The following is a 72,089-nucleotide window of genomic DNA, read 5'->3' on the forward strand; positions in this document are numbered from 1 at the left end:
TTCATTTACTTTAGTAAAAAGTGTTGTTTACTGTAGTCCTAGCATGGATGCAATTGTTAGAAAAAACGGGAATGAAAAACTGAATGTTTAATACAACATGGGTTTGTGTTAACCCACACACCTAAGTGAAATGTTTGATTACGTTTACAAGACATAACACATAGTTCAGTTGAGTGTGAAAGGGAACAACAGAGAAAGTCACAAACAAAACATTTGTGAAGGACTTGATGAATGTTTTTTCTTTAGAAATGACAAAAAATAAAGAATTTTTCAACAAGATGTCTTTCTATAGCGAGTTTCATTTGAGATAGTCTTTTCTTAGAAGTGCAAGAGTGGTATTCCCTACAACTTATTCCCCAATTTGATCATTCTCAGAAATTAGGAGACGGAAACCACACCTACTGTAATATTAGACCTTGTAACAAGGCAACTAGGTTTCAATGGCTTAAAAGGTGCAGAAAGAGGCTCATGTATAATGACCTCCAGTGTCCCACAGGTTTCCCAAATCATTTCTTAGACTATGGAAAAAGAGGAAATAAAGTGTCTACAGAAAGCGTATACCCCCTTGAACTTTGTTCAGTTTGTTGCGCCAGTGCCAGAGTTTCATGCAATTAAATGAGGACCTCTTTCTCACACCACATATGTTATACTTTCAATGGGAAAAAAGGAAATATTACAATTGTATACATTTTCACCCACATGTTAATATTTGGTAGAAGCCCTTTTCACAGCAATTTCAGCTGTGAGTCTGTTGGTAATGGGCTCCACCACCTCTGCACCAACAAGATTTGATAATATTTGAGAATTTCAGAAGTCTGTCTGGTTTAGCTGAAGAATCAGCTAAGGTAAGTTTCAGGAAGAGCATCTGATTTCTTTCAATAAAGCAGAACAGAGAAAAAACACACAATACAAAATCATGAGAATTTGTATCCATATGACACTTTGACTCGAATACTTTTATCAGACCCACACAGAGTATATACTGTACACACTTTTTCAGCCCAGGTTTATACATTTGATACATTTGGAACTGCCATTTGTAGGTGTTTTTGTGTCTTAGCTCAACACTGTGAAACCTGTAGTTACAAACATGGAGGATGAAGACATGAAGACATATATTGTACCTCTGACCGGCCTACCTTCCAAGAGGTGAAAGATGAAACTTTTCCTTTATCGTCAACTCAGTGAATGTCTTTAAACTTTCGAAAACTGTAACAAAGAATAAGTTAAAAAACTTATTTTCATTGGACCCACAGAAAAGTCAAAGTTGTCCATAGAAATGCCCGTCTAAATCAGAAATCTACAGCACAAAGGCAGTGGCCTTTCGGGACATAAGAATGAAATCAGACTTTACTCAGACGAATTGCCCTTGGTCACGGACATCTTGCTATCAGTCACTACAAAGATGTTTTCTCTCGTGCCATGGCTTGCCTGACTTGCTTCTTCAGCTGGATGGCTTCTGGTCGCTGGTCAGGATCGACAGCCAGCATGTCCTGGAGCAGTGTCCTTAGCTCCGTGCTTATGGCTCTATTTACTTTCAGGGGGATGTGGAACTGCAGCCAGGGGTTCTCACGCAGGGCCTCTCCAACAGGCCCTGACAGACATATGCTCCTGTATCGGAAACACACTTTAGTTCAATTCTAAAATATTTCTCATAGGACTGAAGGAACCTTTGCCTGTTAAGAGTTAACAATTAGGTCCTCAAGAACTGTTTTACGGTTTTCTACACTCCTGGCTGGCCAAGGTCTCTTAAGTGGAGGTGTAACTCATGTATCCTACATGTGATTTAGCAACATGAAAGGGAATAGCTTCTTATCGGATTATGGTCTTGGTTAACTGCCTAAGGCTGACCTAAGTGCCTAACTTTCTGACTTTCTTTATACCTTATATGTTAAGAAGCTTCTTCTGACCAATCAGAAATGTATGCTTTATGTATGAACATTTTGCTCATCAAAGTGAGTGAGAGACAAGGTTAACAGAAATTAGCCACGGCAGTAAATGACAGCATATTTTTGGGTTCTTAAATGGTCTCTACCTGGCAAACCTGCAGTGCAAACTGACACACACTGCTTAGAGAAACAGCTACTCTATTACTAATATTAATGAAACGTTTCTTATTCTATGGAACAAAAACAAACAGTAAAACTAAAACACAGATCTCTTAGCTTCCTATTTCATGAACCAGATGACTGAATGACCAAGCCTAACTAGTAGCCAGAACCCCAGTTAACCCTCCGTAACACAAAGTTTAACCACACGACAGGAACTCTTTCAAACTGAGTGAAAATCATAAATGGATCCATAACTTTACATCAATTTACTATGTTGTGCCAATACCTGCATTTACATTTAGAACGAATGATGTCATAGAACCAGCATCACACCAGTTCCAGGTGTCTCCAAGGAGACAACAGAACTTCAGTTGTGTTTGCTAAAATACACACTTTGAAACATACTGTAACAATTAGTTAACATGTCTGGTTTAGTTGAAGAATCGGCTAAGGTAAGTTTCAGGGTTTAATGGTGGGATGGCACCTGTGCTTTTTTCCCCCAACCGCTAGAATATGATTCGCACCAAACCCAAAAGAAATACTGCACAGTTCAGGAACTTCATCAACCTAGCAACTGTAAAATAAGCTTACAAACAACTGAATTGAAATGCCAAAAAGTTCGGAGAAAGGCACAAACTATGTTTACTTGGGGTTTCCAAAATTAAAGCTAACTAAAACTGTAATGATAAACAATCATGCTGCCAATGGACAGAGAAATATCATGTTTTTTGAATAATGTATTATTTGTTATATAGGAACCCAGTATAAGGGAATCCCTTGCGATCCTGTCTGCAGAGATAAAGGTAAGTATTTTTTTCTCTTTAGCTCTGTCACTCCAAGAAATATAATGAACATAAATATATTTGCCAATCTTTTCATAGTAATCCAAACAACTCTGCGTGTATCTGACATTTGTAATATTTATCTACCGCAGTATAACTCTTCTGGCAAGGCGATTGCTATTGTACCTTGAAAGAAAACTGATTGGAAATGTCATGTACTCTATGGTTTCTATTGATGTCAAGTGGCAAATGTTGACTGGTGATGTTATGTGAATCTTAGGAAATGGTCATTTTTCAATCGAGTCTATGTTTCTCAGAATTTGAGACAGAGAGGTCAATCTCTGCAATCCGAGCTGAGGGCATTTCTTGGAATGGAAAGGTAAGAGCAACGTGTTCTTTGATATTCTCTTAAGACTCTTCGCCAGATTTTACGATGAAAAATGTAAATAATAATAACAAACATTATTTTATATAGTGCCTTGAAAGGTGGCTTCTTTACAGAATGACAGAACCAACTACAATAAATAACACACAAGATATGCATGATGACAATACACAGTTAGAGGAGACAGTAGATGGTCATTGTCAGTGCATTCTGAAGGTAGTTTTCCAATTTTTTGGAACAGGGTAAAAGAGGCCACCTCTACTAGAATCTTTGTCCTAACCAAAAATGTAACAAAGTATAATAATAATATTAAAAATAATAATAATAAACTTTATTTATAGAGCACCTTTCATACAAATAGTGCTTTGGTGCTTTAAAAAGCAAGCGTAAAAATAAAATATTAAAATTGAGAGATATACTTTCAGTTGTAAAGGAAAATACAGCAATACAGTAGAGCAACATACATGTCAATTAAATAAATACAAATTAGGAAAGTCGTAATAAAATAAGAACAATTAAAGAGAACTAAAACAAGAAACATAAATAGAAAGAACAAAGAACCACTTTAACTAAAAGCAACATTTTCAAATGTTTTTTAAAACAATGTACCGAGCTTGACTGCCTAATAAAAAGTGGAAGTGAGTTTCATAATTTAGAAGCATAAAAACAAAAAGCAGCCTCTCCACTCTTTCTGCATTTCACATGTGGTATTTGCAGTAGGCCAGTATGTGCAGATCTCAGGTCACGTATAGGAACATATGAAGACAGACATTCAGTAAGGTACAGACGTGCTAGGTCGCTTAAAGCTTTAAAAACAAGTAAAAGAACTTTCAAATTTATCCTAGATAATACAGGTGACCAGTGAAGTTTTTTCAAAACAGGAATGATATTCTCTTTCTTGTATTTGTTAGGATCTGTGCTACTGCATTTCGAACAAGTAGTAAGGGATTTATTGTTTTCTTGGGAAGCCCACAAAACAGAGCATTATAATCATATCCACATCAATGTGAGCAATGGAGAAGTCAAATTAACGTGTCTAAATATCATCTAGTTCTATCCCAGGGAAGAGGGCTGTTGCCTACACAGACGACAAGACACAAAACGCTCAACTGTGCAAAACACGCATAAGGACATCAGTCAGGAGGAACAAGGTAAAGTGTTTTTACTTCTTCACCATGGTCATGTAGTTTCACTCCAAGCACTGTCATATGAAATAACTGTGGAAACGACCTCCCCAACATTTTGGGTTGTTGCATTTTGCTTCAATGAATTTTAACCTTTTCTTTTAGACATTAAGAGGAAGGACACATTCACCCTTGGTAGAGATTCAGTTGTTCTATGAGATGTCAAGGTGAGAATTAACCACCTCAGGCATAAGTCAATCCACATGACTGAAAAAGGGGCAATGAACAGGATATGGGGATTTTGCTAGTTATAAAGTACAATAATCATCATTTCATGATCTAAGACTACTGAAGTATAAGCTGTGTCCCTGACTGATTAATTAGCAAATTCATCTTTGTAGAGTGCAGCTCCTATCTATTCAGTGGCATTTCCTTAAAACAACTGTATTCCCACATTCTGAATATGGTGTGAGATCATGTAAGAATGTTGGACTTGTAATAACTAATTGAAGGATAATAATAATCAACGAAAGTGCTTAAAAGTATCAACAAATGCCTTCAAAGTACTTGACACGTACTTTGCTTTCAAAAGTGAAACATAATTAATGCTTACGTAAGATTTCTCTTGACTTCTCAGGAGTATACTAACTCCAAGGACAAGTAACATCACAAACCATTATTTAAGTGCTGATGTTGGAGCTGCAATACTACTACCAAGACAAAAAATGATACAGGTAACACTGCTTTCAGATTTCTAAGAATTGCTAAAATAGTATGTTTGCAGAGCATTCAGAGTTGAGAATATGACAAGTTCCTACCATCTCAAACACTGCCAATCTAGAACAAAAAGAAAGTACTTGAATGCCTGCAGTAATCGAACACAAACCAGAACATATCAGTGCATGACAATGAAATGTAGTCACAAAATGATTCTACCCTTTCAAGTCCCAAAAAAGACCGAGGAACTTACCGGAGGCGATACCTGGATTTCAAACAGAGTACAATGTAGCCACTGTAGGGGAGAAGATCACAGAGAGCTCTTCTCAGATTGCTCAGAGTCAGCCCCAGCACCCTGTCCTGACTGAAGCAGACAAAGTGGTCAAACAGGTAGGTAGAAATGAGTAAGGAACAGAGAGTATGGTTATTCTTGCATTGTTTTGTTCGTCTGTCAAAGAAAAGAGTGCTTCTGACTTTTGTCAATGTTCATCTTTATTTTAGGAGAAGAACAAACGGTGGTATCACACTTTGCTCAAGTGTATGATACCATGTGTGTACAGCAGACATCACCAAAGGAACAGGAGACACCTGAGTAGAGAACAAGAATATGAAAAGACTGATGAAAAAAGGCACCAGGAGAAATCCATTGAATATGCACAATCTCGTCCAGTATTTCAATGAAAAGTTTCAGTGTTGTTTTTAGTGTCGTCGTATTGCATACATTTAAAACAATGTGTCTTGTTTAATGAACAATTTCATTTACTTTAGTAAACAGTGTTGTTTACTGTAGTCCTAGCATGGATGCAATTGTTAGAAAAAACGGGAATGAAAAACTGAATGTTTAATACAACATGGGTTATTGTTAACCCACACACCTAAGTGAAATGTTTGATTACGTTTACAAGACATAACACATAGTTCAGTTGAGTGTGAAAGGGAACAACAGAGAAAGTCACAAACAAAACATTTGTGAAGGACTTGATGAATGTTTTTTCTTTAGAAATTACAAAAAATAAAGAATTTTTCAACAAGATGTCTTTCTATAGCGAGTTTCATTTGAGATAGTCTTTTCTTAGAAGTGCAAGAGTGGTATTCCCTACAACTTATTCCCCAATTTGATCATTCTCAGAAATTAGGAGACGGAAACCACACCTACTGTAATATTAGACCTTGTAACAAGGCAACTAGGTTTCAATGGCTTAAAAGGTGCAGAAAGAGGCTCATGTATAATGACCTCCAGTGTCCCACAGGTTTCCCAAATCATTTCTTAGACTATGGAAAAAGAGGAAATAAAGTGTCTACAGAAAGCGTATACCCCCTTGAACTTTGTTCAGTTTGTTGCGCCAGTGCCAGAGTTTCATGCAATTAAATGAGGACCTCTTTCTCACACCACATATGTTATACTTTCAATGGGAAAAAAGGAAATATTACAATTGTATACATTTTCACCCACATGTTAATATTTGGTAGAAGCCCTTTTCACAGCAATTTCAGCTGTGAGTCTGTTGGTAATGGGCTCCACCACCTCTGCACCAACAAGATTTGATAATATTTGAGAATTTCAGAAGTCTGTCTGGTTTAGCTGAAGAATCAGCTAAGGTAAGTTTCAGGAAGAGCATCTGATTTCTTTCAATAAAGCAGAACAGAGAAAAAACACACAATACAAAATCATGAGAATTTGTATCCATATGACACTTTGACTCGAATACTTTTATCAGACCTACACAGAGTATATACTGTACACACTTTTTCAGCCCAGGTTTATACATTTGATACATTTGGAACTGCCATTTGTAGGTGTTTTTGTGTCTTAGCTCAACACTGTGAAACCTGTAGTTACAAACATGGAGGATGAAGACATGAAGACATATATTGTACCTCTGACCGGCCTACCTTCGAAGAGGTGAAAGATGAAACTTTTCCTTTATCGTCAACTCAGTGAATGTCTTTAAACTTTCGAAAACTGTAACAAAGAATAAGTTAAAAAACTTATTTTCATTGGACCCACAGAAAAGTCAAAGTTGTCCATAGAAATGCCCGTCTAAATCAGAAATCTACAGCACAAAGGCAGTGGCCTTTCGGGACATAAGAATGAAATCAGACTTTACTCAGACGAATTGCCCTTGGTCACGGACATCTTGCTATCAGTCACTACAAAGATGTTTTCTCTCGTGCCATGGCTTGCCTGACTTGCTTCTTCAGCTGGATGGCTTCTGGTCGCTGGTCAGGATCGACAGCCAGCATGTCCTGGAGCAGTGTCCTTAGCTCCGTGCTTATGGCTCTATTTACTTTCAGGGGGATGTGGAACTGCAGCCAGGGGTTCTCATGCAGGGCCTCTCCAACAGGCCCTGACAGACATATGCTCCTGTATCGGAAACACACTTTAGTTCAATTCTAAAATATTTCTCATAGGACTGAAGGAACCTTTGCCTGTTAAGAGTTAACAATTAGGTCCTCAAGAACTGTTTTACGGTTTTCTACACTCCTGGCTGGCCAAGGTCTCTTTAAGGTCTCTTAAGTGGAGGTGTAACTCATGTATCCTACATGTGATTTAGCAACATGAAAGGGAATAGCTTCTTATCGGATTATGGTCTTGGTTAACTGCCTAAGGCTGACCTAAGTGCCTAACTTTCTGACTTTCTTTATACCTTATATGTTAAGAAGCTTCTTCTGACCAATCAGAAATGTATGCTTTATGTATGAACATTTTGCTCATCAAAGTGAGTGAGAGACAAGGTTAACAGAAATTAGCCACGGCAGTAAATGACAGCATATTTTTGGGTTCTTAAATGGTCTCTACCTGGCACACCTGCAGTGCAAACTGACACACACTGCTTAGAGAAACAGCTACTCTATTACTAATATTAATGAAACGTTTCTTATTCTATGGAACAAAAACAAACAGTAAAACTAAAACAGAGATCTCTTAGCTTCCTATTTCATGAACCAGATGACTGAATGACCAAGCCTAACTAGTAGCCAGAACCCCAGTTAACCCTCCGTAACACAAAGTTTAACCACACGACAGGAACTCTTTCAAACTGAGTGAAAATCATAAATGGATCCATAACTTTACATCAATTTACTATGTTGTGCCAATACCTGCATTTACATTTAGAACGAATGATGTCATAGAACCAGCATCACACCAGTTCCAGGTGTCTCCAAGGAGACAACAGAACTTCAGTTGTGTTTGCTAAAATACATACTTTGAAACATACTGTAACACTTAGTTAACATGTCTGGTTTAGTTGAAGAATCGGCTAAGGTAAGTTTCAGGGTTTAATGGTGGGATGGCACCTGTGCTTTTTTCCCCCAACCGCTAGAATATGATTCGCACCAAACCCAAAAGAAATACTGCACAGTTCAGGAACTTCATCAACCTAGCAACTGTAAAATAAGCTTACAAACAACTGAATTGAAATGCCAAAAAGTTCAGAGAAAGGCACAAACTATGTTTACTTGGGGTTTCCAAAATTAAAGCTAACTAAAACTGTAATGATAAACAATCATGCTGCCAATGGACAGAGAAATATCATGTTTTTTGAATAATGTATTATTTGTTATATAGGAACCCAGTATAAGGGAATCCCTTGCGATCCTGTCTGCAGAGATAAAGGTAAGTATTTTTTTCTCTTTAGCTCTGTCACTCCAAGAAATATAATGAACATAAATATATTTGCCAATCTTTTCATAGTAATCCAAACAACTCTGCGTGTATCTGACATTTGTAATATTTATCTACCGCAGTATAACTCTTCTGGCAAGGCGATTGCTATTGTACCTTGAAAGAAAACTGATTGGAAATGTCATGTACTCTATGGTTTCTATTGATGTCAAGTGGCAAATGTTGACTGGTGATGTTATGTGAATCTTAGGAAATGGTCATTTTTCAATCGAGTCTATGTTTCTCAGAATTTGAGACAGAGAGGTCAATCTCTGCAATCCGAGCTGAGGGCATTTCTTGGAATGGAAAGGTAAGAGCAACGTGTTCTTTGATATTCTCTTAAGACTCTTCGCCAGATTTTACGATGAAAAATGTAAATAATAATAACAAACATTATTTTATATAGTGCCTTGAAAGGTGGCTTCTTTACAGAATGACAGAACCAACTACAATAAATAACACACAAGATATGCATGATGACAATACACAGTTAGAGGAGACAGTAGATGGTCATTGTCAGTGCATTCTGAAGGTAGTTTTCCAATTTTTTGGAACAGGGTAAAAGAGGCCACCTCTACTAGAATCTTTGTCCTAACCAAAAATGTAACAAAGTATAATAATAATATTAAAAATAATAATAATAAACTTTATTTATAGAGCACCTTTCATACAAATAGTGCTTTGGTGCTTTAAAAAGCAAGCGTAAAAATAAAATATTAAAATTGAGAGATATACTTTCAGTTGTAAAGGAAAATACAGCAATACAGTAGAGCAACATACATGTCAATTAAATAAATACAAATTAGGAAAGTCGTAATAAAATAAGAACAATTAAAGAGAACTAAAACAAGAAACATAAATAGAAAGAACAAAGAACCACTTTAACTAAAAGCAACATTTTCAAATGTTTTTTAAAACAATGTACCGAGCTTGACTGCCTAATAAAAAGTGGAAGTGAGTTTCATAATTTAGAAGCATAAAAACAAAAAGCAGCCTCTCCACTCTTTCTGCATTTCACATGTGGTATTTGCAGTAGGCCAGTATGTGCAGATCTCAGGTCACGTATAGGAACATATGAAGACAGACATTCAGTAAGGTACAGACGTGCTAGGTCGCTTAAAGCTTTAAAAACAAGTAAAAGAACTTTCAAATTTATCCTAGATAATACAGGTGACCAGTGAAGTTTTTTCAAAACAGGAATGATATTCTCTTTCTTGTATTTGTTAGGATCTGTGCTACTGCATTTCGAACAAGTAGTAAGGGGTTTATTGTTTTCTTGGGAAGCCCACAAAACAGAGCATTATAATCATATCCACATCAATGTGAGCAATGGAGAAGTCAAATTAACGTGTCTAAATATCATCTAGTTCTATCCCAGGGAAGAGGGCTGTTGCCTACACAGACGACAAGACACAAAACGCTCAACTGTGCAAAACACGCATAAGGACATCAGTCAGGAGGAACAAGGTAAAGTGTTTTTACTTCTTCACCATGGTCATGTAGTTTCACTCCAAGCACTGTCATATGAAATAACTGTGGAAACGACCTCCCCAACATTTTGGGTTGTTGCATTTTGCTTCAATGAATTTTAACCTTTTCTTTTAGACATTAAGAGGAAGGACACATTCACCCTTGGTAGAGATTCAGTTGTTCTATGAGATGTCAAGGTGAGAATTAACCACCTCAGGCATAAGTCAATCCACATGACTGAAAAAGGGGCAATGAACAGGATATGGGGATTTTGCTAGTTATAAAGTACAATAATCATCATTACATGATCTAAGACTACTGAAGTATAAGCTGTGTCCCTGACTGATTAATTAGCAAATTCATCTTTGTAGAGTGCAGCTCCTATCTATTCAGTGGCATTTCCTTAAAACAACTGTGTTCCCACATTCTGAATATGGAGTGAGATCATGTAAGAATGTTGGACTTGTAATAACTAATTGAAGGATAATAATAATCAACGAAAGTGCTTAAAAGTATCAACAAATGCCTTCAAAGTACTTGACACGTACTTTGCTTTCAAAAGTGAAACATAATTAATGCTTACGTAAGATTTCTCTTGACTTCTCAGGAGTATACTAACTCCAAGGACAAGTAACATCACAAACCATTATTTAAGTGCTGATGTTGGAGCTGCAATACTACTACCAAGACAAAAAATGATACAGGTAACACTGCTTTCAGATTTCTAAGAATTGCTAAAATAGTATGTTTGCAGAGCATTCAGAGTTGAGAATATGACAAGTTCCTACCATCTCAAACACTGCCAATCTAGAACAAAAAGAAAGTACTTGAATGCCTGCAGTAATCGAACACAAACCAGAACATATCAGTGCATGACAATGAAATGTAGTCACAAAATGATTCTACCCTTTCAAGTCCCAAAAAAGACCGAGGAACTTACCGGAGGCGATACCTGGATTTCAAACAGAGTACAATGTAGCCACTGTAGGGGAGAAGATCACAGAGAGCTCTTCTCAGATTGCTCAGAGTCAGCCCCAGCACCCTGTCCTGACTGAAGCAGACAAAGTGGTCAAACAGGTAGGTAGAAATGAGTAAGGAACAGAGAGTATGGTTATTCTTGCATTGTTTTGTTCGTCTGTCAAAGAAAAGAGTGCTTCTGACTTTTGTCAATGTTCATCTTTATTTTAGGAGAAGAACAAACGGTGGTATCACACTTTGCTCAAGTGTATGATACCATGTGTGTACAGCAGACATCACCAAAGGAACAGGAGACACCTGAGTAGAGAACAAGAATATGAAAAGACTGATGAAAAAAGGCACCAGGAGAAATCCATTGAATATGCACAATCTCGTCCAGTATTTCAATGAAAAGTTTCAGTGTTGTTTTTAGTGTCGTCGTATTGCATACATTTAAAACAATGTGCCTTGTTTAATGAACAATTTCATTTACTTTAGTAAAAAGTGTTGTTTACTGTAGTCCTAGCATGGATGCAATTGTTAGAAAAAACGGGAATGAAAAACTGAATGTTTCATACAATATGGGTTTGTGTTAACCCACACACCTAAGTGAAATGTTTGATTACGTTTACAAGACATAACACATAGTTCAGTTGAGTGTGAAAGGGAACAACAGAGAAAGTCACAAACAAAATATTTGTGAAGGACTTGATGAATGTTTTTTCTTTAGAAATGACAAAAAATAAAGAATTTTTCAACAAGATGTCTTTCTATAGCGAGTTTCATTTGAGATAGTCTTTTCTTAGAAGTGCAAGAGTGGTATTCCCTACAACTTATTCCCCAATTTGATCATTCTCAGAAATAAGGAGACGGAAACCACACCTACTGTAATATTAGACCTTGTAACAAGGCAACTAGGTTTCAATGGCTTAAAAGGTGCAGAAAGAGGCTCATGTATAATGACCTCCAGTGTCCCACAGGTTTCCCAAATCATTTCTTAGAGTATGGAAAAAGAGGAAATAAAGTGTCTACAGAAAGCGTATACCCCCTTGAACTTTGTTCAGTTTGTTGCGCCAGTGCCAGAGTTTCATGTAATTAAATGAGGACCTCTTTCTCACACCACATATGTTATACTTTCAATGGGAAAAAAGGAAATATTACAATTGTATACATTTTCACCCACATGTTAATATTTGGTAGAAGCCCTTTTCACAGCAATTTCAGCTGTGAGTCTGTTGGTAATGGGCTCCACCACCTCTGCACCAACAAGATTTGATAATATTTGAGAATTTCAGAAATCTGTCTGGTTTAGCTGAAGAATCAGCTAAGGTAAGTTTCAGGAAGAGCATCTGATTTCTTTCAATAAAGCAGAACAGAGAAAAAACACACAATACAAAATCATGAGAATTTGTATCCATATGACACTTTGACTCCTTAGCTCCGTGCTTATGGCTCTCTTTACTTTCAGGGGGATGTGGAACTGCAGCCAGGGGTTCTCATGCAGGGCCTCTCCAACAGGCCCTGACAGACATATGCTCCTGTATCGGAAACACACTTTAGTTCAATTCTAAAATATTTCTCATAGGACTGAAGGAACCTTAGCCTGTTAAGAGTTAACAATTAGGTCCTCAAGAACTGTTTTACGGTTTTCTACACTCCTGGCTGGCCAAGGTCTCTTTAAGGTCTCTTAAGTGGAGGTGTAACTCATGTATCCTACATGTGATATAGCAACATGAAAGGGAATAGCTTCTTATCGGATTATGGTCTTGGTTAACTGCCTAAGGCTGACCTAAGTGCCTAACTTTCTGACTTTCTTTATACCTTATATGTTAAGAAGCTTCTTCTGACCAATCAGAAATGTATGCTTTATGTATGAACATTTTGCTCATCAAAGTGAGTGAGAGACAAGGTTAACAGAAATTAGCCACCAGTCAGGACAGGACAGGACAGTCAGGACAGGCTAATAAGATACACTCCACAGACATTCACAACAGCGACATATCATAAACACTTGAATTACTTATCTAGTCTCTCGAAACAAAATATCGAGAAAAAACACATTGCCCAACGTTAGAAAGCATCTTGCATTACATTGCTTGAAAAACAATTTTATTTCGAAGGAATTATGGATCGGGAATTCTTCGAGGAAGTCAGGGTCACACAGCATGCCGCCCCATATATCAGGGAGCACATTGGATCAAGGCACAGTCTCTTTCAAGACAACGATCCGAAACACACAGCAGCAAGGGCGAGGCTTATAGCAGAACGAGTGAACTGGGTGAAAACTCCAGCCGAATCTCCAGATTTAAATCCAATAGAGATGGTATGGCATTAGCTGAAAGACTATGTTTGGAAAACTCCTAAACCCAGCACAAAGCAAGAACTGATACTGATACAATGTCTGTTGATACTGATACTGTATGAGTAGGGCTGTTTCACCACTCCTTTTTTTTTGTTGTATACAGCAGTACTTCTTATGGTAGTACTTAAGTACAGTACAGTAGGTACTTACATTAGTACTTCTCACGTTAAAAAAGTTAGGTGTTAGCATAAACTATTAGTAATAAATAATATTAAACTTAGCACTGTAATAAATTATGCTAATATTAAATTCGATTCTGCTCTGAGAATGTAGGGGGAAGGAAAAATGCCAGTGGTCTTTTCACTGATGAACTTGTGCCTGATGAACACCACTGCGTCACACCACACAGCTGCGAGTGCACCTCACTGTGCCCGGCCACCACTGCATCACACAACTGCCAGCGCACCTCACCGTACCAGGCCACCACTGCGTCACACAGCTGCAAGCACACCTCACCGTGCCAGGCCACCACGGCGTCACAACACACAGCTGCCAGCGCACCTCACCGTGCCAGGCCACCACTGCGTCACACAGCTGCCAGCGCACCTCACCATGCCAGGCGACCACTGCGTCACACATCTGCCAACGCACCTTACCGTACCCAGCCACCACTGCGTCACAAAGCTGCCAGCGCACCTCACCATACCAGGCCACCACTGCATCACACAGCTGCCAGCACACCTCACCGTGCCCGGCCACCACTTCATCATACAACTGCCAGCACACCTGACCATGCAAGGCCACCACTGCGTCACACAGCTGCCAGCGCACCTCACCGTGCCAGGCCACCACTGCGTCAAACCACACAGGTGCCAGTGCACCTCACTGTGCCTAGCAGCCACTGCATCACACAGCTGAAAGCACAACTCACCGTGCCAGGACACCACTGTGTCACACCACACAGCTGCCAGTGCACCTCACCATGCCAGGCCTCCACTGCGTAACACCACACAGCTGCCAGCACACCTCACCATGCCAGGCACCCACAGAGTCACACCACACATCTGCCAGCACACCTCACCGTGCCGGGCCACCACTGCGTCACACCACACAGCTGCCAGCACACCTCAGCGTGCCAGGCTGCCACTGAGTCACACCACACAGCCACCAGCGCACCTCACCGTGCCAGGCCAGCACTGCGTCACACCACACTGCCACCAGCGCACCTCACCGTGCCAGGCCAGCACTGAGTCACGCCACACAGCCACCAGCGCACCTCACCGTGCCAGGCCACCACTGCGTCACACATCTGCCAGCACAACTCACCGTACCAGGCCACAACTGCGTCACACAGCTGCCAGCGCACCTCACTGAACCCTGCCACAGCTGCGTCACACATCTACCAGCGCACCTCACCATGCCCAGCCACCACTGCATCACACAGCTGCAAGCGCACCTCAAAGTTCCCGGCCACTACTGAATCACATCACACAGGTGGCAGCGCACCGTACCAGACCACCACTGCGTCACACAGGTGCCAGTGCACCTCACCGTGCCCGGCCACCACTTTATCATACAACTGCCAGTACACCTGACCGTGCAAGGCCACCACTGAGTCACACAGCTGCCAGCGCACCTCACCATAACAGGCCACCACTACGTCAAACCACACAGCCGCCAGTGCACCTCACCGTGCCAGGCCACCACTGAGTCACACCACACAGCCGCCAGCGCACCTCACTGTGCCAGGCCACCACTGCGTCACACAGCTGAAAGCGCACCTCACCGTGCCAAGCCACAACTGCGTCACACAGATGCCAGCACAGCTCACCGAGCCCGGCCACAGCTGCATCACACAGCTGCCAGCGCACCTCACCGTGCCAGGCCACCACTGCGTCACACCACACAGCTGCCAGCGCACCTCACCGTGCCAGGCCACCACTGCGTCACACAGCTGCCAGCGCACCTCACCGTGCCAGGCCACCACTGCGTCACTCCACACAGCCGCCAGCGCACATCACTGTGCCAGGCCACCACTGAGTCACGCCACACAGCCGCCAGCGCACATCACTGTGCCAGGCCACCACTGCGTCACACAACTGAAATCGCACTTCACCGTGCCAAGCCACAACTGCGTCACACAGCTGCCAGCAGACCTCACCGTGCCCGGCCACCACTGCATCACACAGCTGCCAGCGCACCTCACCATACCAGGTCACCACTACGTCAAACCACACAGCCACCAGCGCACCTCACCGTGCCAGGCCACCACTGCGTCACACCACACAGCTGCCAGTGCACCTCAGCGTGTCAGGCCGCCACTGCGTCACACCACACAGCCACCAGCGCACCTCACCGTGCCAGGCCACCACTTCATCATAGAATTGCCAGCGCACCTCAAAGTACCCGGCCACCAATGCGTCACACCACACAGCTGCCAGCGTACCTCACCGTGCCAGGCCAGCACTGCGTCACACAGCTGCCAGCGCACCTCACCGTGCCAGGCCACCACTGCGTCACACAGCTGCCAGCACACCTCACCGTGTCAGGCCACCACTGCGTCACACCACACAGCTGCCAGCGCACCTCACCATGCAAGGCCACCACTGCATCACACACCTGCCAGAACACCTGAGCGTGCAAGGCCACCACTGTGTCACACAGCTGCCAGCGCACCTCACCGTGCCAGGCCACCACTGCGTCACACCACACAGCTGCCAGCGCACCTCACCGTGCCAGGCCACCACTGCGTCACACCACACAGCTGCCAGCGCACCTCACCGTGCCAGGCCACCACTGCGTCAGACCACACACAGCTGAAAGCGCACCTCAACGTGCCAGGCCACCACTGCATCCCGCAGCTGCCAGCACACCTCATGTCTTGTTATGTGAAACTTTAATTCTCTTTTTAGTATTTTTTGAACATGGTCTTTTTTTCCCCCAATCAGAGGCTCACCACAATTCACGCTCAACCACATCACAGGTCTACTACACACACCTCAGGATGGTGACGTCACTGCCTTTCATATGGAAACATTTTGACACCGCGCTCAACAATCTTAGGAAGATCACAAAACAAGCCTGCTAGCCTGGATTTTACCTAAAAAAATCACGCCCGAGAAAGTGAAGTACTGTAGCATTAACTAGCAAAGGTGTATTGCAGACATAGGCATAGTACGTAATACAGGCTTTATGAACTCTAATAATATTGTTTCGGCTGTGAATCCTTCTTCAGCTGTGAGGGTCTTCAGCTCATAATGAAACGCTTGGAGTTTGCAATGTACGGCGCTCTGAACGAGTTCAACTTTAATGCAGGAAAAGTGGATTTCCCAGAAGCTATACTGATTCTTATGGAAGCCCGTTTCCGCCAGGGAGTAGAAAAAATGCGCCCTGGTATTCTCTGGGATGCAGTGCAGTTAAAACTGTTCACTGTTACTGACCATACTGCCTGCCTGCGGGCACTTTTCCTTTCCGTGGGGGAGGGTGGACTGTCTTTCATTAGAAAGTTAGCCTATTCTACTCGGAGAATGTAGAGGGGGTGGAAAGTTCCCGCGGTCATTTAATTAGTATTACAATTCGCACTGATTCCCTTGCGAAGATATGGACATAAGAATATTCGTGCGTGGTCAAAAAATGCCATAAAAACGACAAAATGAAGGCTGTGAAAACATTCACAATGTGCTGTATACACAAAGCACGTGTTCTCACAACTCGAGGAGGTTTCGTGAAAACGTTATATCGTCACACAAAATAAAGTTTTTTGTTTACAAAGACGATTACAAAGAATGTGGACCACGGTAAGACTTTGAGTTTACAGCTTGTCCAAGGTCATTCATTATTAATACTATTAGGGATATCTTCGGTAAAGACTGACAGCAGGAACATTCCTGTTCTTTACTCAGCAGCTTACTAAAAACAGGGTGTTCAAAACGTTTTTTTTACCCAGAAGAGTGACACAGCTTCGCGTTGTGAATCTGTTATTCCGTATTTACAAAGAAAGTGGAATACAGTAATACTACCTGCTATATAGATACATATTTTTAGATATTCAGATCCTTAAATTAATATCATTATTCATTTCTTTAGATACGTGATTCCATACTATATTCCCTATTACAAAACCAATAATTCCAGTCCTGAAATCTGATTGGCTGACACACATTCGAAGAACATACTGTAACACTTAGTTAACATGTCTGGTTTAGTTGAAGAATCGGCTAAGGTAGGTTTCAGGGTTTAATGGTGGGGTGGCACCTGTGCTTTTTCCCCCAACCGCTAGAATATGATTTGCACAAAACCCAAAAGAAATACTGCACAGTTCAAGAACCTAGCAACTGTAAAATAAGCTTAAAAACAACTGAACTGAAATGCAAAAAAGTTCAGAGAAAGTCACAAAATATGTTTACTTGGGGTTTAAAAAATTAAAACTAACTAAAACATTCCAAACAGAAGCCGGCCTACCTTCTTTTCTTTGTACCTGATAAAGATGAGGATGGCTTTAAAGATACAGCTAAACTTTTGCAGAACCATTCAAGCGCATTGTTACTGTTTGCTGTAGAAGCCCAAAATATGAGAATCTCAAAATCTAAAAATCTCATGGCGTCAGAATGTACAACTTTAAAAAAATAAATAATAATAATAATAATAAACATTAATTTATATAGCGCCTTGAAAGGTGGCTTCTTAATAGAATGACAAAACCAACAACAATAAATAATACACAAGATCTGCATGATGACAATACACAGTTAGAGGAGACAGTAGATGGTGGTAATAAACACAGTGAGAGCAGAAGGATAAAGAACAGGGGTGAGTTTCCCGAAAACTAATCTTAGAGACTTTCAAGCAACTTTACGATGTACGTATGTACGTATGTAAACAATCGATTGACAATTCTTTCATTATATGGTGTCGGTTTTGGTCCTTCAGTGGGATGAAATAAAGTTGTGAAAAGGAATATGAAGTAAACTTGACATCATAGTTTAAGCAAAAGCATATAGATAGGCACAAAAAGGGACCTTATTGTTTCTAAGAGCAAAGAAAAGAAATGACTGACATGCCGTAAAAGAAAACCAAGATTAACTGCGTGGACAGTGTATGCGTCCCGCACGACGTCCTTGATTTCAAGCAATATTTTTTGGCGCGCTGCCATAGTTAAGAATCAATATTTCATGAGAAAAAACTGTTATTTAGAGTTATTGGGTGTACTGGAACTCAATGGAAACATTAACTACTAAGCTTGGCATGTGTCACTCAACAAATACAGGACCTATAATCAAATTTAAAAACAAGTAGATCTAAGCTTTACCGTCAACAATCACGACAGAACATCAAACGGTGTTGAACTACGCGGTATCGACCGCGGGTTTGGGTACGGAATGGAGCAGGCGTGGGACTCAGGACTGGGGCTGAACAACACATTTATTAACTCGAATCGGGAAAGGTACACACACAGGGACAGGGGTTACAGCGCTGCACCTTCACTAACACACACACACACACACCTGAAGGGAAGAGACTGTATCCCAGCCTCCGTCCCGCTATACAGTCCGGTAGAACCCAGGTGCTGTTCTCAGCCCGCCTTGCGTGCGCAGGACTAAAGCGCCCTGCGTGGCGCTACATTATAAATACATGTTAGGCCCAATGATTTCACTAAAATAATGCATTGCTGCACTTCATACTGAAAATAATATCATCTAGTCAAGTCTAAAAATGAATATGAAATATACCCAGGATGACTCATAAATTCATCACTGTATAAATAAATGTTCTTTTTTCGAATTTCCTCCGACACAGTACAACACAATATCAAAGTCCTTCATATAAACTCTTAGTGTCCTGTATTCCCAGAGGATGCCCCTGCCGTGAAGTGACTGTGCTCTGTCTGGCGATCTCTGGCGCTCAGGGTGGGCAGGAGGAGGCCAGTTTAAGAAGCACTTAGTGATGAACGAGCGGGTCGGGGAGCACGTAGATGACGAAGGATTTAACGTGCTACTTCAGTTACGATGGGTTTTGGGAAACACTCGTCAATTAACGATCGAGCTTAAGAGCGAGTTTACGATGTTCTTAGCGCTACGAGCTTTCGGGAAACAGAATCATAATATCTAGAAGGATTACCATATATCAAAATAGAAAGAATGATATATGATATATACAAGTAATTATATCATATCATATATTATTAACACCATACCCACCATCTATGTACATTCACATGACCACACATATCAGATCAATATCAAATCAATCACAATGATTAGAATGCGCGCAGAAATCGCCCCTTTCTCTTCCCATCTTTCAGCACATTATACGTCCTCTCCACGATACAAGCCGATATCCGTTATCTTACTCTACAATGCACCTTTTCCCGTGTTGTACGTTAACATTTGGTTCATAAAATCGACACACCTGAAATACTAAATAAGAAAGAAAACAATTATAACACAACGGATGACAGAGCCTCTAGAACAGAAAACCCGTTGGCGTCACACACGCTGAATGTCTCTCTCTCTCCTGCTCAGCAAAACACAACATGTGGGTCAACACCGTGTGAGGCATTAAACATCACCTTCGTGCATTACCGCGATTCATCTGGCACACAACTGTACTACTACAGAAATAATATATATATATAATGTCGCCACACGAATCTGTAATGAAAATAAAATTAAAAATGCCGCTGGCGTCTCACCCGACTGGCGGCCACAGCGCGTCTGAGGGCTCCCCAGAGAAACGAGCCGCCTGTGACCCCAGGGGCACCTTCACAAACCCCAAGGGCTGTCGCAAAGCCAACTCCATACAGAAAAACGGAACTCATCTGGGGGAAGTTCACAAAATAAAATAATACAATAAAAGATGACATCATATAACCACGGCTCAACGCAGCTGGCTACACGTGTGAGAAGGTGCAGTACTTGAAGTGCGCTGGGCAAACTTCCGAGGTCAAATTCTTCCAGCACGGTTGTACCTTTAAAGCGGAGACGACGGCACCGACATTTTTTGGCGCGCCTTCTCTTTAAAGCCCTGGCCAAATATGAAGACAGTACGTACAGTTATAATTCAAACGGAATTAAAAACTACACATCCCAGTTACCATGGTGGTGCTTGTGATCGTTGCGTTTAACCAACGAAACAGGGCGAAAAATCAGTCACATGACTTTGGGGCAGAGTTTCGAAAGCTTAACCTATCAGCAACAAAGCGAAATTTACACGATAGGCTACCTCAAACTGTCAGTTACACGACTGTGTATGTCGCTTAAGCCACTCCTATTTGGCATTTTAGTTATGGAGGCGAGAAGACGCCCCCCCCCCCCTCTCTGGGTGCCTGATTTGCCGCCATCTTTAACCGCTTCGTGTCCAAATCGCAGTAGCTACGCGTACGAAATAAAGTTCATCCCAGCTACAAAACATATATATTTTTGTGGTAAGAGGGAGCAAAACATCAGTATTTACTGCTATTAATTAGTGTACGATTTATAGTTGAAATCTGAGCCTAAATATAAAGTTAAAATCTCGACAAAGCAATGTAGGAAATACAGAGAAAATAAATCCTTTCTGACATCTAAAATCAGTTTCGATCAAGGTCTCTAAAACGAACAAGAAAAAGAGGATTTTCGGAGGGCAATTACGCTGTATTTATATAGAATAAGTGATTTATGAGCAATCTAATTTCTTGTTCGTTTAAAACAGTGAAATGTCAGCTGCAAAAGATCGCCCCAGAAACAGCACTCTCTCTGCCTGTCATAGACGTTCAGGAAAGGCTGAATGAAGTCATGGTGATCAATAATAACAGTTGTAGGACAAGAAACAAAAGATAGTGACAAATTAAGATTTTTAAGGCTAAAACTCAAATTCATTCTACAAATTAAGGCAAATGAAAATTCAGGACGTTAAAGTGCTAGAGGTGTAAAAAAATACAAAAATGCACATGAGCAAAAAGTTTTAGAAATGGAGCAAACAGAATAAAAGCCATGCCTATAGTGCAGAAGAGGGATGCAGGAACACTTGCTTAGATATACAACAACATTATTTTATTAAACCTTTACAATTTCTTGCATTAGTAATTATCTTTTCGCATACCCCAGCTTGCTCTCCATGAGATACACAGACACACAGATGAAAGAGATAGGGAGAGAGCCTGTGGTCAGAGTACAGGGTCAGCCATTGTACAGCGCCCCTGGAGCAGTTGGGGTTAAGGGCCTTGCTCAGCAGCCCAACGGAGTAGGATTCTTCTGCTGGGTGCGGGATTTATTGTTAAATTATTACTTTAAATGAATACTTTGAGTTACTGAAACAGCCCGCTAATAAAATTGTCGCAATTTTGTTCTCGTTTGGAAGAGAGAATCAAAAATGAGACATAATGATGGTTTCTGGCTTAGACCTTTAAAGGTACCCCCATCATGAAAGAATTTGACCTCGGAACGTTTACCCAGCGTAATATTGTATTTCATTTCACTTTGACCGATTGTCTTTAAATCAATTGTTGTCAGAATATCCCCACCTCCAAACAAGAACAAAATTACAACGATTTTATTAACTGGCTGTTTCAGTAACTTAAAGTACATATTTAAAGTAATAATTTAACAAGATATGTAAATGTTTTAAGATATGTATATGTTGTGAATGTCTGTAGATTGTATCTTATGATTTAAATACTTTTATTTTTTCACAATCTGGCAATGCCAGACAGAATTCTAATGGCCTTGCAGATCAGAAAATCAAGGAACAAAACAATTATTGCGCCCAGCTCCTCAATGGGATAGCTTTAACTTGCTAATGCGTTGGTGTACAAAAGTAAAAAACAATTACTTTTTGACAATGAAAACTGGTGTGTATCTCTCACTTTGCTGGCGCGCTGGCGCGGTGGGGTGCTGTACCACCCGCACAGAACATTAAAGTGTCCCTTTCCATTCAATCGGTGTCTGAGTTGCTGTGTCCTATCTTCTGACAGTCGCTGTTGTGAATGTCTGCAGAGTGTATCTTATTTTTAGCATTGTAGCGCTTTCGCCCTGGGGGGCGGCTGAAGAACACCCGGCTGGGGTGCGCGGTGAGGGGCAGGACAGGAGTGGTCAGGGCGGGGTTTAGGTAGGCCGCTGACTATTGCAGCTGCCACACAGTGAAAGGGGCATACGGGCTGGGGAGATCGCCCGTTTTCCATGTAAATAGTTCCCTGGTTCCGCACCCCTCTCTCCCTCCCTCTCCAGATACAGCTGTATGAGCTCCACCAGTCAGGACAAGAGGCTCTACTGTACGCACAGAGGGGTGGTAGAGGGGAACAAGTTGCAAGCCGTGGGGTTGAAGCTGATACCCTGGATCCTCTCCAGACACAGCTGTATGAGCTCCACCAGACAGGAGGGAGGCTCTACTGTACACAGAGAGGGTTGGGAGGGGGGAACAAGCTACCCAGCCATGGGGTTGAAGCTGATACCCTGGATCCTCTCGAGACACAGCTGTATGAGCTCCACCAGTCATGAAGGAATGCTCTACTGTACACAGAGGGGGGCAGGAGGGGGGAAACAAGCTGCCCAGCCGTGGGTTTGAAGCTGATACCCCGCTTGATCCTCTCCAGATACAGCTGAATGAGCTCCACCAGTCAAGACAGGAGGCTCTACTGTACACAGAGAGGTGCAGGGGGGGAAACAAGCTGCATAGCCATGGGGTTGACCCTGATACCATGGATCCTCTCCAGACACAGCTGTATGAGCTCCACCAGTCAGGACAGGAGCCTCTACTGTACAGAGAGAGGTGCGGGAGGGGGGAACAAGCTGATACCCTGGCTTTTCACACAAACCTTAAAATCACGTAATAGGTTTATTCCATGCTGAAAAAAAGAAGAAAGAATACACATTCCATAGGAATCAGTGCCTTTATATAGCGCCTTTAAAGGTGGCTTCTCAAAGCGCCTTACGGGATAAAAACAACAAAAACAAAAACAATATTGTTTTCCATTGCACTTTGACAGATCATCTTTAAATCAATTGTTGATTTAAAGTTTGACAGTAAATGTTTATATTGTAAAGCATACAGCCGCCATTTCTTTCTAAAAATTAAAAAAATTGTTTGCGCAGTCTAAGAGGGGGGGGGGGTCTGCTGACAATCCCCCATACACTCAAGTGAAATATTAATAACCCCAATGTAAACAGTGTATTTACAATTTGTTGATAATAAAAATGTTAAGTTCTCTAAGACTTTGTGATACTTTACCCAGGGAGCTGTGTAAGCATGCGTGGTGACTATTCATTGTTATTAAAAAATGACTTAGATTCGAACATGTTGTGATATTTAGAAATATAAAAAGTCAATTAATTGTCCATAATATTGCTATTTTATTTTTTCAAAGAAATGCTTGTTAAAAGAAAAGTCATGGCACAGGCTGGATTTGAACAGCCAACCTCTCACTTACAAGTTCAGCACATGAATAGAATTATATCATTATTAATTTCTTTAGATATGCGATTCCATATTATATTCCCTATTAATCAAATTCTAAAAGTATGCTTGTTTGCTCCTGTATTGAGCGTATTTGCAGAAAAGCTTAAAACTACCACTTTTTATACACACGTTATTTCACATGTTAGTTAAAGACTTCGATGCTTAATATTGTTTAGGGAGAAATGGAATACTGGTGTGTATTTTTGTACCGAGACCAGCCATATACAGTTTACATACTGTAATACTGTATGTTTATGTTCCAAAATTAATATCATTTATGGCCTTCACACGCGTTATGCTCCTATTCTTTTTATGCTCAGCTACTAAGATTTCCCTTCAGTGGTAAAATTCCATATAAATATTTAATACTTAAACGGGCACAGTAAAGACATTAAATATACATATACATACTGTATACAGTACAGTTTGCATACAGTAATATGTTTATGTTCCTAAATCAATATCTCTTATGAGCATGCAAAAGGCATGGTGAATTGGAGATTCTCAAAAATGACTGTACTTTGCATGATTGGAAACAAATGCGTGATTGGATCAACGAAATGCTGTGGTGTTACTTTTACAAAGACGGTCAATGAAAAAAAGAATGTGGACCAGGGCAATACTTTGAGTTTACAGCTTGTCCAAGGTCATTCATTAGAACATGTGGTATTATGCGGTACTATGCGAGAATACACGGTATTAATATGGTAACTTGTGTTACACCGCGATAAGCACACCGCAAAATAATGCGGTATCGCCCGCTTGTTTTGAATGGCTGCATCTGTATATCCCTGCTAGTGATGATGACCATGGTCACCTCACCCTCGCAATACACCGGCTGAAAGAACTTAAGAACAGGGTAAATCAAGAACAGGGCATTGGCAATGAGTTCCCCTTCTTTTCATGGTTAAAATCATTTTTTGGGTCATGGGGACTGTTTTTCTTAAAGCTATTCATGCCTGTTGTAGTGTTTTTGCTGTTGTGCTGTTGTCTGACTAGGGTGACCCCTATGAGGACTCTGTGGTATGAACACATTTAAGGATAAAAAGGAGGGAATGTAATGAAAAGTTACTGAGAAAAAGTGTTTTATTCTATGTTGTTTACGGACAGAGCTGTGCTGCAGAACCAGCTGGATACTTAGAACAAAGTGTGATAGCACCCAACTTGTCAAGGGCACAGGATGTTTTAATACTGTTTATCTCGGCTGCTTGAAGAAGGGAGTGTGAGAAACCATTTGAATAACTGCTCTTCTTTGCTTAAAGCAAAAACCGATAAGGAATGGAAAATGACTGCTTTGACTGTCCTTGAAGTGTTGCATCAGCTTAAAAAAGATATAAAACAAGGGGTCTCCCTGCTTGCTTTTGAATCAGCTTTCACTTCTCTGCGCAGACAGGTGATGGCTTTTTCCCATATTGCATATGAATAAAGACCTTACTGAGTGAATGAGAATACCTCTCCTGGCTAAATCCCTTACAACTTGTTCGAAATGCAGTACGGCCATATTTCATATCAACCCACAGATGCATTCCATAAACACTAGAATTCTGGTTGTACTTAAATTGACCTTATACGTTTTGGATTATGTTTAACCTTCTTCAATTTCTTTCATTTCTTCAACCATATTTTGAGATGATTACGTTTACAGAAGCAAATATTATTCAGTGCTTTTTCTTCACTCCTTTAATCAAACCCACATTTCTATAAGGAGGGCCATTGTGAAACTCCCCAAAGTGAGCTGAATTAATCTTTTATTCTTCACACCTGCAAAGTCATTCCTTCATTGTGAAATATGAAGGCCTTTCATTATTCACATATACTACAACATCTGAAAATAATAGGTCTTGAAATAGTTGAATGAAAGAAAATCCTGAATAACTCCTTCAAATGCGTGTTACACTTTCATCAAGTACACACACTTTGAATGTGATGAACTATAAAAAGTTATTTTAACCATACCCAATGGAGCTCGGGAGTGCGATTGCATACACAATCATGTTTTCAGTGTTTGGACATCAGCCGTACATCAGAACAATCATTTCACTAACACAGCTCCATGTTGAGTGACTTCCCTCCAAAAACACAAAGTCACTTTCCCTTAGCAATTATTGCATGGACTTAGATTATCTGCCTTCTGCATCAAGCCCTGTATGATATACTGTACAAAGCCAAGCTTTGGGATAGTGCTTTGTTTGGATCCTTGTCTTGATCCTTTTGGATCCCAGGCTGCTCATTTGCAAACGTATTTTGACATTAATTATAGTGACTATAGCAATGAGGTGGCACTGTGGTTCACAGAGCTGGGGTCCTGGGTTCAATTCCTGGGGTGCAGTCTGGATGGAATTGTATGTTCTCCCTTCATTTGTGTGGATTTCTTCCAGGTGCTCCAGTTTCTTCCCACAGTCCAAAGACATACAGTACTAGTAGGTTAAGGTGGAACTACAGTCCCAATTTTGCAGACACAAAATTATTTAATTTCAGTCACAAAATAAAATCATTGACATTTTAGAAAAAACTTTACAAACTCAAAATTGAGCACAAAATCATGAACTTTGTGAAAGTACTGTAAGTTATGCCATGTTGTAACAAATTCGCATTCAAGCTCCACACAAATTGCGATGTGATGCAGCCTTTCCTGCTCACTAATCACTGTAATGACTAATGCAATGTGATGTAGGAGAGAAAAGGTATAGGTTATGCAGCAAACATTTCACTGCAAAAAACATTCCATTCCAAGGTTCTTTATGCAGAGTTAACAATATATTATTATTTATTGGCAAAAACGTAAAAAAGTTGAGAGTAATATTTCCATTGGATTAAACGAGATGTATTCACAGCCTGCTCCTTTACAATGTCATAGGGCCACATCAGATTACAGGAAGTTTTGCTGCCTCGTTCTGAATCGCAGAACATGGTAATTCTTTAACCTTGAAATGTAGTCTATTTTGTGATGTAAATTGGAGGTTTTACAAGTTATTGTGTTCCCCTTTAATTGGCTTCTGGGAAAACTGGCCTCAACACCGTATTGGATAAGGCACTTAGAAAACAGATTCATGCGTGGACCACAGCAATGTCCCTTTACTGAGAGCCAGCAATCAACGGATGTGTCTGATTGTGAATGGTTTTCCCTGTTGTTTGTTGTATTACTCGGTGTTGCATTTTAAGCTGTGCATGAGGCAGGACCCGGAGGCTGCTGCTTCTGCTGGGATTGAGGAAGAGCTGAGCGCCATGTAAGGCAAAGACACTGCGTTCCACTTTATCAGGTGCCTGGAGTGTAAGAGCTGCAGATAATATTGAGTCACATTAATCCCAACATATTTCAAATATTATGAAAATTAAATAAATTAAATCAAATAATTTTCATTAAAAAAATCAATCACTCTTTACCTTGCTTTTTCAGTTGTTTTTAAGGAAAATTGATGCAGAGAATGTGTGAATACTACTTTTTGATGGTTCCAAGGCCAATGTGACCTGTTCTATTGCCTGCTAATTGTACGTTGCAGGTTGAAAAATTATTTTTAGGAGGTCAAGGTGTATGAATGATAAGAACAGCTTGAAATTTATTTTCACGGTCGACACACATTTTCGCAAGGGAAAAAAACTGAAATAACCACAGTTACGCAAACACCAGTCCACCAAAAAAAAATCATTTTATTAAAACAAGGTAACATTTTTTTTATCATCATACGGATGAACTGTGCTAAATATATTTCTAAAAAGAAAAAGCAGGACGTGAGTCGTGAGCCAAGATCATGACTCTTTTACTCTTCTTCACATCAGTGTTCATCTGCGAGGAGGAGGAGGAGGGCGGCTCCTGATGTGCTGACACTTGAGGATGTGCCTCTGTGCCGGCCTGGGGGCAAAGCGCCGGCCGCAGTGAGGGCAGGGCACGTAGTCGGGGTTTGGATTCGCGGGGGGCTGGGGCAGGTTCACAACCTTCCCTCCTTGCGTGATCACCTGCTGCAGCTTCCTGGCCTGTTTGATGCTCCGAATGAAATCCTCGTGCTTCTGCCTCCAGTTGTTCTTTCTCAGCTGGGAACAGGAAATGAAACCAATGAAACAGCTTCCAGAAAAAGTCCAGACTAGCACTGCGTACACAGTCTGGTCACAAACCATTCACAAGGCAAGAAAATATCAATACAGTAATAACTTAGCTTTCTGGGGCTACCTTTCAGGTCATTGGGTAGAGAGTACAATTTGGTTATGTTTTTTTTTCCCGTGAGTGCTATTTGCTTGATATCTCATGTACATTTTTACAACAGAATTCAGAAGTCACTAAGACCCATTTATTCTGTCTGGCAAATGTGCCTTTGCGGCAGTTTTTCAGAAGAGTACTTCATAAAACACTTATTTATTGTTTACATTGATTTATAAGCTGAGTCTGACTCTAGGAGAAAACAACGGAAGCTTGGAAAGAGTTTAAGGATAGCCCTTACCACGATTGGCGGTTTAACCTTCTTCTTATGGATGTATGTCTCCAGTTCTGTTCCCTTGGCCCTGTGCTTGAAAGAGTCAAAAACCTTCCTCTTTGAATTCTGAAGCTTCTTGCAGATCTTGCTGTGTTTCTCCAACCTCTCTACAGCAAACTTCCTGTGACACAGTTCACAGGGCACCAGCTGAGGGTTTCCACTCTGGCTATTCTCATATGGAAATTGCTCAGCGGTAGGGCACATCAGACTTGTAGGGGACAAATATCTGTTTTCCACTGACAGAGTTTGTTCATCCAGACATGAGGTGTTATTTCTGAAGTGGGCCTGCGCAGCCTGTGCCGCTGACACGTCGCTTTCAGGGAGCCTTGCTTTCTTGAGATACTTTCTCCTTCCACAGGGGACGTCTTCTAGCCCACGGTTGCAAGGGCTCACTTGACGTCTCTCCTGATGGGAAAGCGCAGAGGGAAAGTGCGATTCTGCGCATCCGCCATCTTCCATTGGAGAAGCATAATCAAGGTTGTCTCCTCTGAAAGGAAGGGCTTTCCTTGGAGTGAAGGCTTTTTGCTTCTCCATTCTGCAGGTCAGAAGAGGCACGGCCTTAGAGCGGTGGTTGGCCCACGGTCCTCTGGGGCGAAGCTCGCTCTGCCTCGCCTGGAATGTCTTCCTTCGGGTTAGGAGTCCTCTATTTTCCCTTCCGGCCACCTCTCTGGAGTCTTCCATCTCTCTCTGAACCATCCTCAGCTCCTCCTGAGCTCTGAAGAGCTTCGCCTGCATCATGGCCTCCTTCTGGCGAATCTCTTCCTTCATCATGGCCTCCTTCCGGCGCATCTCATCCTGCAGGCTGGCCTCCCTCCGGCGATGCTCCTCCTTCAACGCGGCCTCTGCCTCGGCCACTTTTCGTAGCTCCTCTTCCAACTGAAAGTGCTCCTTCCCATTGGCATGAGAAGGGCATTGCCCTGGAGGGGTCGCCACCATGGGGAGGACAGTCCTGTCCTTAGGTTTGCATACTCTTGAGCCCCTCCTGCCCAGCCTCTCGCAGGGCCTCTCATGACCATCCTGAGGCGGGGTGGGGGCAAACAAGGAATCACTCTGTGCTTCCGGGCGGTCCACAGCCCGAACCTCACCAGGGCCGGAGACTTTCCTGTTACCCATAGGCTTCAGGGGGTAAGACCGATCATACCCCACAATGTTCTTCTCGGGGCCCTGTTGGGCTTGGAAGCGATAGCTGTTCCCCGTCTTCTTCTCCGCAGCGTATTTGACATATTGGAAAGATTTTCTCATCTTCTGTAGAGCTGCCTCCTGCCGCCGATTGTACATGGCGATCATTTTTTTCTCCTTTTCCTGCATCAGTTTCTCTTGGAAGGTGTCCTTCAGAAGCTGTATCTTGGGAGGCAGGCAGTACGTGGAGATCAGATCCTTTCGCCTTAAGGGCGCGGGTCGATTCGAGTCTGTGTCCTTCGGGGAGGGGGACAGAGCACCAGGCTTAGGACTGGGCTCCATTGGCAAATGAGATATGAGCTTTGTTTCCCAGGTATCTGGAAAAGGCAAAAATGGCAAATAAATGATATCCTGCACAGTCATATTTTGTACTGTTTATCATGGTAAAAGCAACTCAAAGCAATTCTAAAAATGATCGAAAGGTAAAAATACAAGCTTATACGAGCTGTCGTTTTAACATTTATAACATATATTTAAACAAAACATATATAATCTATTTTAATAAAATAGAAAAGTGTTCTTAGTCTTCACTTAAAAGCTGTTAGAAGCTGCCTTTCTGACAAGAGAGTTCTGTGAGTTCCACAGTCTCAGTGCATTAAAGTCAAAACCAGTTGCTTTTTATTTCCTGTTTTACGACAGAGCAAGGAGGGTGTCCACAGACCACTGTGCACCTGCAGACTGATATGGGGGGTAAAAAGTCTAGAAGTTAGTAAATAAGATTTTAACATATGTTCTAAAACACACCGGACACCTGTACAGCGATGCCAACACAGTGATCTGAGCTCCTTCTTTGAGTTAAATCCTAGCATCTGCATTTTTTACAAGTTGTTGCTATGGCAGAGCATGACCAGAGCATAACAGAAACCACCCATTTTCTAACCGCTTCATCCAATTCAGGGTCAGGGGGTCAGGGGGTCGCGGGGCACGGGGGAGCCAGAGCCTCAGAAAGTAATAAGCAGGAGATACCTGGGACTGGATGGTAGTCCAATGCAGGGAAGACACAGACACTCACCAATTATCCCAGAAGCCAATTAACCTACCAGTAGTTCTTTGAAGTGTGGGAGGAAGCCGGAGCACCCAAAGCAAACTCATGCAAACATGGGGAGGACATACAAGCTCCATACAGATAGCACCCCAGGTCCAGAAGTGTACCCAGGGCCTCAGAACTGTGAGCTAGCAATGCTAAACGCTGGGCTACTGTGCATGCTAATTTCTAGGCATCAGGTGATCAATCAGGTAGTGTTTCTCAGATAAAAGGACACCAGTAATTTAGTATGAGATTCAAATTGACCTCAGAACAAAAAACTGTATAACTTATGTTATATAACTTATGTATAACTTACTACAGCATAACTGTCTTATTTGGCTCCTGTAGAAAATATTAACAGCATGCCTATTAAACATACAGTATCTAGCAATCAGCAATCAAAATAAAAACATTTCCAAACATGGAAACTGCCCAGTTAATGAAGCATTTCAAAGACATTAATCTATTCAATAATTACAGTTTTAAGTAGATAACAGATTTATATTCAGATTACGAAAGTATCATAACAACGGCTGCTTGTGTAAGGAATCCATGAATAGCACTGTACATGAGAATTCCACACCTATTTGTAATCAATACACAAAATCCTATTGAATTTCAGGTACTTGTTTATTCAGCATTGCTTGACTCCGCGGACTCCTTGTTGTTTCAATATTCTAGCAATAGGACTAATCGCCAATACAGTGCCGTTGTAATCTATTCCTTCTGCCAGCAGAGGACGGTATTCGCACAGCCCGTTCAGGATAAGATACGGTCCTCGCAGTTCACAGTACAACTGGCCACAGCCGTACTCGGAATATGCTCTCGATAACCTCGTTTAGTTTAAGTACGGCCGTATTTCATATCAACCCACAGATGCATTGCATAAACACTAGAATTCTGGTTGTACTTAAATTGACCTTATACGTTTTGGATTATGTTTAACCTTCTTCAATTTCTTCAACCATATTTTGAGATGATTACGTTTACAGAAGCAAATATTATTCAGTGCTTTTTCTTCACTCCTTTAATCAAACCCACATTTCTATAAGGAGGGCCATTGTGAAACTCCCCAAAGTGAGCTGAATTAATCTTTTATTCTTCACACCTGCGAAGTCATTCCTTCATTGTGTAATATGAAGGCCTTTCATTATTCACGTATACTACAACATCTGAAAATAATGGGTCTTGAAATAGTTGAATGAAAGAAAATCCTGAATAACTCCTCCAAATGCGTGTTACACTTTCATCAAGTACACACACTTTGAATGTGATGAACTATAAAAAGTTATTTTAACCATACCCAATGGAGCTCGGGAGTGCGATTGCATACACAATCATGTTTTCAGTGTTTGGACATCAGCCGTACATCAGAACTATCGTTTCACTAACACAGCTCCGTGTTGAGTGACTTCCCTCCAAAAACACAAAGTCACTTTCCCTTAGCAATTATTGCATGGACTTAGATTATCTGCCTTCTGCATCAAGCCCTGTATGAAATACTGTACAAAGCCAAGCTTTGGGATAGTGCTTTGTTTGGATCCTTGTCTTTATCCTTTTGGATCCCAGGCTGCTCATTTGCAAATGAGTTTTGACATTCACGAGGAATGACAGCATCTGAAAGCTTGGGAGAAATTAGAATTGTTTATTGTGATGTGGAGATTTGGCGTAACCCGCTTGGCTGAGGGCCATCCTCCCCGCCGTTGGACAGGGAGGATAGGACCCCCCAAAAGAACCAAGCGGGACCCCCAGTAACCAGTGCAGAAAAAACAAAAACAAAATATTATTGGGCGAATTCGGCTGAGGAGAGAAAGTGCCTGCTTGAGGATACCGGGGTTAGTTTTGATGTATGCATGGTAAGCCTCGGAGGATCGACGGCCGAGTTGCTTGATGAGATACTGGGGTATGCCTTGGCGAGCGCATCCGGAGGATGCGGCCCCTGATCTAAAGGAGTGCCCGGAGAATTGTTTAGGAGGGTATCATGATACGGCCCTTCTCATTTGCGAACAGAGGGACAGTAGGGTAAGCTCCGGCAGAGGTGCGAAGATGTGCGTAATGGGATAGAGGCTCATAAGGGCTTATGTAGGAACAGAGTTTGAAATAATAGATGAGAGTGGCGGATCCGAGTTGGTTGGTTTTGCTTTTGAGATAGAAGGTCAGTGTCTTGGAAGATAAGATGGAGATGTTGGATAAGCAGGGTTGAGAAGAAGGATCGAAGGATGTGGAATGAGCGGTAATTTTGGAGCACCTTAGGGAGATAAAGAAGGCTAACAAGAATAAAGATTCAAGAGGGCGGTTGGCCCAGGGTGAGTGGTAACCTGACCTGACAACGTAGATGCGTAGGTTCGGAAGTGGTTTTTCAAGCCACCGAAAGCCTTTAAGGAGAGTAATTTGAGGGTAGATAAGGGATGGACAGATCGTGCCGAAAAGGAGTGGATGCCGCACAGGTATACTTTGGTGGTGGATGCTCGTACCTTGAGTGAGTTTCTACGATAGCAAACGAAGGATGATACGGTGAGAATATTGAAAGAACGGAATTTTATGTTCACGGAGAGGTGGAAGGATTGGAAGCCATTCCAGGCAGTGCAGTAAGAATTGAGAGTTCGAGGGGCGATCCCTAAGGGGATAGTTTGCTGGGCCAGCTGGAGATAGTGATGGAAAGGATGATTCAGAGGAATGCGAGTTCCGAATAGGGAGGTACTGTGCAGGGGTTCGGTCTTGCATCTGGTGCCGAGTTCCTGAATTGAAAGCGAGAGAGAGAGCTATCTTATTAAGGTGACCTGGAATGTGAGCAGCTGCGCAGATGAATTGATGTGAGAGAAATCCATTTAAAGCGGCAGAGGAATTTCGTGATGGATTGGGATGAAGACTTTCCTTTGTTGATTATATGAACTACTGCATGGATGGCCAAATGGATGAGGATGTTTTTTTTTTTGTTTCCATTGAAGCAGGGGCGGAGGCTGCGTTAGGGACTGAGGAGGCTGCCGAGTCGTCTTGGATGCCAGGGGGTGGGGGAGGGTAAGGGCTGGCTGGCTGAGCTGGGGGTCGTTTACTAGCTGGCCTTCGGGCCATGGAGACAGCAGCAGGGGCCGAAAGAAAAGAAACCGGGGCCGAAGGCACCAAGCTGGCGGAGCGTGAGCCGTGTTGGACGCCGGAGGTAGAGACAGAGGAGAGTGCAGAAATTAGATTAAGCGGAGAGAGGGGTGGGGGGGGGAGGGGTGTGAGCCTGGGGCCTTAGACTCGGCAGTGAGGAGATTAGGGCAGGAGGCTCGGTGGAAGAGGCTAGGTGCAGTTGTTCAGCAGAGGAATGGATTGCTTGGGGGAACAGACAGAAACGGATATATCAGGACAAGACAAGACAGAAGATGTGACAGGCAGAGGCGCGAGCGGCCTTGCGGTCCTCACGTTGGGATGAGAGGCGGCGGCGCGGATGATGTCATCAGAGGGCGCCGGGGGAAGCTGGGGAGTTGATGTTTCCTTGTGTAGACTGCGGTTAAGTACAGGGAAAAAATAGTTTTTTTTTTGGGAAGCGTTTCTTTTAAAATGGATGCCATGTTTTCGAAGTATCCTCTGGAGGCTTGCTACGGTCCGGTTGGAAGTCGCGAGATATGATCCAGGAGAAGGGGGAGCCGATGTGCGTGAAGCGCGGCGGCAGGGACATCCTCGAGAGAAGCGGGGGTTATTTGGAGATTTTGCCGTGGAGGAGCGGGAAGGCTGGGTTTGTAATGAGAGAGGGACTACGACGGCGGAACGCAGTCTTTGGCGAGGAGTTAGATCTTGTGAGGACTGGCTGGGAGATGAGCAGCGCTGATGTGGCACGGCGGCTGAAGGAGGCGATGAGACGGAGGTGAGGGGAGCTGTGGGGGGTGGACTGGACGAGAAGAGTAGGAGAGTCTCCTGCGCTGCAGAAAAGGTCTTCATCGGAGCCGCGGATTTGTAGATCCGTGAGAAGGGAGCACAGATTCGAGCTAGGTGAAAACAAACCATGCAGAAAACGAACGAGGAAGAGGAGAGGGTGACGTTTGATATTTATGGAGACCGGTTGCTTACGTCAGGATTAGTGAGAATTGCAGCAGCTCTGTCGAATGAGCGCGGCTGCCTTCATTCCTCCCGAACTTTCATTAAAAACTCCATTTAATTATAGTGACTATAGCAATGAGGTGGCACTGTGGTTCACAGAGCTGGGGTCCTGGGTTCAATTCCTGGGGTGCATTCTGGATGGAATTGTATGTTCTCCCTTCATTTGTGTGGATTTCTTCCAGGTGCTCCAGTTTCTTCCCACAGTCCAAAGACATACAGTACTAGTAGGTTAAGGTGGAACTACAGTCCCAATTTTGCAGACACAAAATTATTTAATTTCAGTCACAAAATAAAATCATTGACATTATAGAAAAACTTTACAAACTCAAAATTGAGCACAAAATCATGAACTTTGTGAAAGTATTGTAAGTTACGCCATGTTATAACAAATTCGCATTCAAGTTCCACACAAATTGCAATGTGATGCAGCCTTTCCTGCTCACTAATCACTGTAATGACTAATGCAATGTGATGTAGGAGAGAAAAGGTATAGGTTATGCAGCAAACATTTCACTGCAAAAAACGTTCCATTCCAAGGTTCTTTATGCAGAGTTAACAATGTAATATTATTTATTGGCAAAAACGTAAAAAAGTTGAGAGTAATATTTCCATTGGATTAAACGAGATGTTCACAAGCCTGCTCCTTTACAATGTCATAGGGCCACATCAGATTACAGGAAGTTTTGCTGCCTCGTTCTGAATCGCAGAAAATGATAATTCTTTAACCTTGAAATGTAGTCTATTTGGTGATGTAAATTGGAGGTTTTACAAGTTATTGTGTGTTCCCCTTTAATTGGCTTCTGGGAAAACTGGCCTCAACACTGTATTGGATAAGGCACTTAGAAAACAGATTCATGCGTGGACCACAGCAATGTCCCTTTACTGAGAGCCAGCAATCAACGGATGTGTCTGATCGTGAATGGTTGCATTTTAAGCTGTGCATGAGGCAGGACCCGGAGGCTGCCTGGAGTGTAAGAGCTGCAGATAATATTGAGTCACATTAATCCCAACATATTTCAAATATTATGAAAATTAAATAAATTAATTCAAATAACTTTCATTAAAAAAATCAATCACTCTTTACCTTGCTTTTTCAGTTGTTTTTAAGGAAAATTGATGCCGAGATTGTGTGAATACTACTTTTTGATGGTTCCAAGGCCAATGTGACCTGTTCTATTGCCTGCTAATTGTACGTTCCAGGTTGAACAATTATTTTTAGGAGGTCAAGGTGTATGAATGATAAGAACAGCTTGAAATTTATTTTCACGGTCGACATATTTTTGCAAGGGAAAAAAACTGAAATAACCACAGTTACACAAACACCAGTCCACCAAAAAAAAAATCATTTTATTAAAACAAGGTAACTTTTTTTTGTATCATCATACGGATGAACTGTGCTAAATATATTTCTAAAAAGAAAAAGCAGGACGTGAGTCGTGAGCCAAGATCATGACTCTTTTACTCTTCTTCACATCAGTTTTCATCTGCGAGGAGGAGGAGGAGGAGGGCAGCTCCTGATGTACTGACACTTGGGGATGTGCCTCTGTGCCGGCCTGCGGGCAAAGCGCCGGCCGCAGTGAGGGCAGGGCACGTAGTCGGGGTTTGGATTCGCGGGGGGCTGGGGCAGGTTCACAACCTTCCCTCCTTGCGTGATCACCTGCTGCACCTCCCTGGCCTTTTTGATGCTCCGAATGAAATCCTCGTGCTACTGCCTCCAGTTGTTCTTTCTCAGCTGGGAACAGGAAATGAAACCAATAAAACAGCTTCCAGAAAAAGTCCAGACTAGCACTGCGTACACAGTCTGGTCACAAACCATTCACAAGGCAAGAATATATCAATACAGTAATAACTTAGCTTTCTGGGCCTACCTTTCATGTCATTGGGTAGAGAGTACAATTTAGTTATGGTTTTGTTTCCTGTGAGTGCTATTTGCTTGATATCTCATGTAGATTTTTACAACAGAATTCAGAAGTCACTAAGACCCATTTATTCTGTCTGGCAAATGTGCCTTTGCGGCAGTTTTTCAGAAGAGTACTTCATAAAACACTTATTTATTGTTTACATTGATTTATAAGCTGAGTCTGACTCTAGGAGAAAACAAGGGAAGCTTGGAAAGAGTTTAAGGATAGCCCTTACTACGATTGGCGGTTTAACCTTCTTCTTATGGATGTATGTCTCCAGTTCTGTTCCCTTGGCCCTGTGCTTGAAAGAGTCAAAAACCTTCCTCTTTGAATTCTGAAGCTTCTTGCAGATCTTGCTGTGTTTCTCCAACCTCTCTACAGCAAACTTCCTGTGACACAGTTCACAGGGCACAAACTGAGGGTTTCCACTCTGGCTATTCTCATATGGAAATTGCTCAGCGGTAGGGCACATCAGACTTGTAGGGGACAAATATCTGTTTTCCACTGACAGAGTTTGTTCATCCAGACATGCGGTGTTATTTCTGAAGTGGGCCTGCGCGGCCTGTGCCGCTGACACGTCGCTTTCAGGGAGCCTTGCTTTCTTGAGATACTTTGTCCTTCCACAGGGGACGTCTTCTAGCCCACGGCTGCAAGGGCTCACTTGACGTCTCTCCTAATGGGAAAGCGCAGAGGGAAAGTGCGATTCTACGCATCCGCCATCTTCCATTGGAGAAGCATAATCAAGGTTGTCTCCTCTGAAAGGAAGGGCTTTCCTTGGAGTGAAGGCTTTTTGCTTCTCCATTCTGCAGGTCAGAAGAGGCACGGCCTTAGAGCGGTGGTTGGCCCACAGTCCTCTGGGGCGAAGCTCGCTCTGCCTCGCCTGGAGTGTCTTCCTTCGGGTCAGGAGTCCTCTATTTTCCCTTCCGGCCACCTGTCTGGAGTCTTCCATCTCTCTCTGAACCATCCTCAGCTCCTCCTGAGCTCTGAAGAGCTTCGCCTGCATCATGGCCTCCTTCTGGCGAATCTCGTCCTTCATCATGGCCTCCTTCCGGCGCATCTCATCCTGCAGGCTGGCCTCCCTCCGGCGATGCTCCTCCTTCAGCGCGGCCTCTGCCTCGGCCACTTTTCGTAGCTCCTCTTGCAACTGAAAGTGCTCCTTCCCATTGGCATGATAAGGGCATTGCCCTGGAGGGGTCGCCACCATGGGGAGGACAGTCCTGTCCTTAGGTTTGCGTACTCTTGAGCCCCTCTCGCAGGGCCTCTCATGACCATCCTGAGGTGGGGTGGGGGCAAACAAGGAATCACTGTGTGCTTCCGGGCGGTCCACAGCCCGAACCTCACCAGGGCTGGAGACTTTCCTGTTACCCATAGGCTTCAGGGGGTAAGACCGATTATACCCCACAATGTTCTTCTCGGGGCTCTGTTAGGCTTGGAAGCGATAGCTATTCCCCGTCTTCTTCTCTGCAGCGTATTTGACATATTGGAAAGATTTTCTCATCTTCTGTAGAGCTGCCTACTGCCGCCGAATGTACATGACGATCATTTTTTTTCTCCTTTTCCAGCATCAGTTTCTCTTGGAAGGTGTCCTTCAGAAGCTGTATCTTGGGAGGCGGGCAGTACGTGGAGATCAGATCCTGTCGCCTTAAGGGCGCGGGTCGATTCGAGTCTGTGTCCTTCAGGGAGGGGGACAGAGCACCAGGCTTAGGACTGGGCTCCATTGGCAAATGAGATATGAGCTTTGTTTCCCAGGTATCTGGAAAAGGCAAAAATGGCAAATAAATTATATGCTGCACAGTCTAGTATGGTCTAATAGAAAAGAATAAAAAAAACAATTCAGGAAATACACAACTTTTTCATATTAAACCTAATGGTGTTGAATGCTGCATGCTGACTCAGTAGGAGACAGATCCTAAACATAAACATTATAATAAACATTTGTTTCCCAAATAACATTCTCAATGTTCAGAATGCTTAAAGTCATGAGCTTTTTTAAAAATGTTTAACTGAAACCTGGAAATGTACTATTTCATTTCAAAGCTTGTATTATATCTATGATATAAATGTTTATTATATAAAATTAACCCATTATGCAACAGGGGTTTGAGCAAAAGTCACTGTGAATAAGGGAATTTATCAATATTATTTAGCCGTTTCACTACATTATAGATAGCTGAAGGATTATGATACAGTATATCGATTTCGCTACAAATTGACAAGAATATTTGATGACACTTACCAAACAAGTTTTAAACAGCGGAGAAATAGTTCAGCACGACGATAGCAATGCAATGTTTGACTGCATCTCCCTATGTGATATATCTGTATTTGGGTATATACAGATCACGTAATTCAGGGAGCAATGTTACGTCAGGTCACCAACCATTATTTCGACGCTCATATGTCATAGAGCTCCTTAGGATGTTTGTATAATCTTTATCCAAATTTTCATATGGCCGCAGTTACGGCGTTTATTTTACAGTTAATGTAACAGGGTGTCATTATATTTTTCTGTCTTTATGGTGGCAGACCACTTAACTAAATCTGAGTAGGCGGTTTCTACAAATGGGTCAGATAAAATATTAAATATACAGTAAAAGCTCACACCTATTCATACCCTTTATGTACTGTATATCTACAATTACGTATACTGTATAATACGATAACTACCATTACAAAATGTCTCCCTTTTGATTTGAAGTGGTTCTTTTAAATAAGTAAATTGCAATCACTTAGCCTACATCTGAGCTCCTATTTCATCGCGATGACGGACTGAGACTCCAGTCGGATTTGTGAGAAGGGGTGTGCCTGTTTTAAAACCGATTCATACGTCTTAAACACATGGACGTAGATAGCACAGTATGTGTTATATAATTTATCTTTTTATTTTATTTAAATTTAAGTATCACATACACATTTTCAAAGTAACTGTACCCCTTTTAATTATGATCCCCATCGCTCACAGCTCCGAAGGTGAGACGAGGGCTACTTCAGATGGGATTTCCAATATATCTCTCTTAGCTTGTATACCGGTGGAAAGGAGAGGGCTCTTAAAATGTGTTGATAGTAAGATTGGGATGTATTTGCAGTCTAGATATAGATTTTTTAATGTTCGGAGCCGCCACAGATTCATTTTCTTACGACTGCTTTTCTGGATGACAATGACAATGCAAACAATGGTGTTAAGGCGAGGCTGTGCCTTAAGGCTCCTCTGCTTACAATGTTCAGCGCGTAAATCGCAAACTAGCGCCTTCCCTTACGATGAAAATGCAGAAAATAAGACCACGAGATTTAAACCTACGGCTTACAAATTTACACGTAAACACTAAAACCGTATCTTTAGCAAAACTGGCGAAACAATGTGTTTTATCATTGAAAAAGTACTGGAAAATAATTAAAGGTTATCACGATAAACAGAGGTTACTGATCTACTACTGTACGCTGTGACCAAAAATGAGAGTCCCCCGATCCTCTCAGCCTTCATGCTTTGGTCTGGGCCTGGCCGTTTTTTTTAAGATAATGGGGTCAAGTTAAGAAATTATGCAAGTTTCTAATCAAATCCAAGGACGCCTCGATCTCCTAAACATCTTTAGAAGGCCGACGGACCACACTGCACGGTCCGGGTCCGGGCCCTGACCCGGTTCTGGATAATGCCAGCTTAAAGTGAAAAGTTCTACTGTACATATTATGTTTCTTATTATGGTATATATGTATAATATGGCACGACCGCTTCACGAAGCTAGAAAGAAAGTTATCCGCCATTTTTATTTTACCTGCAATTGAATTTGCCATTAAAATCATTATTAATACTGCAGCTGCTAAATTACTTACCTAAAAGCGTTCAGATACAAAAGCACTTGAGCTGTAATGTTTGTATACTGTTGGCCCGATGACCTACTTCGTGTGTGGTCTGACGCAGTGGTGGCAGCTGTGTGATGCAGTGGTGGCTGGGCATGGTGAGGTGCGCTGGTAGATGTGTGACGCAGCTGTGGCAGGGTTCAGTGAGGTGCGCTGGCAGCTGTGTGACGCAGTTGTGGTCTTGTACGGTGAGGTGCGCTGGCGGCTGTGTGGTGTGACGCAGTGGTGGCCTGGCACAGTGAGGTGCGCTGGCAGCTGTGTGGTGTGACGCATTGGTGGCCGGGTACTTTGAGGTGCGCTGGCAGCTGTGTGGTGTGACGCAGTGGTGGCCTGGTACGGTGAGGTGCGCTGGCAGTTGTGTGATGCAGTGGTGGCCGGGCACAGTGAGGTGCTCTCGCAGCTGTGTGGTGTGACGCAGTGGTGTTCATCAGGCACAAGTTCATCAGTGAAAAGACCACTGGCATTTTTCCTTCCCCCTACATTCTCAGAGCAGAATCGAATTTAATATTAGCATAATTTATTACAGTGCTAAGTTTAATATTATTTATTACTAATAGTTTATGCTAACACCTAACTTTTTTAACGCGAGAAGTACTAATGAAAGTACCTACTGTACTGTACTTAAGTACTACCATAAGAAGTACTGCTGTATGCAAAAAAAATAAAGGAGTGGTGAAACAGCCCTACTCATACAGTATCAGTATCAAAAGACATTGTATCAGTATCAGTTCTTGCTTTGTGCTGGGTTTAGCAGTTTTCCAAACATAGTCTTTCAGCGAATGCCATACCATCTCTATTGGATTTAAATCTTGAGATTCGGCTGGAGTTTTCACCCAGTTCACTCGTTCTTCTGTAAGCCTCGCCCTTGCTGCTTTGTGTTTCGGATCGTTGTCTTGAAAGAGACGGTGCCTTGATCCAATGTGCTCCCTGATATATGGGGCGGCATGCTGTGTGACCACGACTTCCTCGAAGAATTCCCGATCCATAATTCCTTCGAAATAAAATTGTTTTTCAAGCAATGTAATGCAAGGTACTTTCTAACGTTGGGCAATGTGTTTTTTCTCGAAATTTTGTTTCGAGAGACTAGATAAGTAATTCAAGTGTTTATGATATGTCGCTGTTGTGAATGTCTGTGGAGTGTATCTTATTAGCCTGTCCTGACTGGTGGAGCTCATCCAGCTGTGTCTGGATATCTTGGTCAAATATTCGGGTAGTATGTTTTGTCTGTTTAGGGTTCTGTAGCATTCCACACGGCTGGGCAGCTTGTTCCCCCCTCCCTCCCCTCTCTGTGTACAGTAGAGCCTCCTGTCCTGGCTGGTAGAGCTCATCCGGCTGTGTCTGGCTAATATTAAAGCCAGTACTTTAATATTGTTTTCTGTATGTTTATCAATAGTGGGTACTGCCCTAATTCGGTCCTGCACCCGTTGTTAGGTGTTTTTTAGGTGTTGTTAGGGCTTCTACCAAATATGAACACATGGCTTTAAAATGTATACAATTCTAATATTTCCTTTTTTCCCATTGAAAGTATAACATATGTGGTGTGAGAAAGAGGTCCTCATTTAAGTGCATAAAACTCAGGCACTGGCGCAACAAACTGAACAAAGTTCAAGGGGGTATACGCTTTCTGTAGACACTTTATTTCCTCTTTTTCCATACTTTAAGAAATGATTTGGGAAACCTGTGGGACACTGGAGGTCATTATACATGAGCCTCTTTATGCACCTTTTAAGACATTGAAACCTAGTTGCCTTGTTAAAAGGTCTAATATTACAGTAGGTGTGGTTTCTGTCTCCTAATTTCTGAGAATGATCAAATTGGGGAATAAGTTGTAGGGAATACCACTCTTGCACTTCTAAGAAAAGACTATCTCAAATGAAACTCGCTATAGAAAGACATCTTGTTGAAAAATTCTTTATTTTTTGTAATTGCTAAAGAAAAAACATTCATCAAGTCCTTCACAAATGTTTTGTTTGTGACTTTCTCTGTCGTTCCCTCAACTGAACTATGTGTTATGTCTTGTAAACGTAATCAAACATTTCACTTAGGTGTGTGGGTTAACACAAACCCATATTGTATGAAACATTCAGTTTTTCATTCACGTTTTTTCTAACAATTGCATCCATGCTAGGACTACAGTAAACAACACTTTTTACGAAAGTAAATGAAATTGTTCATTAAACAAGACACATTGTTTTAAATGTATGCAATACGACGACACTAAAACAACACTGAAACTTTTCATTGAAATACTGGACGAGATTGTGCATATTCAATGGATTTCTCCTGGTGCTTTTTTTCATCAGTCTTTTCATATTCTTGTTCTCTACTCAGGTGTCTCCTGTTCCTTTGGTGATGTCTGCTGTACACACATGGCATCATACTCTTGAGCAAAGTGTGATACCACCGTTTGTTCTTCTCCTAAAATAAAGATGAACATTGACAAAAGTCAGAAGCACTCTTTTCTTTGACAGACGAACAAACAATGCAAGAATAACCATACTCTCTGTTCCTTACTCATTTCTACCTACCTGTTTGACCACTTTGTCTGCTTCAGTCAAGACAGGGTGCTGGGGCTGACTCTGAGCAATCTGAGAAGAGCTCTCTGTAATCTTCTCCCCTACATTGGCTACATTGTGCTGTGTTTGAAATCCAGGGATCGCCTCCGGTAAGTTCCTCGGTCCTTTTTGGGACTTGAAAGGGTAGAATCATTTTGTGACTACATTTCATTGTCATGCACTGATATGTTCTGGTTTGTGTTCGATTACTGCAGGCGTTCAAGTACTTTCTTTTTGTTCTAGATTGGCAGTGTTTGAGATGGTAGGAACTTGTCATATTCTCAACTTATTTTCTCTATGAGACTCTGAATGCTCTGTAAAATACTATTTTAGCAATTCTTAGAAATCTGAAAGCAGTGTTACCTGTATCATTTTTTGTCTTGGTAGTAGTATTGCAGCTCCAACATCAGCACTTAAATAATGGTTTGTGATGTTACTTGTCCTTGGAGTTAGTATACTCCTGAGAAGTCAAGAGAAATCTTACGTAAGCATTAATTATGTTTCACTTTTGAAAGCAAAGTACGTGTCAAGTACTTTGAAGGCATTTGTTGATACTTTTAAGCACTTTCGTTGATTATTATTATCCTTCAATTAGTTATTACAAGTCCAACATTCTTACATGATCTCACTCCATATTCAGAATGTGGGAATACAGTTATTTTAAGGAAATGCCACTGAATAGATAGTAGCTGCACTCTACAAAGATGAATTTGCTAATTAATCAGTCAGGGACACAGCTTATACTTCAGTAGTCTTAGATCATGTAATGATGATTATTGTACTTTATAACTAGCAAAATCCCCATATCCTGTTCATTGCCCCTTTTTCAGTCATGTGGATTGACTTATGCCTGAGGTGGTTAATTCTCACCTTGACATCTCATAGAACAACTGAATCTCTACCAAGGGTGAATGTGTCCTTCCTCTTAATGTCTAAAAGAAAAGGTTAAAATTCACTGAAGCAAAATGCAACAACCCAAAATGTTGGGGAGGTCGTTTCCACAGTTATTTCATATGACAGTGCTTGGAGTGAAACTACATGACCATGGTGAAGAAGTAAAAACACTTTACCTTGTTAATCCTGACTGATGTCCTTATGCGTGTTTTGCACAGTTGAGCGTTTTGTGTCTTGTCGTCTGTGTAGGCAACAGCCCTCTTCCCTGGGATAGAACTAGATGATATTTAGACACGTTAATTTGACTTCTCCATTGCTCGCATTGATGTGGATATGATTATAATGCTCTGTTTTGTGGGCTTCCCAAGAAAACAATAAATCCCTTACTACTTGTTCGAAATGCAGTAGCACAGATCCTAACAAATACAAGAAAGAGAATATCATTCCTGTTTTGAAAAAACTTCACTGGTCACCTGTATTATCTAGGATAAATTTGAAAGTTCTTTTACTTGTTTTTAAAGCTTTAAGCGACCTAGCACGTCTGTACCTTACTGAATGTCTGTCTTCATATGTTCCTATACGTGACCTGAGATCTGCACATACTGGCCTACTGCAAATACCACATGTGAAATGCAGAAAGAGTGGAGAGGCTGCTTTTCGTTTTTATGCTTCTAAATTATGAAACTCACTTCCACTTTTTATTAGGCAGTCAAGCTCGGTACATTGTTTTAAAAAACATTTGAAAATGTTGCTTTTAGTTAAAGTGGTTCTTTGTTCTTTCTATTTATGTTTCTTTTTTCAGTTCTCTTTAAGTGTTCTTATTTTATTACGACTTTCCTAATTTTTCTTTATTTAATTGACATGTATGTTGCTTTACTGTATTGCTGTATTTTCCTTTACAACTGAAAGTATATCTCTCAATTTTAATATTTTATTTTTACGCTTGCTTTTTAAAGCACCAAAGCACTATTTGTATGAAATGTGCTCTATAAATAAAGTTTATTATTATTATTTTTAATATTATTATTATACTTTGTTACATTTTTGGTTAGGACAAAGATTCTAGTAGAGGTGGCCTCTTTTACCCTGTTCCAAAAAATTGGAAAACTACCTTCAAAATGCACTGATAATGACCATCTACTGTCTCCTCTAACTGTGTATTGTCATCATGCATATCTTGTGTATTATTTATTGTAGTTGGTTCTGTCATTCTGTAAAGAAGCCACCTTTCAAAGCACTATATAAAATAATGTTTGTTATTATTATTTACATTTTTCATCGTAAAATCTGGCGAAGAGTCTTAAGAGAATATCAAAGAACACGTTGCTCTTACCTTTCCATTCCAAGAAATGCCCTCAGCTCGGATTGCAGAGATTGACCTCTCTGTCTCAAATTCTGAGAAACATAGACTCGATTGAAAAATGACCATTTCCTAAGATTCACATAACATCACCAGTCAACATTTGCCACTTGACATCAATAGAAACCATAGAGTACATGACATTTCCAATCAGTTTTCTTTCAAGGTACAATACCAATCGCCTTGCCAGAAGAGTTATACTGCGGTAGATAAATATTACAAATGTCAGATACACGCAGAGTTGTTTGGATTACTATGAAAAGATTGGCAAATATATTTATGTTCATTATATTTCTTGGAGTGACAGAGCTAAAGAGAAAACAATACTTACCTTTATCTCTGCAGACAGGATCGCAAGGGATTCCCTTATACTGGGTTCCTATGTAACAAATAATACATTATTCAAAAAACATGATATTTCTCTGTCCATTGGCAGCATGATTGTTTATCATTACAGTTTTAGTTAGCTTTAATTTTGTAAACCCCAAGTAAACATAGTTTGTGCCTTTCTCTGAACTTTTTGGCATTTCAATTCAGTTGTTTGTAAGCTTATTTTACAGTTGCTAGGTTGATGAAGTTCCTGAACTGTGCAGTATTTCTTTTGGGTTTGGTGTGAATCATATTCTAGCGGTTGGGGGAAAAAAGCACAGGTGCCATCCCACCATTAAACCCTGAAACTTACCTTAGCCGATTCTTCAACTAAACCAGACATGTTAACTAAGTGTTACAGTATGTTTCAAAGTGTGTATTTTAGCAAACACAACTGAAGTTCTGTTGTCTCCTTGGAGACACCTGGAACTGGTGTGATGCTGGTTATATGACATAATTCGTTCTAAATGTAAATGCAGGTATTGGCACAACATAGTAAATTGATGTAAAGTTATGGATCCATTTATGATTTTCACTCAGTTTGAAAGAGTTCCTGTCGTGTGGTTAAACTTTGTGTTACGGAGGGTTAACTGGGGTTCTGGCTACTAGTTAGGCTTGGTCATTCAGTCATCTGGTTCATGAAATAGGAAGCTAAGAGATCTGTGTTTTAGTTTTACTGTTTGTTTTTGTTCCATAGAATAAGAAATGTTTCATTAATATTAGTAATAGAGTAGCTGTTTCTCTAAACAGTGTGTGTCAGTTTGCACTGCAGGTGTGCCAGGTAGAGACCATTTAAGAACGAAAATATATGCTGTCATTTACTGCCGTGGCTAATTTCTGTTAACCTTGTCTCTCACTCACTTTGATGAGCAAAATGCTCATACATAAAGCATACATTTCTGATTGGTCAGAAGAAGCTTCTTAACATATAAGGTATAAAGAAAGTCAGAAAGTTAGGCACTTAGGTCAGCCTTAGGCAGTTAACCAAGACCATAATCCGATAAGAAGCTATTCCCTTTCATGTTGCTAAATCACATGTAGGATACATGAGTTACACCTCCACTTAAGAGACCTTAAAGAGACCTTGGCCAGCCAGGAGTGTGGAAAACCGTAAAACAGTTCTTGAGGACCTAATTGTTAACTCTTAACAGGCAAAGGTTCCTTCAGTCCTATGAGAAATATTTTAGAATTGAACTAAAGTGTGTTTCCGATACAGGAGCATATGTCTGTCAGGGCCTGTTGGAGAGGCCCTGCGTGAGAACCCCTGGCTGCAGTTCCACATCCCCCTGAAAGTAAATAGAGCCATAAGCATGGAGCTAAGGACACTGCTCCAGGACATGCTGGCTGTCGATCCTGACCAGCGACAAGAAGCCATCCAGCTGAAGAAGCAAGTCAGGCAAGCCATGGCACGAGAGAAAACATCTTTGTAGTGACTGATAGCAAGATGTCCGTGACCAAGGGCAATTCTTCTGAGTTAAGTCTGATTTCATTTTTATGTCCCGAAAGGCCACTGCCTTTGTGCTGTAGATTTCTGATTTAGACGGGCATTTCTATGGACAACTTTGACTTTTCTGTGGGTCCAATGAAAATATTTTTTTTTACTTATTCTTTGCTACAGTTTTCGAAAGTTTAAAGACATTCACTGAGTTGACGATAAAGGAAAAGTTTCATCTTTCACCTCTTCGAAGGTAGGCCGGTCAGAGGTACAATATATGTCTTCATGTCTTCATCCTCCATGTTTGTAACTACAGGTTTCACAGTGTTGAGCTAAGACACAAAAACACCTACAAGTGGCAGTTCCAAATGTATCAAATGTATAAACCTGGGCTGAAAAAGTGTGTACAGTATATACTCTGTGTAGGTCTGATAAAAGTATTCGAGTCAAAGTGTCATATGGATACAAATTCTTATGATTTTGTATTGTGTATTTTTTCTCTGTTCTGCTTTATTGAAAGAAATCAGATGCTCTTCCTGAAACTTACCTTAGCTGATTCTTCAGCTAAACCAGACAGACTTCTGAAATTCTCAAATATTATCAAATCTTGTTGGTGCAGAGGTGGTGGAGCCCATTACCAACAGACTCACAGCTGAAATTGCTGTGAAAAGGGCTTCTACCAAATATTAACATGTGGGTGAAAATGTATACAATTGTAATATTTCCTTTTTTCCCATTGAAAGTATAACATATGTGGTGTGAGAAAGAGGTCCTCATTTAATTGCATGAAACTCTGGCACTGGCGCAACAAACTGATCAAAGTTCAAGGGGGTATACGCTTTCTGTAGACACTTTATTTCCTCTTTTTCCATACTCTAAGAAATGATTTGGGAAACCTGTGGGACACTGGAGGTCATTATACATGAGCCTCTTTCTGCACCTTTTAAGCCATTGAAACCTAGTTGCCTTGTTACAAGGTCTAATATTACAGTAGGTGTGGTTTCCGTCTCCTAATTTCTGAGAATGATCAAATTGGGGAATAAATTGTAGGGAATACCACTCTTGCACTTCTAAGAAAAGACTATCTCAAATGAAACTCGCTATAGAAAGACATCTTGTTGAAAAATTCTTTATTTTTTGTCATTTCTAAAGAAAAAACATTCATCAAGTCCTTCACAAATGTTTTGTTTGTGACTTTCTCTGTTGTTCCCTTTCACACTCAACGGAACTATGTGTTATGTCTTGTAAACGTAATCAAACATTTCACTTAGGTGTGTGGGTTAACACAAACCCATATTGTATGAAACATTCAGTTTTTCATTCCCGTTTTTTCTAACAATTGCATCCATGCTAGGACTACAGTAAACAACACTTTTTACGAAAGTAAATGAAATTGTTCATTAAACAAGACACATTGTTTTAAATGTGTGCAATACGACGACACTAAAAACAACACTGAAACTTTTTATTGAATACTGTACGAGATTGTGCATATTCAATGGATTTCTCCTGGTGCTTTTTTTCATCAGTCTTTTCATATTCTTGTTCTCTACTCAGGTGTCTCCTGTTCCTGTGGTGATGTCTGCTGTACACACATGGCATCATACACTTGAGCAAAGTGTGATACCACCGTTTGTTCTTCTCCTAAAATAAAGATGAACATTGACAAAAGTCAGAAGCACTCTTTTCTTTGACAGACGAACAAACAATGCAAGAATAACCATACTCTCTGTTCCTTACTCATTTCTACCTACCTGTTTGACCACTTTGTCTGCTTCAGTCAGGACAGGGTGCTGGGGCTGACTCTGAGCAATCTGAGAAGAGCTCTCTGTGATCTTCTCCCCTACAGTGGCTACATTGTACTCTGTTTGAAATCCAGGTATCGCCTCCGGTAAGTTCCTCGGTCCTTTTTGGGACTTGAAAGGGTAGAATCATTTTGTGACTACATTTCATTGTCATGCACTGATATGTTCTGGTTTGTGTTCGATTACTGCAGGCGTTCAAGTACTTTCTTTTTGTTCTAGATTGGCAGTGTTTGAGATGGTAGGAACTTGTCATATTCTCAACTTATTTTCTCTATGAGACTCTGAATGCTCTGTAAAATACTATTTTAGCAATTCTTAGAAATCTGAAAGCAGTGTTACCTGTGTAGAGAAAACCGGTTCAGGGACGCCAAATAATGTAAGAAAAGTGGCTCTCTGAAGGCACCAGTTCTGTAGGGTTTGGGCATTTACTGAGACAATTATTAATTGTAGCAGTAAATCACAAAGTTGATTCTTTTGGTGGCTTTAGAATCCAACCATGCGATATAACTCAAACAACGCACACACACAGGTACTAATACACGAGGATACATTTATTAATACATAGAATATGCATATAAACCTAACAGATCTTATCGAGAGGGTTATCAGAATACAAAAGATATATATTCAATCAGTTACAAAGAGTTACACATCAAGAGGAAATACGTTCAGTATATCATTCATTAAGACCTTTTCGTAAAGTGAAATTGGTTACAACTTCTACTAGGCTGGGCAAACGATTTTTAAATTTTTTTAAAAAGAAATAAAAAATGAGATATAATGATGTGTTCCTGCTTAACTTAGACATTGCACGACTTTAAAACCTATAAAAATGGGTTACGAGAGTTAAAAACCACTTTTTATGCGCGAAAAATGGGTGATTTTTCTTCCTCGTGATCAGCTCAGAATCTCTGTGTACGCTGTAAGGTTTTTACTTCTTAATTAAACGTTTAAAATACACGAATTTCATAAAGACAACACACGTTTCGAAGAGAAAAAATCCCATTCTTTTCTCTTCCTGTTGTGTGAAACTCATCAGCAGGTCTTTTTTTCCCAATCAGAGGCTCTGAAAATAGCGTACCGCCCACTGCGCTCCGTCAGAGAGGGGCGCTGCACCGAGAGAGGGAGGAGGCGCTGAGCTCAGCAGTACAGAACGAACGTTCTACTGCCTGGAGCGCTTATGGCAACGATCGCGTCTGCATTTATAACTTAGTTTTTAAAATTAATCAAGCAATATGAAGCATCTCTTTTTACTTTTAAGTCACTTAATTATCATTAAGCACAGCTTTCTCACCACCTAGACTACTTTTTGATACCATCCTTAGACAAAGCAGAAACTTCTTGTTCTGTCTAATGACATTACAAGTGGAAAGATTACAGAATTTAATCGTCTTTAAATTTGTTACGTTATACATTTTAGAAACGTTTCATCCATACAAACACCACAAAACTATTCTCGATTGTATTTCTGAATGGTATGTTACACTTAGTTCACTGTTTTAATTACACCTAATTAAGAAAGTTAGGTGTTAGCATAAACTATTAGCAATCAATATTAAATTTAGCACTGTAATACGTTGTTGCACTTTCCCCCGCATCTTGTAAAAATATATTTTCATTGTTCAAATATACATTAAATCTGACTAATTAAATATAATTCAAAATATTTTGCTAACAATGTTAACTGTTTATAAATAATAAATTGTATTAACTAAAGAGTAGGATGGCACAGTTGTTAGTATGCTTTTTGTTTTGTTTCTTTTTCATAAATACAACAGTAGTACCTGATGTCTCAGCGCCTTTCAAAATTAAATTATGCATGCAAACCTGTGAACTAGAAAGATAACTAAGATATCCATCCATTTATAATGGTGGCAAAGTGGTTAGCATTGCTATCTTGGAGCACTGGGGTCCTAGATTCAATTCCTGCCATCCTGTGTGTGTGGGGTTTGCATGTTCTCTCTGGGTTACATGGTTTTTCTCCATATGTGTGATATGACTCCCTCTCGCACTCCAAAACATACTGGTAAGTTAATTGGTTTATGGGAAAACTGGCCCTGGTGTGTGTGTGTTTGTGTCTGTCTGTCCTGTGATGGACTGGCGCTATGTCCAGGGTGTATTCTGCCTTGTGTCCGTTGCTTACTGGGATAGGCTCCTAATCCTCTGTACTGGATAGAGATTAGAAATGGATGGAAGTAAAGGCACTGTGTGGATTGAACTATACACAGTGTTAGAAACCCACTATGAAATGGCAGCATCTCACTGAGAATAAAATATTTTATAGTGCTGGCTTAAGTAAACAGCCTTTCCACCTCTCTTGCACATCAGTATCCATACCTAGTTATTTAAACAAATTGCCTCTAATTATAAACATCTTAATATGCTGGCTCTGTGGATCCGCATCAGCGATGTTTGCCCATTCCTTCAATTCATGTGCATCCAACACACAGTTCAATGCTAGCAACTACACAAAATCTAAAATACAATCCTCATTTCAGTATCTATGTAAACATACAGTCTGTTAACTTCATCATCTTCATCAAAAGTATGCCTAACCCCATTAGGAAGTGTTCTTGTTATCAGTGTATTCCTCAGCTATCCCAAAATTATCTTCTTACCAACATCTCTAGTTTTTTATCCTGCAATAACTCAGCCAACACTTAAATCTCGAAAAGCTGCTTGTGTTCATTTCTTTAAATCACAATATCATGTGTAAATACTGTCCATATAATACTCTGCATTGTGGAATAATAGTTTATTTTAAAGGGAACTAGAGAAACTAAGAACTAGAGAAATCAAGAAGGGCTTTTTTTTCTAGAATTAATAAATGCACATCCTGTTCACTGGGGAAATTAAATCCACACTGAGCAATCTTCAATATGTTCAGAATATGACAGCGAGAATCCTATCAGGGATGCATTACACCTGTTTTCAAGTCCTTGCATTGGTTACCTATCAGGTTTCGAGTCAACTTCAAAATCCTCATCCTCATTCAGTACCTACAGTATATGGCTTATTATCTGTCTACTCCCCACCTTTGTCCGTCTGACTCTGGTCTTCTAGCTGTCCTCAAGAACATCTACATTCTGTGGGTGACAGGGTCTTCTCTAGCTGCACCCCAGAGCTCTCAATTTGTATTCCGAGTGATATCAGTCACGTACCCTGAGTGCATTTAAATCTAACCTCAGAACCTTTCTTTTCAGAAGACTTAGTGTCTGTATCTGCTTCATTTTCTAATTTTGGTAGCACCTCTAACTGCTTGTCTTTCTTATATGTATTTACTTTGTAATCTGTGGTCCTTTTATCTGTTTTTATATCTACTGTATTGCTTTGAGATGCCACTTTTAAAGGTGATATATAAAATAAAGTTTTTTATTATTGTTATAGAGAAACATGATCAGTTTTCCCTGGTCCAGATAAAAAGATCTAAAGCATACTAGTTTGTCACTCTTCTCATTCCCTTTGCTAAATAACTTTTCATACTAATCTGATCAATCTAACTGCCTGTTTTCTGTGCTTTCTCTATCCTGCTAGATTTGCAATTATTCTGAACATTTTCTTAACTCATTTCTAAATACCTTTTTTCACTGTTATCATCTTGCAGCAAAGCTGCGACAAAATATACACTTAGCACAGTTCATCCTGCTACCAACATTGAATAACAAAATCTTAAGATTTCTATATTTATGTCTTTATTTAGTGGTTTCATTAGTGACAAAGGCTAAACTTTCTTGGAAAAATGTCTTTTATGTGTTGCAGAAAAAACTGACTTGCTTTAACAAAGTATGTTTACAAATCCTTTCACCTGGCAATCTACCTGAATGCCCAACTATCTGAGAAGCCCTCCATGAAACCATGGTTGCTATTAATTCATTTAGGGCTTATTGACAGAATTGCTGTTTTTTATGCATGCTAATTTTCTGATTCCTCACTCTGTTTCATGTTTATAGATAAGACTTTATTGATCGTGAAGGGAAATTGATGTACATGATGAACATGTTTGCATGTTCTTTTGTAACATACACCTTTTTGTGATTTTTTTTGTATATCTAAGCAAGTGTTCCTGCATCCCTCTTCTGCACTTTAGTCATGGCTTTTTTTCTGTTTGCTTATTTCAAAGCAACACCTGCTCCATTTCTAAAACTTTTTACTCATGTGCATTTTTGTATTTTTTACACCTCTAGCACTTTAACATCCTGAATTTTCATTTGCCTTAATTTGTAGAATGAACTTGAGTTTTAGCCTAAAGAAGTTTTCATTATCTTTTGTTTCTTTTCCTACAACTGTTATTATTGATCACCGAATTATTGTTCTTAACATGACTTCATTCAGCCTTTCCTGAACGTCTATGACAGGCAGAGAGAGTGCTGTTTCTGGTGCGATCTTTTGCAGCTGACATTTCACTGTTTTAAACGAAAAGAAATTAGATTGCTCATAGATCACTTATCCTATATAAACACATGTTCGTTTTAGAGACCTTGATCGAAACTGATTTTAGATGTCAGAAAGGATTTCTTTTCTCTGTATTTCCTACATTGCTTTGTCGAGATTTTAACTTTATATTTAACTTTATATCTAGGCTCAGATTTCAACTATAAATCGTACAGTAATTAATAGCAGTAAATACTGATGTTTTGCGCCCTCTTACCACAAAAATATATATGTTTTGTAGCTGGGATGAACTTTATTTCATACGCGTAGCTACTGCGATTCGGACACGGACGGTTAAACATGGCGGCAAATCAGACACCCAGAGAGGGGGGGGGGGGGCGTCTTCTCGCCTCCATAACTAAATGCCAAATAGGAGTGGCTTAAGCGACATACACAGTCGTGTAACTGACAGTTTGAGGTAGCCTATCGTGTAAATTTCGCTTTGTTGCTGATAGGTTAAGCTTTCGAAACTCTGCCCCAAAGTCATGTGACTGATTTTTCGCCCTGTTTCGTTGGTTAAACGCAATGATCACAAGCACCACCATGGTAACTGGGATGTGTAGTTTTTAATTCCGTTTGAATTATAACTGTACGTACTGTCTTCGTATTTGGCCAGGGCTTTAAAGAGAGGGCGTGCCAAAAATTTTCGGTGCCGTCGTCTCCGCTTTAAAGGTACCCCCGTCGCGGAAGAATTCGATCTCGGGACGTTTGCCCAGCGTACTTCTACATTAGATACTCAAACAAGTACATAACTCTTAGGAATTAAATTGATATCAACTGGTTGGGATAACAATTGAATTCTCGAGCTGTAATGCATTGAAGTTGAATACTCATCCAATCTTTGGGGATTCAGATCTCCTGCGGGCACAAAGGAACAGTTGCAGGCTGTTGCTGTTCAATCCGCGCTCTCTGGCTCGGTGCCAGGCTGTGCTGTGCGGCTTGCGACGCTGCGCTGCTGATGCTCATTGTTGGCTTTAACTAGCAAAGTTTGTGCACAGGAGAAAAGATGACTGTGGGTCCCAGCAAGTCAGGAAGAGGACCGGTTCATTCCTGATGAAGAGCTAGTTCTGAATAGTGATTCAGCTGTCCACAGTTCCGACCTGTTCACGAGGCCTGCTGCTGGTTACTCTCTGGCAACCTCCACTCTAGACTCTTAGAACAAAGGAAAGTTCTGGCACTCGGACACACTGGCCGTTCCGTGGTTGTCCGGGCTGAGTCTCAGGATGGTAAGGAGGCGCGCTGCGAGAATGTCCTGCCCTTGGGATTCTCCTTTGAATTCCCTTTAGAATTGTTGAATCTGAATCTGAATCTTGTCTGAATCTGAATCTCTGTGCTGCCTGTGTTTACCTGGAGGAACTTCAGCTCATTGATTGGCTGAAGGTTCCATGGGCATCAGAGTCCCACGTGGGTTACTCGGCCCTACCAGTCCCTGATTGGTTGATCAAGGTGAGATATGAGTCACTTAGTCCTGACACTTAGTAATGCAGTCCAGATGTCCAACTGGCACTCCCTAGACAGATAGGCGCCAATGGGTGACCATTGATCATGATAGCCAGGCTTAGCTAAGTGCATCCCCCTTTGGGAGCTGTCCTTGGACCTTAAATCACCTTGCATGAATGGTTTCTCTGTGGCTGCACCACAGAGATGAACAGAGAAATGAGGCCTAATTTGGGAAAGCTCAGAAACACTTAATTCTGTCTTATTATTAAGCCTCGCCGCTACATATCCCCCCTTTTTGAAGGCCACGAGGTCCCGAGGCATTGTTGCCTTCAAAACAAAACAGAGTTTAGTGATGTCCCTTGCCATTAGAACATTAATCTTAAATGTCTACATTACTCCTCGAGAATTCATACCGGAACCAGCATTGGATACAAACAGGATGAATAACATCTGGAGTATGTATAAATACGGTAGGAGACATTATCTAAGTCTAGGAATTACACATCAGGAAGTTCACTGTCAATATCTGATACCTCTGTGGTAGATATTTGGGGAGAAGTCACTTCCTTTCTTTTGACATGCTACCTTTGACTCATTCATGCTACCCGGAGTACATCTTGATGTGAGAGTACAGCATTCAGAGTACACTGTCAGTCATGATCCAGCTACCTGGCAGTAGTGTTACAATAACAACAGTTCCTGTTCCCAGCCCCCGATAAACCACAACACCTGTGTTGGGTATCTGCTAGGGTGGTTTGGAGGTTTGTTCCATTAAAGCAAACTAACTACCTGTACCTCTTCAGGGCTTACTGTTTCTTGGATTTCTATCCAATTGAATAGTGTGGCACCTGAAGGCATCTTAGACCTCAAGTTTGGTCTTATATTGTCTGGTTCCCGACCGTACAGTGTTAAGTTACCATGCTGTACTATGGCCTCCTCGGGAAAACTATTGGTTAGGTAGCTGCATTGTGGTAGCTGTATCATACCTGTCACAAGTCACAGTGTCTGTTAAATGTGGTGTGCTGACCAGCCATTTACTTCCCACCTGCTCTTCATGGGGTTCATTAACCTCCCTCTGCCCATTAGTAGCTTTACACCCTTCATGGGTGAATCGTTTAGACACAGCCAATGGATAGCTTTGGTAGCCATCCCCATCTCAAGATTTGGAACCGAATTCAATCTTGGATTGCCTTCTGGGTGAGCTATGAGCGATGGGGTTAATGTCACACACTCCTCTACTGAGAAGAGTGGAATCAAGTGGGTTGGGATTTGTGCCGTGGTTAGACTGGCTACAGTGGCACTAAACTCCCTTAACAGGTCTTGTGTCAACATTCTGGCCTGTTGCACACAAGCATAAACCCACTGTATAACACCAACAATCATGTCCACTGGTTGGGGAATAAGGTTTAACCCTGTTGCATAGGAAGTTGCCTGTAGGGTTTCCCCTAAGCTTTCCAACTTTTGCTGCTGTCGATACAGTCTGTCACTACCCTCTGGCATCTCTGACCCCTGCCTTCTTGGGGCAGTCAGGGTGAGAGTGCCAGTAGCACACAAACCTACCAGAAAAAGCAAACGTACAACAGTGGCGGCAGCAATCAGTCCTCCCAAAAGTCTTTTCGGGTGGCTGATCCCAGTCATCTCCTTCTGAGTGACTGTTGCCTTTCTAAGCTGGCGCAGCATGTACATGGTGTCTTTCTCAGTATGCCCTGTGGCATCTTGGGCACCAACATCCTGGAAATCTGGGGAGAGCTGACGCAGCGGCTGATGCTGCTCCTCCGTTTCCAGGGCATCTGCTTTTTCGATTTGTTCATGCCTGTGCTCTAGGAACCCTGCAGGGGGCGGTGCAGCGGTGGAGCATGCCTGACCCTCGGCTGAGTGGTCATCTGGAGCACCTGAGTGATCTGGGATTGTTATCCCATTCTCACTGTTCAGGTCCACCCTGCACACCTCCTGATTGAGGAATCCCTCTATCGGCATGTTTACAATCGTTCGCTGGGCGTGGGTGTAGGACACCTTCTCGCTCCCCCCTTCCCTCGCTAGGGGTTCAGGGAGCTGCCCCAGCACTGGGATAGCTAGTTCACTGTCTTTGAACTCACTATCACTCACCAGGCCCATGTCAGTGCAGGCGGGGATTCTGACACCTCTCTTTGCGATGTCCTGCACTGGCAGGCGGGTGGCTTGACCATCCAGCTCCAGTCTGGGTGAACCACTGTTGGTCAGACTCAGACTGACAGACTGAGCTGGTGGCTGTAAGAAAACTGGCTCGGCTTTCATTCCCTGTCCCTTCTGGGGGACTGGGTGTGTTGGAAACCCTGCCGTTGAGGCAGGAACAATCAGGTCAGTCTCACTCACTACCTGATAGTCGTGAGAAATAATGTTACCTGACTGCAGGTTCCCTGGGTCAAAGCAGAGGGAATCAGCATCTGGGATCAGGTGTGTCCACAGCGCAGTAGTCTCAGCGTCCAGCTGGACCTCCTGTCTAACCTGTGAATGTTGCACCAGGGGCACCTGGCGGTGGCCCTGTGACAGCTGCTCAAGCAGATCCTCACTAATAGAGGACCTCTCAGGGCTAAGGGTGGGGGCTACATCACCAACCTGCTCTCCTGCCATCTGGATCCTTTCCACCACTGCGGGGTGGTGGTCCTGACCCCTCTTGGGTGCCAGGGTGCACAGGGAAAGCTCCTTTTCATCGCCAGGTGGGGAGATCTGCTCCTCTTTAGGGATGTAAAAGGTGTGTGCTTTACCTGGTGGATCAGGCGGCTGCTTGGAGGACCGCTCCTGCGGCATGGAGGCTGTTGGGACCTCAGCCGGGACACGACTTCCCTGTATATCCGGGGAACAAGGAAATATTTTTATTTCTTGTCCAGAGGGAACAGAAGGAATCTCCGCATAGGCTTCTGTGTTCGGTGGGCACTGTGTGAGCACAGTCTGCCTCTTGGCCCCCCTTTCCTTCTGTACAGAAGGCTTAGGAGCCTTGACCTGTTTCCACACCTTGCCTTTCTGGTGATCCACCAAAGGTTCCTCTCTGAGTCGCATGCCCTTTTCTTTTTCTACCCGTTTGAGCTTGCCGTGTGACATCAAACACCTTTCAACCTCAGTGTCAATCAGTGTCTCACTGGGTAAGACATCTCCCATGGCAGCCTTGAGGTAAAAGCTTCTTGCTTTTCCTCTGCGTTTTACTGCCTGCTCTGTGACTTCAGGGGTGGAGTCAGCACTCACTTGGGAGTGGCTGACCTCATCCAGGCAGGAACTCTTCCGCTCAATCAGATAGACTGAGGGAGGGAGAGGGGGCGGGTCTCCGCCTCCTCCAGTGGAGAGTATCAGCTCATTCACGCTTCCGGCAGCCTTGGGGAGCGGTTGTCCCTGTCCTAATAAAGCTTGTTCAAGCCTGGCCAGGCGGGCGGCTACTGAATCCTTTTGTTCAGCTTTTTCTAGCCCTTTCCCTCCCCCAGTGTTCTCATGGCACTTAGGACGCTGGGTGCGGTCCTGTGTGAGTCCTTTGGAACGGGGCTTAGCCAGCTCAGGAGCCTGTGCTCCTTCGAGCAGGGGGGAATTAACCCTGCTGGCTCTGACGGCGAACACAGTCGCTTTAACAGCTTTTTGCTCAGAGCGACTTTGGACATCATACTCCCAGGCTTTCTGCACGAATCTCTTGATATCAGTCATTTTCATGGTCTGTGCATCTGTATGCATTAAGATCATCTTTCTGACTGATGGGTGGAGATTCGCAATGAATAAACCCTTGAAATGTATGTTCTCTTCCCAACCCTCATCATTTCGCCCTGCAAAATAAGTTCGTCTAAGTCTCTCGTAATATTCGCGAGGGGACTCTGCTCTCTCGTGCTTAATGTTAAGAGCGGCGGCTATCGCAGCAGTCGGGTCAATAAATGCACTGTATTCTTCGATAAGTGCTTGACACAGCTGCTCAAAATCATTGCAGACTTCTTTCATCTGCCTAGCCATCCACTCATGTACAGCTCTGCTGGTAGTTTTCCTGACCAGAAACACTTTCTCCTGTTCTGTGGCGTTTGGCAGGTACTGCAGGTAATACCTGAGGTCCTGAATATAACTCTCGATATTATTCTCTGACACTGCGGGGTCAAATCTCTCTATGTCCTTCGCTAGCTCTCTCAGAGAATGGAGATTTATTCTCCTAGCTTCTCCGCTGACGGAGATATGGAAGAGATCGTGGTCAGACTTGTCGCTGCTAGAGAGAGTGCTTAATAGCGACTCGAATTCAGACCTTTTAGCAACCATTGTTAAACTTAAAGAGTATTACTTTTAAGTACGAAATTACAGTTTTACCACAGAAAACCACAAGATCAAGTATGCAATCAACCCGGTAGACCGCAAACGATCACAAAACAATCAAGCACTGCTTAAAGAGCAAGGGGAACTTTTTTTCCTTTCGGCTTTCAGCACACTGTATTGTCGTGTATGAAACCCGCGGCGTTTTATATTGAATTATTCCGCTTGGTTGACTCATTTCAGTCTTGCCACGCCCACCCAGGGACGCCAATAATGTAGATTATGACCGGTTTAGGGACGCCAAATATGTAATCATAGTGGCTTTCTGAAGGCACCAGTTCTGTAGGGTTTGGGCATTTACTGAGACAATTATTAATTGTAGCAGTAAATCACAAAGTTGATTCTTTTGATGGCTTTAGAATCCAACCATGCGACATAACTCAAACAACGCGCACACACAGGTACTAATACACGAGGATACATTTATTAATACATAGAATATGCATATAAACCTAACAGATCTTATCGAGAGGGTTATCAGAATACAAAAGGTATATTCGGTCAGTTACAAAGAGTTACACATCAAGAGGAAATACATTCAGTATATCATTCATTAAGACCGTTTCATAAATGAACTTGGTTATAACTTCTACATTAGATACTCGAAACAAGTACATAACTCTTAGGAATTAAATTGATATCAACTGGTTGGGATAACAATTGAATTCTTGAGCTGTAATGCATTGAAGTTGAATACTCATCCAATCTCTGGGGATTCAGATCTCCTGCGGCACAAGAAGAAACAGTTGCAGGCTGTTGCTGTCCAATCCGCGCTCTCTGGCTCCGTGCCAGGCTGTGATGTGCGGCTTGCGACGGTGCGCTGCTGATGCTCACTGTTGGCTTTAACTAGCAAAGTTTGTGCACAGGAGAAAAGATGACTGTGGGTCCCAGCAAGTCAGGAAGAGGACCAGTTCGTTTATGATGAAGAGCTAGTTCTGAATAGTGATTCAGCTGTCCACAGTTCCGACCTGTTCACGAGGCCTGCTGCTGGTTACTCTCTGGCAACCTCCACTCTAGACTCTTAGAACAAAGGAAAGTTCTGGCACTCGGACACACTGGCCGTTCCGTGGTTGTCCGGGCTGAGTCTCAGGATGGTCAGGAGGCGCACTGCGAGAATGTCCTGCCCTTGGGAGCCTTCTGCTCTTGGGCCGTCCTGCCCTGGAATTCTCCTTTGAATTCCCTTTAGAATTGTTGAATCTGAATCTTGTTGAATCTCTCAGGCTCTCTGTGTTGCCTATGTTTACCTGGAGGAACTTTAGCTCATTGATTGGCTGAAAGTTCCATGGGCATCAGAGTCCCACGTGGGTTACTCGGCCCTACCAGTCCCTGATTGGTTGATCAAGGTGAGATATGAGTCACTTAGTCCTGACACTTAGGAATGCAATCCAGATGTCCAACTCGCACTCCCTAGACAGATAGGCACCAATGGATGACCATTGATCATGATAGCCAGGCTTAGCTAAGTGCATCCCCCTTTGGGAGCTGTCCTTGGACCTTAAATCACCTTGCATGAATGGTTTCTCTGTGGCTGCACCACAGAGATGAACAGAGAAATGAGGCCTAATTTGGGAAAGCTCAGAAACACTTAATTCTGCCTTATTATTAAGCCTCGCCGCTACACGTTTCAGACGCTCTTATATTTTCCAATCTCCTTAAGTTGATTTTCGACAAGTCTCTTTAGTTACGTCTGTAGCCAGTCCCGCTGGCTAAACACACTCACACCGTCATTTAGTAGACCAAAACTCACAGTTACACACATACATGCCGGCACACAAATTCATAAAACACACATACACATCGAGAATATATTTTTCTCTTCGTAATACAATGTGCTGTATTCTTGTTTTACTTCTACATGAATCCTTTTAATTCCTGAAGTGCACTCCAGGTTCGCTGCATTTCTAATTTCGGGTGCGGTACTTTAGCCCACCGGTCAATATCTTACGGTTTTGGATTTGATCGTATGGGGGAAATCAGGGAAGGTAGGTGCAACTGCAGACCCCCTCGACGGAGTGCGAGACAGTGTTAGAGTGGCGCTGTCATCAACGGCGCCAGCCCCTGCTACATCAAGTCCTTTCCCACTTCGAGTGAGAGTACAGATCTGCAGGCGCCCTCCCTCTAACAGGGGAGACCCTGATCCGTCTTTATCACACTCCCAATCCCAATCAGACCCCCCTTCTCCATATGGCCACTGAGGGAATTGATCCCAATTATTTTCGTTTCCTGCCTGTTTGTTCCCCTGTGGGAGAGCAGGATATAACTTAGTCGCCGGCTGTAGCACATTAACCAGTGCAGCGTGACCAGGAGTTAATTCCTTCTTTAGTTTCTCATTCTCCTGTACTGCCTCTTTTAACTTTTTTTCTATACTCTTTCGTAGCGAGTAAAGTATATTTTCTTCCGGGTTTTTATTTTCCCCGTAAACACACTTTTAAGTCACATCCCAATTTCTTTCTTTTTCGTCATGTATCTGCCACCACTGGTGCCGGCCGTGCACCAGGGTGGGAGCTACATACTTGTGCTTTTGCCAATCAATACTCATATGCTTTCTTTACAGGCGTCTTCGCCCCAAATTCCCACTGACAAACTCAGCTTTTTCCATATTTTTCTCCTTCTTTTCCGTCAACTTACACTTTTCCGATATTTAAACGGACCCTTCCACCACTTTCTCAAACCATCAGTTAGCACACATGTTCGGTCTCTTTAAGATTTACTTTTGTCGTGTGTGAGGTCACAGCTCATTCAGTAGGGGGATGTTTTCACTTAGAAAAACCTGTGCATTACTGCACTCATTCAGCTAAGGGCGTTTGTTACCTCCAGATCTAAATGCCTCTCCGAGACTTTAGAGAGGACTTACACCGCACTGTTCACAGGTAAGAAACGAGACCTCGAAAACCCCCTTTCTTGATCAGTAATTCACCATCCCCAGAACGCCAGCATCGCTGCTTTTGCCCCAGGTTGGACTTACGCACTGAGCTCAATCAGGGCGATTCTCGGGTCTCAACGTCCTTTAAATCCTGCTACTTAATGCTTTCCTCTTTTATTATGAGGTGTGTTTGTTAGTGTCGTGCGTGTGTATATGTATTTCACAAACAAGGAAAACACCAAAAACATACATACATATATCTCTTCTACTCCTGTTTCCTTTAAAACAAAAAAAAACCACGCCACGCCAGAAACCACGCCACTCCAATCTGTGCACGATCAAGGCGTAGCTAATCTCAGGACCCCGGGCGCAATTAAGGCCCACACTAATCCTGGATTATACGTGCATTTAATGCACCACTTGCTCTAGAACCCCGGGCGCAATTAAGGCCCAAACCAGTTCTGACCTTCAGAACTCCGGGCGCAATTAAGGCCCACACCAGTCCTGAACTTCATGGTAAGGGTCCAAAACCCGTTCAAAACTCCACGCGCAATTAAAGCATACACCAGCTTCGAACGCCTGTACACAATACCGCGGAACCCCTGCCAGACCAAATTCTGGGCTTACAGCAAACAACCCATTACATACACCGGTGTCTTCCCCGGGCCAGAGGAATTCAGAAACTCACGTTTACTCCGTCATCTCGGGCGATTCTCGCAAGGAGCAGAGATTTCCCAATCGGTCAGAGAGAGTCGGGACTTTTTTTTAAAAAAGAGGAGTCCTTACCTCTTAGTAATGTGAGCGCTGACCGTCTCTCCTGCCGATGGGAAGTTCTGCGCCTTCTGGAGCATCCGCCGACTACGCCAAATTTGTTGTAACAGAAGAAATAAGGTTCTTGATCCCGAGATGAAGTAAAACAGATGAGTTTATTGCATGCAAGGAACAATAAAGCCGAAGTCTTGTTTCCCGCAAGAAACAACAAAACCGAAGTATTGTTCGCCGTACTGTTACAAAATTTTTGGGTTATATAGTGTTTTCTTCTCCGTTTCTGACGTCACTTGGTCTGATGGTAAAGAGGGGGGTTCATGGTATTTGGCCAGTTTACGATGTTCTGGGCAAATGGCCAGTTTAACATTACACCCAGGGGGGTTCCTAGCTTGCATCTGCAGTCCTTATCAGTTAACCCCCTTTCCTGCCATAAACCCCAGCTTGTGACTTAGAAGTCTAAACCCCCTACAGAAAGGATTAAATTCAAACCCCCGTCTTCACATCTTTCTTCATAAGGTATAAACAAAGTCAGAAAGTTAGGCACTTAGGTCAGCCTTAGGCAGTTAACCAAGACCATAATCCGATAAGAAGCTATTCCCTTTCATGTTGCTAAATCACATGTAGGATACATGAGTTACACCTCCACTTAAGAGACCTTAAAGAGACCATGGCCAGCCAGGAGTGTAGAAAACCGTAAAACAGTTCTTGAGGACCTAATTGTTAACTCTTAACAGGCAAAGGTTCCTTCAGTCCTATGAGAAATATTTTAGAATTGAACTAAAGTGTGTTTCCGATACAGGAGCATATGTCTGTCAGGGCCTGTTGGAGAGCCCCTGCATGAGAACCCCTGGCTGCAGTTCCACATCCCCCTGAAAGTAAATAGAGCCATAAGCACGGAGCTAAGGACACTGCTCCAGGACATGCTGGCTGTCGATCCTGACCAGCGACCAGAAGCCATCCAGCAGAAGAAGCAAGTCAGGCAAGCCATGGCACGAGAGAAAACATCTTTGTAGTGACTGATAGCAAGATGTCCGTGACCAAGGGCAATTCGTCTGAGTAAAGTCTGATTTCATTTTTATGTCCCGAAAGGCCACTGCCTTTGTGCTGTAGATTTCTGATTTAGACGGGCATTTCTATGGACAACTTTGACTTTTCTGTGGGTCCAATGAAAATACGTTTTTTAACTTATTCTTTGTTACAGTTTTCGAAAGTTTAAAGACATTCACTGAGTTGACGATAAAGGAAAAGTTTCATCTTTCACCTCTTGGAAGGTAGGCCGGTCAGAGGTACAATATATGTCTTCATGTCTTCATCCTCCATGTTTGTAACTACAGGTTTCACAGTGTTGAGCTAAGACACAAAAACACCTACAAATGGCAGTTCCAAATGTATCAAATGTATAAACCTGGGCTGAAAAAGTGTGTACAGTATATACTCTGTGTAGGTCTGATAAAAGTATTCGAGTCAAAGTGTCATATGGATACAAATTCTCATGATTTTGTATTGTGTGTTTTTTCTCTGTTTTGCTTTATTGAAAGAAATCAGATGCTCTTCCTGAAACTTACCTTAGCTGATTCTTCAGCTAAACCAGACAGACTTCTGAAATTCTCAAATATTATCAAATCTTGTTGGTGCAGAGGTGGTGGAGCCCATTACCAACAGACTCACAGCTGAAATTGCTGTGAAAAGGGCTTCTACCAAATATTAACATGTGGGTGAAAATGTATACAATTGTAATATTTCCTTTTTTCCCATTGAAAGTATAACATATGTGGTGTGAGAAAGAGGTCCTCATTTAATTGCATGAAACTCTGGCACTGGCGCAACAAACTGAACAAAGTTCAAGGGGGTATACGCTTTCTGTAGACACTTTATTTCCTCTTTTTCCATACTCTAAGAAATGATTTGGGAAACCTGTGGGACACTGGAGGTCATTATACATGAGCCTCTTTCTGCACCTTTTAAGCCATTGAAACCTAGTTGCCTTGTTACAAGGTCTAATATTACAGTAGGTGTGGTTTCCGTCTCCTAATTTCTGAGAATGATCAAATTGGGGAATAAGTTGTAGGGAATACCACTCTTGCACTTCTAAGAAAAGACTATCTCAAATGAAACTCGCTATAGAAAGACATCTTGTTGAAAAATTCTTTATTTTTTGTCATTTCTAAAGAAAAAACATTCATCAAGTCCTTCACAAATGTTTTGTTTGTGACTTTCTCTGTTGTTCCCTTTCACACTCAACTGAACTATGTGTTATGTCTTGTAAACGTAATCAAACATTTCACTTAGGTGTGTGGGTTAACACAAACCCATATTATATGAAACATTCAGTTTTTCATTCACGTTTTTTCTAACAATTGCATCCATGCTAGGACTACAGTAAACAACACTTTTTACTAAAGTAAATGAAATTGTTCATTAAACAAGACACATTGTTTTAAATGTATGCAATACGACGACACTAAAAACAACACTGAAACTTTTCATTGAAATACTGGACGAGATTGTGCATATTCAATGGATTTCTCCTGGTGCTTTTTTTCATCAGTCTTTTCATATTCTTGTTCTCTACTCAGGTGTCTCCTGTTCCTTTGGTGATGTCTGCTGTACACACATGGTATCATACACTTGAGCAAAGTGTGATACCACCGTTTGTTCTTCTCCTAAAATAAAGATGAACATTGACAAAAGTCAGAAACACTCTTTTCTTTGACAGACGAACAAAACAATGCAAGAATAACCATACTCTCTGTTCCTTACTCATTTCTACCTACCTGTTTGACCACTTTGTCTGCTTCAGTCAGGACAGGGTGCTGGGGCTGACTCTGAGCAATCTGAGAAGAGCTCTCTGTGATTTTCTCCCCTACAGTGGCTACATTGTACTCTGTTTGAAATCCAGGTATCGCCTCCGGTAAGTTCCTCTGTCTTTTTTGGGACTTGAAAGGGTAGAATCATTTTGTGACTACATTTCATTGTCATGCACTGATATGTTCTGGTTTGTGTTCGATTACTGCAGGCGTTCCAGTACTTTCTTTTTGTTCTAGATTGGCAGTGTTTGAGATGGTAGGAACTTGTCATATTCTCAACTTATTTTCTCTATGAGACTCTGAATGCTCTGTAAACATACTATTTTAGCAATTCTTAGAAATCTGAAAGCAGTGTTACCTGTATCATTTTTTGTCTTGGTAGTAGTATTGCAGCTCCAAGATCAGCACTTAAATAATGGTTTGTGATGTTACTTGTCCTTGGAGTTAGTATACTCCTGAGAAGTCAAGAGAAATCTTACGTAAGCATTAGTTATGTTTCACTTTTGAAAGCAAAGTACGTGTCAAGTACTTTGAAGGCATTTGTTGATACTTTTAAGCACTTTCGTTGATTATTATTATCCTTCAATTAGTTATTATAAGTCCAACATTCTCTACATGATCTCACTCCATATTCAGAATGTGGGAATACAGTTGTTTTAAGGAAATGCCACTGAATAGATAGTAGCTGCACTCTACAAAGATGAATTTGCTATTTAATCAGTCAGGGACACAGCTTATACTTCAGTAGTCTTAGATCATGTAATGCTGATTATTGTACTTTATAACTAGCAAAATCCCCATATCCTGTTCATTGCCCCTTTTTCAGTTATGTGGATTGACTTATCCCTGAAGTGGTTAATTCTCACCTTGACATCTCATAGAACAACTGAATCTCTACCAAGGGTGAATGTGTCCTTCCTCTTAATGTCTAAAAGAAAAGGTTAAAATTCATTGAAGCAAAATGCAACAACCCAAAATGTTGGGGAGGTCGTTTCCACAGTTATTTCATATGACAGTGCTTGGAGTGAAACTACATGACCATGGTGAAGAAGAAAAAACACTTTACCTTGTTCCTCCTGACTGATGTCCTTATGCGTGTTTTGCACAGTTGAGCGTTTTGTGTCTTGTCGTCTGTGTAGGCAACAGCCCTCTTCCCTGGGATAGAACTAGATGATATTTAGACACGTTAATTTGACTTCTCCATTGCTCACATTGATGTGGATATGATTATAATGCTCTGTTTTGTGGGCTTCCCAAGAAAACAATAAATCCCTTACTACTTGTTCGAAATGCAGTAGCACAGATCCCAACAAATACAAGAAAGAGAATATCATTCCTGTTTTGAAAAAACTTCACTGGTCACCTGTATTATCTAGGATAAATTTGAAAGTTATTTTACTTGTTTTTAAAGCTTTAAGCGACCCCGTAAACACACTTTTAAGTCACATCCCAATTTCTTTCTTTTTCGTCATGTATCTGCCACCACTGGTGCCGGCCGTGCACCAGGGTGGGAGCTACATGCTTGTGCTTTTGCCAATCAATACTCATATGCTTTCTTTATAGGCGTCTTCGCCCCAAATTCCCACTGACAAACTCAGCTTTTTCCATATTTTTCTCCTTCTTTTCTCCTTCTTTTCCGTCAACTTACACTTTTCCGATATTTAAACGGACCCTTCCACCACTTTCTCAAACCATCAGTTAGCACACATGTTCGGTCTCTTTAAGATTTACTTTTGTCGTGTGTGAGGTCACAGCTCATTCAGTAGGGGGATGTTTTCACTTGGAAAAACCTGTGCATTACTGCACTCATTCAGCTAACGGCGTCTGTTACCTCCAGATCTAAATGCCTCTCCGAGACTTTAGAGAGGACTTACACCGCACTGTTCACAGGTAAGAAACGAGACCTCGAAAACCCCCTTTCTTGATCAGTAATTCACCATCCCCAGAACGCCAGCATCACTGCTTTTGCCCCAGGGTGGACTTACGCACTGAGCTCAATCAGGGCGATTCTCGGGTCTCAACGTCCTTTAAATCCTGCTACTTAATGCTTTGCTCTTTTATTATGAGGTGTGTTTATGTTAGTGTCGTGCGTGTGTATATGTATTTCACAAACAAGGAAAACAACAAAAACATGCATACATATATCTCTTCTACTCCTGTTTCCTTTAAAACAAAAAAAAACCACGCCGCGCCAGAAACCACGCCACTCCAATCTGTGCACGATCAAGGCGTAGCTAATCTCAGGACCCCGGGCGCAATTAAGGCCCACACCAATCCTGGATTATACGTGCATTTAATGCACCACTTGCTCTAGAACCCTGGGCGCAATTAAGGCCCACACCGATTCTGAGCCTCAGAACTCCGGGCGCAATTAAGGCCCAAACCAGTTCTGACCTTCAGAACTCCGGGCGCACTTAAGGCCCACACCAGTCCTGAACTTCACGGTAAGGGTCCAAAACCCGTTCAAAACTCCACGCGCAATTAAGGCATACACCAGCTTCGAACGCCTGTACACAATACCGCGGAACCCCTGCCAGACCAAATTCTGGGCTTACAGCAAACAACCCATTACATACACCGGTGCCTTCCCCGGGCCAGAGGAATTCAGAAACTCACGTTTACTCCGTCATCTCGGGCGATTCTCGCAGGGAGCAGAGATTTCCCAATCGGTCAGAGAGAGTCGGGACCTTTTTTTAAAAAAGAGGAGTCCTTACCTCTTAGTAATGTGAGCGCTGACCGTCTCTCCTGCCGATGGGAAGTTCTGCGCCTTCTGGAGCATCCGCCGACTACGCCAAATTTGTTGTAACAGAAGAAATAAGGTTCTTGATCCCGAGATGATGTAAAACAGATGAGTTTATTGCATGCAAGGAACAATAAAGCCGAAGTCTTGTTTCCCGCAAGAAACAACAAAACCGAAGTATTGTTCACCGTACTGTTACAAACTTTTGGGTTATATAGTGTTTTCTTCTCCGTTTCTGACGTCACTCGGTCTGATGGTAAAGAGGGGGGTTCATGGTATTTGGCCAGTTTACGATGTTCTGGACAAATGGTCAGTTTAAGATTACACCCAGGGGGGTTCCTAGCTTGCATCTGCAGTCCTTATCAGTTAACCCCCTTTCCTGCCACAAACCCCAGCTTGTGACTTAGAAGTCTAAACCCCCTACAGAAAGGATTAAATTCAAACCCCCGTCTGCACATCTTTCTTCATAAGGTATAAACAAAGTCAGAAAGTTAGGCACTTAGGTCAGCCTTAGGCAGTTAACCAAGACCATAATCCGATAAGAAGCTATTCCCTTTCATGTTGCTAAATCACATGTAGGATACATGAGTTACACCTCCACTTAAGAGACCTTAAAGAGACCTTGGCCAGCCAGGAGTGTAGAAAACCGTAAAACAGTTCTTGAGGACCTAATTGTTAACTCTTAACAGGCAAAGGTTCCTTCAGTCCTATGAGAAATATTTTAGAATTGAACTAAAGTGTGTTTCCGATACAGGAGCATATGTCTGTCAGGGCCTGTTGGAGAGGCCCTGGATGAGAACCCCTGGCTGCAGTTCCACATCCCCCTGAAAGTAAATAGAGCCATAAGCACGGAGCTAAGGACACTGCTCCAGGACATGCTGGCTGTCGATCCTGACCAGCGACAAGAAGCCATCCAGCAGAAGAAGCAAGTCAGGCAAGCCATGGCACGAGAGAAAACATCTTTGTAGTGACTGATAGCAAGATGTCCGTGACCAAGGGCAATTCGTCTGAGTAAAGTCTGATTTCATTTTTATGTCCCGAAAGGCCACTGCCTTTGTGCTGTAGATTTCTGATTTAGACGGGCATTTCTATGGACAACTTTGACTTTTCTGTGGGTCCAATGAAAATAAGTTTTTTAACTTATTCTTTGTTACAGTTTTCGAAAGTTTAAAGACATTCACTGAGTTGACGATAAAGGAAAAGTTTCATCTTTCACCTCTTGGAAGGTAGGCCGGTCAGAGGTACAATATATGTCTTCATGTCTTCATCCTCCATGTTTGTAACTACAGGTTTCACAGTGTTGAGCTAAGACACAAAAACACCTACAAATGGCAGTTCCAAATGTATAAACCTGGGCTGAAAAAGTGTGTACAGTATATACTCTGTGTAGGTCTGATAAAAGTATTCGAGTCAAAGTGTCATATGGATACAAATTCTCATGATTTTGTATTGTGTGTTTTTTCTCTGTTCTGCTTTATTGAAAGAAATCAGATGCTCTTCCTGAAACTTACCTTAGCTGATTCTTCAGCTAAACCAGACAGACTTCTGAAATTCTCAAATATTATCAAATCTTGTTGGTGCAGAGGTGGTGGAGCCCATTACCAACAGACTCACAGCTGAAATTGCTGTGAAAAGGGCTTCTACAAAATATTAACATGTGGGTGAAAATGTATACAATTGTAATATTTCCTTTATTCCCATTGAAAGTATAACATATGTGGTGTGAGATAGAGGTCCTCATTTAATTGCATGAAACTCTGGCACTGGCGCAACAAACTGAACAAAGTTCAAGGGGGTATACGCTTTCTGTAGACACTTTATTTCCTCTTTTTCCATACTCTAAGAAATGATTTGGGAAACCTGTGGGACACTGGAGGTCATTATACATGAGCCTCTTTATGCACCTTTTAAGCCATTGAAACCTAGTTGCCTTGTTACAAGGTCTAATATTACAGTAGGTGTGGTTTCCGTCTCCTAATTTCTGAGAATGATCAAATTGGGGAATAAGTTGTAGGGAATACCACTCTTGCACTTCTAAGAAAAGACTATCTCAAATGAAACTCGCTATAGAAAGACATCTTGTTGAAAAATTCTTTATTTTTTGTCATTTCTAAAGAAAAAACATTCATCAAGTCCTTCACAAATGTTTTGTTTGTGACTTTCTCTGTTGTTCCCTTTCACACTCAACTGAACTATGTGTTATGTCTTGTAAACGTAATCAAACATTTCACTTAGGTGTGTGGGTTAACACAAACCCATATTGTATGAAACATTCAGTTTTTCATTCAAGTTTTTTCTAACAATTGCATCCATGCTAGGACTACAGTAAACAACACTTTTTACTAAAGTAAATCAAATTGTTCATTAAACAAGACACATTGTTTTAAATGTATGCAATACGACGACACTAAAAACAACACTGAAACTTTTCATTGAAATAGTGGACGAGATTGTCCATATTCAATGGATTTCTCCTGGTGCTTTTTTTCATCAGTCTTTTCATATTCTTGTTCTCTACTCAGGTGTCTCCTGTTCCTTTGGTGATGTCTGCTGTACACACATGGTATCATACACTTGAGCAAAGTGTGATACCACCGTTTGTTCTTCTCCTAAAATAAAGATGAACATTGACAAAAGTCAGAAGCACTCTTTTCTTTGACAGACAAACAAAACAATGCAAGAATAACCATACTCTCTGTTCCTTACTCATTTCTACCTACCTGTTTGACCACTTTGTCTGCTTCAGTCAGGACAGGGTTTTGGGGCTGACTCTGAGCAATCTGAGAAGAGCTCTCTGTGATCTTCTCCCCTACAGTGGCTACATTGTACTCTGTTTGAAATCCAGGTATCGCCTCCGGTAAGTTCCTCGGTCCTTTTTGGGACTTGAAAGGGTAGAATCATTTTGTGACTACATTTCTTTGTCATGCACTGATATGTTCTGGTTTGTGTTCGATTACTGCAGGCGTTCAAGTACTTTCTTTTTGTTCTAGATTGGCAGTGTTTGAGATGGTAGGAACTTGTCATATTCTCAACTCTGAATGCTCTGTAAACATACTATTTTAGCAATTCTTAGAAATCTGAAAGCGGTGTTACCTGTATCATTTTTTGTCTTGGTAGTAGTATTGCAGCTCCAACATCAGCACTTAAATAATGGTTTGTGATGTTACTTGTCCTTGGAGTTAGTATGCTCCTGAGAAGTCAAGAGAAATCTTACGTAAGCATTAATTATGTTTCACTTTTGAAAGCAAAGTACGTGTCAAGTACTTTGAAGGCATTTGTTGATACTTTTAAGCACTTTCGTTGATTATTATTATCCTTCAATTAGTTATTACAAGTCCAACATTCTCTACATGATCTCACTCCATATTCAGAATGTGGGAATACAATTGTTTTAAGGAAATGCCACTGAATAGATAGTAGCTGCACTCTACAAAGATGAATTTGCTAATTAATCAGTCAGGGACACAGCTTATACTTCAGTAGTCTTAGATCATGTAATGATGATTATTGTACTTTATAACTAGCAAAATCCCCATATCCTGTTCATTGCCCCTTTTTCAGTTATGTGGATTGACTTATCCCTGAAGTGGTTAATTCTCACCTTGACATCTCATAGAACAACTGAATCTCTACCAAGGTTGAATGTGTCCTTCCTCTTAATGTCTAAAAGAAAAGGTTAAAATTCATTGATGCAAAATGCAACAACCCAAAATGTTGGGGAGGTCGTTTCCACAGTTATTTCATATGACAGTGCTTGGAGTGAAACTACATGACCATGGTGAAGAAGAAAAAACACTTTACCTTGTTCCTCCTGACTGATGTCCTTATGCGTGTTTTGCACAGTTGAGCGTTTTGTGTCTTGTCGTCTGTGTAGGCAACAGCCCTCTTCCCTGGGATAGAACTAGATGATATTTAGACAC

The 72,089-nt window shown here is 41.7% G+C and overlaps 2 long non-coding RNA genes across 2 annotated transcripts; both read right to left on the bottom strand.

Annotated features, from left to right (window-relative positions):
• Positions 1-43,049: 43,049 nt before the first annotated feature.
• On the bottom strand, positions 43,050-43,883 carry LOC138236035 (uncharacterized). The gene is made up of 3 exons (XR_011188436.1): positions 43,820-43,883; positions 43,313-43,409; positions 43,050-43,084 (listed from the first exon to the last, which is right to left on the bottom strand). It is a non-coding gene; the product is annotated as an uncharacterized lncRNA (long non-coding RNA).
• A 27,109-nt stretch (positions 43,884-70,992) lies between these two features.
• On the bottom strand, positions 70,993-71,852 carry LOC138236031 (uncharacterized). The gene is made up of 3 exons (XR_011188434.1): positions 71,771-71,852; positions 71,263-71,359; positions 70,993-71,051 (listed from the first exon to the last, which is right to left on the bottom strand). It is a non-coding gene; the product is annotated as an uncharacterized lncRNA (long non-coding RNA).
• Between the last annotated feature and the right edge of the window lie 237 nt (positions 71,853-72,089).

Source organism: Lepisosteus oculatus, unplaced genomic scaffold (genome assembly GCF_040954835.1).
Source record: "Lepisosteus oculatus isolate fLepOcu1 unplaced genomic scaffold, fLepOcu1.hap2 HAP2_SCAFFOLD_86, whole genome shotgun sequence".
Lineage (NCBI taxonomy): Eukaryota > Metazoa > Chordata > Actinopteri > Semionotiformes > Lepisosteidae > Lepisosteus > Lepisosteus oculatus.